We start from the raw sequence: 72,089 nt of genomic DNA, 5'->3' as shown, positions 1-72,089 counted from the left end.
GCAGACAATGCATGTATATATTGCCCATATAAAACACACAGTCAGTGGCGAGCAGTAGCAGCCTGGGTCTATCGAACACTGCATTAACAGTTCATTATGGTGACAGGGGCCAATTTAGCCATGGAGGGCTCAAAATGTCGTTTTCCTGCCGAGTCCTGATGGGTTCAGCTTGCGCCATCTATTATTAGATTCAACCAACGTTTCTAATCTAAAACTGCTGGTTAGACGCGAATTCAAGCGCCGCCATGAAACCATACCCCAGTGGGGAAGCCGTTCTGACTACTTCACCAGCCACCAATAATGATAAAACGAGTTAAATATCACTTTGACTTAAAGTGCATCTAGTGCTATAAATTGCGATGTTGTGCGTCCTTATTTGCACTACTGACATTGACATGAGTGATAGACTATTATTTGCAGACAAATAAAGATGACAACGTCTGATCACATCACATAAGTAGTTAGAAAGATAAACGTAACAGTGCAGTGGTATGATAAGGGGGCGGTATTATAGATATAATGGTTGATGTCGTTGAAGACGACCGCCACTCAAAATAACCACTGAGTGGATACAAAATGACCCCGTCCGTTTTTCTACTTTACAATAATTCATCAAGCAAAACTCATACCGACGTTCCCTTTGTAAACACCAAATGTCAACGTAATAATAAAACCAAAGCATCGAAAGGGACAAATAAGGGATAACACAGAACGAAAAATGAATCTCTAAAACAGGGTATTGTTGTTCTCCCTACGCACTTTTGCGCTATCCTGTAAGTGCAGATATTTCATTGCAGAAAACTACTTTACATGGTGCCACAGTATAAATAAAACAGGCCAAATTTAATCGGCCCTCGTGACAGGTTATGGTCAAATACGTCCTATGGTTATATACGTAATTTGTAGCCACACAAGTCATTGTGGATGTTTCGCTGGATTACAAGGTGATGTAATGCGATTTCAATCCGTGTAAAAAAAATATATCGCTAGATAACGTCAATACAACCCACAACACGCATAGTTCAACTAACTAGTTAGCCTAGCTACTCACTGAAGAAAGTTGGTTCGAGGTAAATGTAGCCAACCAAATTGTGTTTTTAATTCTGTATAAACGTGCGAATAACTCCCATAACGAAGGCTAGCTAACATTTAGTTGCGCTATCTAGCTACCACTGTATTGTGCAAGATGGACCCCTTCTCCTTCAACTAACGTTAGCCTGCTAGCTAACTACCCCCTCCCCCATGTTTGTCCGTCAACCGCAGAATTCAGTTATCAACTGCCGCCATGCAGTTTCGCTCAAAACACTTACAAATAAATCATATTTAATGTGCCTGTATACTTCAGGAGCTTTTCGTTCGAATGACACATCGTGTAAACTTACTTTAGCCCTAACCCGTCGAGATGTTGTCCTATTAATCGGATGACATCTTCCTCAGACTGCGAAAGTCGTTTCTTCTTTTTCATGGAGCCAACCTCCGATCCCGAGGATGTGGAGGCGACGCAGGTCCCAGACCCCAGTCCGGCTCCAACATTATTCCCATTGTTTGTGCTGGTTAGAACCCCATTGGAGTGCGTTCCCACCGCCGAGGATGACTCCCCGTTTTGTGCGCTGTTCAAGCAGGAAAGCTCCGAATCCTGTCCTTGTCCTTCCCCGTTTGATTGCATGTTATTGCCGCTAAGATTGTTGACAGGGGTTCTGTTAAAGTGAATAGCAGAGGTGGCTTGGTGATGTGGAGAAGTAGTAGTAAATCCCAAAACAACTCCAGAAAGGCCTGTCGCAACTGTTGAAGCCCCGGGCTCTCCTGCTCCCTCCGCCGCCGAGGCTCGGTGTTTCTTCCGCGGGGGCGGCGACGCTCCGTCGGTGTCCGAGCCGGAGGAGAAGGAAGCGGAGGCCAGAGTTTCCTCACCGAGAGCGGCCGTGATTAGAAGCCGGCGAAGCCCCGGGTGGGAAAGGAGGTCTTAGCTCCCAGGATTCAGCCTTCGTAACCGGCTGAGAACGAACTGACTCTGTGGTAACTAGTCCCCTCAGTCGCTCCGTTTTTGTTGTTGTTTCTCTCAAAACAGCTGCAACCCCCTAATGGAGTCCAGACACACGTTATTGGTCCAGACACGCTAACATAACCGGAAATTCATATATTACCCTGCTTCCGGGTGGAATTATATAATCAATAGGTGGCGCATGAGAACCAATTTAGCATATTAATTGTTTTTATGATAACAATAAATACGTTATGAGAAAATGGCAGGCAGAAATTTCTTCAGATACATATCATTCATTCGTGATGTTCTACTAATTGCCAGTGTTTTTATTAGAGGGGTCACTATGGTTTATAGTCTGCGGAAACAGCCAGGATGATCGATCCGTGTACGGCTCGTTCAAACAAAATCTGAATTTAAACAACGAAGACAGAGAATCAAATGAATTCATGTTTCTGTCGTCGGCTATTGGTTTAACTAACGGTACACGACACGCCATCCCATCAACAAATTATTGGTGACATCCTACAGTCTCACGGTGTGTAAAACATTGCAGTGCTTCCAAAACAATTGCAAATGTGTGATATTCTGAAAACCAACAATTACCATAGTTTTCTGAAAGCGTTGCGAAGTAATACGACATACATCCGTTTTTTAATCTTCTCAGTGGATCTGTTACACGTTTTCCTCTTAAATTTGAATCTGAACTGAATGTTTGAGAGCTTTACAATATTGTGAAAAACAGTCACATAGTCATAGTCCCTTCCTGTAAGGCATAATGCTTCGAGGAGAAAATATGCAGTCTGCCAGATTTTCAAAGTAAATTCGTTTAATGTGGGATGCAAAATGCATACATGGTGCAACAATGACCCCCAGAGGCCAGAAATAATACTGCACTTTACGGTCATTTCACTGTGCTGAGGATTGCAGAAATACTGTACCGTAGTAGTTGAAATACACACAGACAATGGCAACCCATCATTCAGGGCTGTTTTGAGCACCACATTTTTTTGCAATTTTTTTTTTATATATATATATACACTGCTCAAAAAAATAAAGGGAACACTTAAACAACACATCCTAGATCTGAATGAAAGAAATAATCTTATTAAATACTTTTTTCTTTACATAGTTGAATGTGCTGACAACAAAATCACACAAAAATAATCAATGGAAATCCAATTTATCAACCCATGGAGATCTGGATTTGGAGTCACACTCAAAATTAAAGTGGAAAACCACACTACAGGCTGATCCAACTTTGATGTAATGTCCTTAAAACAAGTCAAAATGAGGCTCAGTAGTGTGTGTGGCCTCCACGTGCCAGTATGACCTCCCTACAACGCCTGGGCATGCTCCTGATGAGGTGGCGGATGGTCTCCTGAGGGATCTCCTCCCAGACCTGGACTAAAGCATCTGCCAACTCCTGGACAGTCTGTGGTGCAACGTAGCGTTGGTGGATGGAGCGAGACATGATGTCCCAGATGTGCTCAATTGGATTCAGGTCTGGGGAATGGGCGGGCCAGTCCATAGCATCAATGCCTTCCTCTTGCAGGAACTGCTGACACACTCCAGCCACATGAGGTCTAGCATTGTCTTGCATTAGGAGGAACCCAGGGCCAACCGCACCAGCATATGGTCTCACAAGGGGTCTGAGGATCTCATCTCGGTACCTAATGGCAGTCAGGCTACCTCTGGCGAGCACATGGAGGGCTGTGCGGCCCCCCAAAGAAATGCCACCTCACACCATGACTGACTCACCGCCAAATCGGTCATGCTGGAGGATGTTGCAGGCAGCAGAACGTTCTCCACGGCGTCTCCAGACTCTGTCACGTCTGTCACGTGCTCAGTGTGAACTTGCTTTCATCTGTGAAGAGCACAGGGCGCCAGTGGCGAATTTGCCAATCATGGTGTTCTCTGGCAAATGCCAAACGTCCTGCACGGTGTTGGGCTGTAAGCACAACCCCCACCTGTGGACGTCGGGCCCTCATACCACCCTCATGGAGTCTGTTTTTGACCGTTTGAGCAGACACATGCACATTTGTGGCCTGCTGGAGGTCATTTTGCAGGGCTCTGGCAGTGCTCCTCCTGCTCCTCCTTGCACAAAGGCGGAGGTAGCGGTCCTGCTGCTGGGTTGTTGCCCTCCTACGGCCTCCTCCACGTCTCCTGATGTACTGGCCTGTCTCCTGGTAGCGCCTCCATACTCTGGGCACTACGCTGACAGACACAGCAAACCTTCTTGCCACAGCTCGCATTGATGTGCCATCCTGGATGAGCTGCACTACCTGAGCCACTTGTGTGGGTTGTAGACTCCGTCTCATGCTACCACTAGAGTGAAAGCACCGCCAGCATTCAAAAGTGACCAAAACATCAGCCAGGAAGCATAGTAACTGAGAAGTGGTCTATGGTCACCACCTGCAGAACCACTCCTTTATTGGGGGTGTCTTGCTTATTGCCTATAATTTCCACCTGTTGTCTATTCCATTTGCACAACAGCATGTGAAATGTATTGTCAATCAGTGTTGCTTCCTAAGTGGACAGTTTGATTTCACAGAAGTGTGATTGACTTGGAGTTACATTGTGTTGTTTAAGTGTTCCCTTTATTTTTTTGAGCAGTGTATATATACACAATACTGTTCAAAGTTTGGGGTCACTTAGAAATGTCCTTGTTTTTGAAAGAAAAGCAAAATTTTTTGGTCCATTAATATAACATCAAATTGATCAGAAATACAGTGTAGACATTGTTAATGTTGTAAATGACTATTGTAGATGGAAACGGCAGATTTTTTATGGAATATCTACATAGGCGTACAGAGGCCCATTATCAGTAACCATCAGTCCTGTGTTCCAATGGCCCGTTTTTGTTAGCTAATCCAAGTTTATCATTTTAAAAGGCTAATTGATCATTAGAAAACCCTTTTGAAATTGTCTTCTTTAGACTAGTTGAGTATCTGGAGCATCAGCATTTGTGGGTTCGTTATGATATCTATATTTTTTGGGGGCTTGCCTGTTTTGCATGTTATGTTGGCATTAATACGTGTCACATATCAGTTTGCAAACAACGTAAAAAAACCCATATATAATTCAGTTAATAAATCTGCATACACACATGGTCTGTTTTTTTGTTTTCTTGGGGCAGCTCCAAAATGCAGGTGTTTCAGCCTAGCTCAGTGCTTTCTGTGGTGGTGGGGCGAGCCAGCAGAAAATAGGAGCATTGTGCCGTGATTGGCTCAGTGTTCTGTCACTCATGGGGACAGTATGTCATCGCTAAGGTTCAGTGCTTAGTAAGAGTAGACATCCAAAATGTCAGCCCTTTGGGTCCTGCCATAGAGTTATAATACCGGTACCCCCTGTATATAGCCTCGTTATTGTTATTTTATTGTGTTACTTTTTATTTTTTACTTTAGTTTATTTGGTCAATATTTCTTAACTCTTCTTGAACTGCACTGTTGGTTAAGGGCTTGTAAAGTAAGTGTTTCACAGTAAGGTCTACACTTGTTGTATTCAGCGCATGTGACAAATACATTTTGATTTGATTTATTACAAGTGCCCTTCCAAGAAGGCTCAAGGTCATTGGCCACAGATAAAAGGACATCAAATCACGTTATATGTACAGTCGTTTTGATTGGACTGATCATGTCAACATCTTACTTTCAAAGTCTTAGCTAGCAATCATCATCATGAATCAAGTTGACAATCTACTGGCAAATCCTTTTTAATCGTTGTCATATGAAGAAAAATAATGAAGAGAAATTATAGATAAAATGTATCGGTGCTCATCGGCCATTGGACATAAAGATTACACAAGTTGGAAATCGTAAATTCAACAATGAGTCGTTTGAAAGGAATCAGTGGCTAACTGCAAGCATTGCAAAGCAACCACTAACGTTAGCCTGTTATTCAATGGAGTGGCTGTGTGTTTTTTTTCAGAGTTCCCACCATAAATCCAGAAAATGGCACTTTGATGACAAAATTTGCCCACAAAGGACCGCTGCGCCACTTTCACAAGGTGAGTCCAAAAATGTCTTGTATGCTGCTGCGTAAAGGATGTAATATGCAAGGGAGATATGTATACTGTAGCTAAGAAAGTAATACTAAGTGTATGTTGTGTAGTAAGCTGTTAGTAGCTGTTGATGATCAGTTACTTGAGAAGGAGACCAAGTCAAGACGCCGGACAGGGTGGATTCAATTATCGTAAGGCAGCTTTATTAAGATACAAAGATATTTGGCGTAGCGTGCACGGACTCGTTCTGTCACCTCTTAAGGAGTCAGCAGAAGAGAGCCCCGAAAACATGTTGTGTTTACATTTTATACAGTGTAACAATAATGAAATGACGTAGGTTGAGTCTGGTAGATTCGCTCTCCTGACTGGTCGATGAGTGTTGAGGGCGGTCCCGTCCCCGACTAATGTCGACTTCTCATTGGCTCGACAGTGTTCTTTGTTCTTGAAACCCAGCCCTCAGGGATGTGTGTGTGTGTCAGGAGTCTACTCAGCCTACACTACTTCTAGCTTATCTTCATGTGTGTACCCGAGAGTCAGACACCCAAGGACAGTGCCTGTTTTTATGCTACAGTTAAGACAGTTTCTGCTACCAGCCCCTCCCGTACACCTGTCCTTGAGCGGCCCCACAACCAGGCATTGTGTGTGTGTGTGGGTGGTTAGGATTGACTGTTCTGCAAGATGTTATCTTGGTATAATGATTGTGTAAGGTTACTGGCAGTGTTTAGGCAATATCGCATTAGTATCAAGAGACATAAAGAATATATTTATTACAAATCCCCCTCTTCACGTCTCCAAAGAGACGTGACCACCAAACAAGTTTAAAAGTAAATTTGCAGAAGCACATTTTTAGTCCCCCTCTTCACGTCTAAAAGACGTGACAACTTCCGGCTACACCTAACATGTGCTGGGTACCAGTCACCCAGGAACTTAAAACCTTCACACCCGGAAGAATAACATTACACGAACTGATTACACAAGGTTGGAGTAAAACACAAATTTGTCAAAGACAAATTTTGTGAGTCCCCCTCTTCACGTCTCACAAGAGACGTGACACATCTAGTCTTGAAATATGTAAGTAGGTTCTGCTTCCTCAACAGTAAACCAATGATCATTGCCCAGAGCTGGATTCAGTGTCCTCTGGGGTCACTTCCATCAAAGGCATCATTCCGGTTGCCCATCTGCTCCGTTATCAATCTCTCCAGAATCCTGGAAATGAGACCTCTCGCACACGGGACCAAACAACAACCACACAACACAAACACTCATACCGGTGAAAGCAGCCCATAATACAGTTCTTACAACACTTTTCCATTTACCAAACATGGGCTGTGTTATCAGGAATGTACGTACAGCAATGAACCTAATCATTCTACCTACACCATCCTCCTTTGCCAATAACATATCGAGAGTCAGTCTATTTTACCAGGTCATGAGGGGGGTGGCGGATAATTGGTCAGAGAACCTCTTTACTGCATCCCCGTTTTCATTCATGAATCTCTGTTGATTATAAAATATGTCATTAATCCCATCCACATTTTTATTTGTTGTCAACCACCAAAATAATGTAGGGTTAAAAACTTCACATATTTGATTCATAGCTTTGTATTCATCTGGAACTTTCCTGAGGATGCCAATAGCATCCATCTAGACAAAGCTACTCCCATCCTGGTCAAAACTCCTCCTGTCCCTACTTTAGCCTCCTATAACTGGCCTCTGATGACTAACTCGAACTGGTTGGACCAATAACCCCAGGGATCAAGGTCCTAACCACCCTTTGTGGTAATTTCCGTCGTATGCGGCCTTTGCTGGTACTAGCCCACCCTTCATCAGTTATAGGTGCTGTGAGGTTAAACATTTCCTATTCATCTTTCAAACCTAAGTCAGTCACATTCACGATTACTTTCAGCCATTATAATCATCTAAGTTCTCGGTGCCATTCTTGTATCTATAACACTGGTATTCATCCGGAATTTAGGTGAACCGAGGTGGGTTGGCTGAGTACTTCAATCTGGCCAACCCCAATTCATGTACAGTTGTCTGCTTCCCCAGGAAATTGTTTAATGTTTACCTTAAATTCTACATCTTGATTTTCTTTAATGCCTTATTCTGTATGTCACTCATCAGTGTATTATATAGTTTATCTTCTACTTCTTCTCAATGACAACGGTATCGTATGATTTGTACCAGAAGGTGGTGGATCAATGTATCAGTCAGATTAGACTATGATGCAGCTCAGAGTCTCTACTCTTCTCAAAAACCGCCAACCCTCTCCTGCCCTTAGTCGATCTGCTAGGTACCACCCCATACTCACACCTCTAGGAGCACACACAGTGATGAACGGTCGGGATAGGGAATCTTCGTTAAGGAGGTAACCCCCGGACCCTGTTGGTATCGGTTCTTCTCCTAACTCTGTGTGTGATCAGCAGTGGATATGTGTACATACCTTCTTGCAGTGGATAACGTGGACCCAAGTGACTCTCTCAGCTTTTCTAATGGCAAAGGCAGTGGTTTAACAGAACCTGGTATGGGCCTTCCCAACGGGACTGCTTCCAGTTTTTTTCTCCTCAGGGACTGGATCCACACCCAGTCTCCTAGTTGGATTGAGTGTATCACCTTCTCCTGTAATTAACCTGTTGGACACAAAATCTTGGACATACGGGTTTGGTTAACAAACAGCCTTCTCATGTGTTCTGCTAGTATTTCTTCAACTTCTATGTCTACCTGTTCTGGTATCTCTAACTCTGTCATTCTATAGGCTCTACCTGATTAGCTAAAATGTCATCCATCATTTGAAGAGAGAGATCCCAGTAAACCAACTCTAGGGATAATATCTTGACCTAATATTTTAGCTACCATAATCATGTCCACCAAGTAAGTTGGGAACACTTCTACCCATTTGCTATACTTATCTGTTATTGTGAAACACCCCTTCTTCCCCTCAATTTGGAATAGTTCAATAAGTCAATTTCCAAATGTTGGAATGGGTATTCTACAAAAAATGTTTTTGTTTAAGTAATTATCCTACCTGTTCTATCGTCTGCTCTACCATACTCCCCCTATTTATACATGGCTCAAGCCATGTATCAATATTGCTGCATATCTAAACAAATTATCCTTATGTCAGCCCTTCTCTTGTAGGATTGCCCCCTTTTATTTTCCACATGTCCAATTCTCCCTGGGGCCTTCATCCTCAGCTATTCTGTAACAATTCTCTGTCAAGTGTTTTATCTTCTTTAAGATGTATCTGTGCTGTTTTGTATGGTTTTAAATGTCTATGTGCTTGTCTATATTAATAGTAACTTTTCTCTCCTTTCTTATCTCACCAGTTCTAGTCAATGCTACTATTTCGGCCTACAGTGCAGAAAAGTGTCTGGGCAATGGTTCAGTGTCTAACACCTGAAACCAACTAAGCTTTCATTGCTCTTTTAGTTAGGGTAACAATTACTTTCAACAAAATGATCATATCTCCTCCTAGCGAATTTACCAAACATAAACTTAAAATCAAACCTAAAATACATGCCTGCCAATGGAGCCGATAGTCTCTCCATGAATTAATATCCTAAAGCTAAGTGAACCAAATTCTCTTCCTATCTACTCCTGCTGGCCCCCAACTCTCAAGGTTTCAGCAGTGCAGGGGAGGATCTCTCTGTCTGCCCTTCTATCTGTCTCTAGCTTTTTCTCATAACAGAAAGTATCAAATCTGGGTTGTTTCCAAATATTGACTAAATGTCTCATTGTCTCCTTGGTTGCACTCCTGAACTTTAGAAAAATCAACCTGTCTAGATATTGCATATCTACTAAAATGTATCTCGATACCCTCAATAATCCTGGATCACCTACAGATGTCATGTATCCCTGTCCTGTTGACATAAGTCTACCATTATTAAACTTATTCACAACAAAATATAGTAATACTAATATATCAATTCCACAGCCTTGTTGTGTTAAATCTCTTATACTGAATTCAACAACAGCTGACTTCCTAAGGGAAAATAAATGTATCTACATCATGTAAAAAAATACCCCTGCTACTGGTCAAAATATTTTCAAATCACATAATCAGATCAAAATAACTCATCTGATTTACTCCACCCAGAAAAAATATTTTTCCCTTATTGTTCTAGGAAAATAGAATTAAAGAAGCCTACTCTTAGTCTAAGGCTTTGCCCTTTTAGTCTTCTCATTGGTTCAAATTGTCAATTGTGTCTAAGAACTTTAACTCATCATAATTATCAGTTCTACAAATTCCCTTAAAATCAATATCACCAATGCCCTTAAATTCACCATCCAAATGGCTTTTCAATGTGGCTGATCAGACCACACAGGAAAAGTCACCAGAGGGGTCAACAAGTCATACCACCCTTTCAGAACCGTGTTTCTTACTACATTAAACAAATTAAAGCTAAGAACTTTATCTACATTTGTATCCCAGGTTCCCAGAACATCCCTTATCAAAATTTTTCGTGTGTTTATTAAAACTCAGAAAACAAAACTTCCAAAATGCCATGTGTGTATACCCCTTTAAGATATCCTGTCCCTAGGATTTTTCCAAAGACAATTAAGCGCTCCATTTTCCATAAAATAACCACTTGGTCAGCATTTCCTCATACTACACCGATTCAAAAACCCAAACGTTAACTACAAACAAAACCTAAAAATACTTTATAATTCCATTATACTCCCCCCGGTCATTAGTTTTAAACTGAATTGAACATGCGCTACCCTTGGATACAATACTGTACTTCAAACCTATTAAACTCCCCTACTTTAACATACTACTTGACTAATTTAACCCAAGATTGCTTAAAACCTTAAACCCCTTCAGTTTGTCTGCAAACCGGCCCATTCTGTTTGCTAGGAATACCCTGCCATTATACACAACTGTGTTTAATGTGCACCGTCCCTGTAAAAATAAAATTAACTCCACCTGCAATTCACTTTACTAACTTAATATTTTTCCATGCAATGTTCAAATCCCCACCAGTGAGAGTTCCTAAGGATACTCCGGCAATGATTATGAAAATAACAAACAGGGGAGCTGATATCCCCAGCCTCTCCCAGGGAGGGAGATAACCCGACCCTGGGCGTGGCGCCTTAGGTCGTGGAAACGGGAGCTGTGGTCCCATTTTCCCCAACTAAGGTTTCAGTGGTTGGAATCGAATTTTAGGGCGCGCAAATCGGCCCTGGTTTCAGTCAAAGTTCTGGAAGGGGTTGGGGCCGGAGTGCAGTGTGTAAGGTGGTGCCAAGGCGCGCCTGATTTACCTTTGACCTGGACAGAGTGTGAAGTAACTTCCTTCACTTCGTACGGTCCAGTCCACCTGGGTTCTAGCCACTTTCTCTTGTGGACTTTGACCCTCACCCAGTCCCCAACTTTTACCTTCAGTGGTGGCGAGTCTCCCGACAGCTCCCCCTCTTGGACCTTCCGGACCTGCGCAGAGAGAGCTACAGAAAGTTCCGTCAGTTCTCACATAGTCAGACATTCCTATTCTCAGCACATCAAGAGGGGGCATATGACCTCCCTCCCTTGGTGGGCCAGGCATGACTCTCCCCGTCATTATCTCATGGGGAGAGAGATGGGTCCCCGCCCCTGGCGAGGCCCTCATGGCCATCAGTGCCAGTGGTAGGGCTTCCACCCAGGTTAGCTTCGAACCTGCACATACCTTAGCAATCTTAGCCTTAAGATTTTGATTTGCACGTTCCGCTAGGCCCTGAGATTGTGGCCTGTACACTGACCCGAATTTGTGTACAATTCCAAACCTTTCCTCCACCTGTCTCAGGTGTTTATTGAACTGATTTGGCATCTTCCCGTGCCGTTGGTATTGCCTCTACCCACCTAGAGAACCTGTCTACCATTACTAACAGGTACCTTTTTCCTCCCACCACGTTATCTGCTCCCATGTCTGTGTAATCTATACTAATGTCTTGGAAACAGGCATTGGGTACTGGGTAAGCATATCTGGGTTTTTTTATATGGAAGCGCCCTTCTAGTCTCCTCTATAGCCCTAACTCCTATTCTCAATTCTGCTTCAGCCTTTTCTCTGTTTTTAGTTCCTTGTTTCTTAAACATATGCCTCCTGTCGTCTTCCACTTCCCCTGCTATTCCTTTCTGCACTGCCTCCTTCAACCCTTCTTCCATCACTAACAGCTGGCTTTTAGTGGGGGCTCCCCCGCTAAAATAGCCCGCCTGTGTCCATGTCAGTTTCACTTCCTCCCATACTTTTCTAATTGCTTTATACTGTTCTTCTCCTCCCACTCTATCCTGTATTTTATGTTCCAAATATTCACTGAATTTAAGTTTGGTCGGCGGAATAGACGCCATATTTATTTATGAATTACCCACTATCCTTTGTATACTTAGCCCGTCGTTGGGTATTCACGGTGCCGGCACAGTCTTGTCTTACCTCTGGTGCCCCACCCTCGTAAACAAAGTTATTTTGAAATATTAGGACTAATATTCTGAATAGGCTAAAACATTAACCCGGTCAATACCAACTCCCCGGTGATTACCTCAATTTGGTGTTCAATGTTATTTAGGTCCTCCTCGGTACTTACACATCAAACCCTTACTCAGTTCTATAGACAGACAGATCGCACACCCGGGCTGAAACCCAAACTATTGGTATCGCTTCGCGCCTTCGGGGTACGTACAAACAAAACGCTCTCAAAACAGGGCCGGAAACAGATTCCAGGCGCCCTGGAGGCGCACGAATCCCTCCCTAAACAAAGTCTTAAACCGGAACTATTTCTAGATCTCCGGGACGAAACTAAACACGTTATCACAATACAATTTCGGGACTTCCGACCAAAATCGGCTTATCTAGCTACTTGCTACTCCAATAATTCCCTAAATGAAGTCTTAAACCGGAACCAGAATAAATTCCAGATCTCCGGGACGAAACTAAATAATTTTAACAGGATTATTATTGTTTGAGTTATATCTACTTTAACCGACCCACTTATGCTGAGTGTTCCCTCCTGGTCAGCCAGTTCAGGAGGCCTTCTCTAGTTAGCAGTCGTCACTATCAATGTTGTGCCATGTTCACAGGCTATCAGTTATCCGGGAAAAGTCATGATCACAGACTCCTTGACCCACACAGGATCGCCACACAGGCTCTCAATATTCTCTCGGTATTGCCATGATCACAGGCTCACGGTATCTCAATATTCTCTCGGTATTGCCATGATCACAGGCTCACGGTATCTTCACTATTATGCCAGACAGGCTCACAGATCCACACAGGATCACTCTATCCCGTCAAATATCTTTGTAATCAGCCTTAACAGAGTAATACAATTTGCATTAAATTTAACAACAATTCATACTCACACCCAGTACTACTGATCAAAATTTGGATAAGACTATAATACAATCTGCAGATTTCGTTTTAACAGGCTCTGCTTACCTTTTTTAGTCGAGCTCGTTGATCAGTTTCCCGGGGCAAGCAGAATCGCCGATGGCTCCTGCGGACAGGTCACCCGTCCTCACGAGATTGTCCTGGACTTGTCCCCTCTCACATCAACCATCTATGGACCGAATTCAGAAGTATGAAACCATCCTCTGCTACCAAGTTTTGTTGATGATCAGTTACTTGAGAAGGAGACCAAGTCAAGACGCCGGACAGGGTGGATTCAATTATCGTAAGGCAGCTTTATTAAGATACAAAGATATTTGGCGTAGCGTGCACGGACTCGTTCTGTCACCTCTTAAGGAGTCAGCAGAAGAGAGCCCCGAAAACATGTTGTGTTTACATTTTATACAGTGTAACAATAATGAAATGACGTAGGTTGAGTCTGGTAGATTCGCTCTCCTGACTGGTCGATGAGTGTTGAGGGCGGTCCCGTCCCCGACTAATGTCGACTTCTCATTGGCTCTTGACAGTGTTCTTTGTTCTTGAAACCCAGCCCTCAGGGATGTGTGTGTGTGTCAGGAGTCTACTCAGCCTACACTACTTCTAGCTTATCTTCATGTGTGTACCCGAGAGTCAGACACCCAAGGACAGTGCCTGTTTTTATGCTACAGTTAAGACAGTTTCTGCTACCAGCCCCTCCCGTACACCTGTCCTTGAGCGGCCCCACAACCAGGCATTGTGTGTGTGTGTGGGTGGTTAGGATTGACTGTTCTGCAAGATGTTATCTTGGTATAATGATTGTGTAAGGTTACTGGCAGTGTTTAGGCAATATCGCATTAGTATCAAGAGACATAAAGAATATATTTATTACATAGCCCATGTGCCTTACTCTAATAATTTGGTCTATTTTCACCCACACGGTATTGTAAACACATTGTTCGTGGCCCGGTGTGTGCTTGTTTGCCAACCTTTTTTATACAGCTTTGACAGTGCTACTGATAGTAATGGTGGCGCTTGGCTTGCACGTGAAAATTCAGCACACACAACATTCTATAATAGAATTGTGTTATTTGACGTGTCAAATTAAAAGTTTATTTAACACGTCAAGTAGTGTTATATGATGTGGATCTTTTTTGATACGCAACGACATGCCTCACCCTAATAATGTGCTATTTTCACCTCTTCAGTTCTCCTACTGTTCTAACTTGGTGGGGCACATGTAGCCTATAACCTGTTTTAGAAAAATGTAATTGTCTAATATTGTAAGAGCTTTCATTGTCTGTTTATATGCCCCTTTTATTTATCCCACGGTTCTGATTTGGTGTACAGGGAGTAAGTACACTGTAAGAACGGCCCATGTTCTGAATTCTGTCGCTGTACATTTCAAAAGTGCTGAACAAATAGTTATGTTGACTATTTCCGCCGTCGCTCACTCATTAATGTCTTAATTGAAATTACGGATTGCCTCTTATCCGCTTGTCATCCCCCTTATGCCATAGTTTGTACATCTCAATTGTCAGTAGAAACCACATTTGTTTAAGCAAGTCAGCCATATAAGCTATGTTTTTTAAAAAGGCAGTAAATGAGTCTGAATGAGCTGTTTTGCTGCCAGACAAGTCTCAGATGAATGCCAGGTGTAGCAGTGGTAAGGTGTTGGGACAGCTTTATGTAGGCCCTAACAGTTTGTGGGCACCGATTGTCACCGTTATAGTGCAATTCATGTATTGTTTAGTGTTGTGTTGTGGCTTAGCTGGCAAGCAGCCCACCATTTTTTGTTTGCCCCACCAAGAGATTACATGTAAAAAATCGCCACTGCACACAAACGGCATAAAAGTTAATGAAAACATTTTTTATCAACACATTATAAATACAAAATCATTCAAGCGGCATTATCTTACAAAACCCGAGCTTGACTATTTAAAAACAATAAAAGAACAGAGGATAATCATACTGAAGGCAAACTGTCACACTAGTGAGTTTAGTTGATGTCAATATGGACTTAGGGTGTAGTGATATGTTGTTCTATGAAGTAGTTGCCTATATCTAAATATATACACAAAAGCTCATATTTTGTACATGTACCCATCCATCAAAAGGTATGATTTTATATTTTTCACTTGAACTATCAGTTATCATAGAATCCAGAAGCGGCTACTGGAGTACAGAATTGAGTGTGTTTTTGTTTTCTTAGCCTGTCGAAACAGTATGCTTGCCTATGCATTAACTGTACACTTGTCTATGATTTTTAAGTTTGATCTGTCATAGCATGTCTAGAGTATGTTACATAAGAATGATGAATCCGTGTGTAATCACTACTGTCTGTTGTTTCAGCAGGTGTGGGTCAGGATCAGGAATGGTCCACTACTTGGTGAGGAAGGGTAGTAGTAGTGGTGGGACCAGTGCCGTTGCTACTAGTTTTGTCTTTCCCTTTCATGAAGAAGGTTAGTAGCTCCCCCTTCCCCTTGACAAAGATGGGGCCTCTCCTGACGAAGCGGAATCCGTACTCCTTTAGGATGTCATAACAGTCCTCCACCACCTGGGGGAAGCACATCATAGGGTAATGACGGATAAAAATGGGACATTATAGGACATAGAAGGAAAACTGTTTATCAAGATAAAAGAGAGGAGGAGATGGGAAAAGACTGAGGTGGGAAAATAAGGGGGAAAGAGAGGAAGGTAGTAGACAGGTGAGGAAATGTGTGTTACCTGGATGTTGCCCATCACCCCTGTAGACTCCATTCTGCTGGCTACGTTGACTGTGTTGCCCCAGATGTCATAATGAGGTTTACGAGCACCAATCACTCCAGCTAAAACCGAGCCCTTATTCAGACCTATGAGGAAGAGACATGTCACTCAAACCACACACACACACACACACACACACACACACACACACACACACACACACACACACTTACCGATGCGTAGCATGAAGTTGTTGAAGGACTGGTCGTTGAGTTTGGTGAGAGTGACCTTCATGGCCAGAGCAAAGTCTGCCAGGTCAGCTAGGTGCTGCCAACGTTCTAACAATGACTGTTCCTCTATCTGAAGGGGAGAAATAGAGCCTTCATCATCACAATCATCAGCACCATTAGTCATGCTGATATACATTGAGCTTGATTATGTATTCTGTGTTGTCAGTTGCTGTGGTTACCGGGCGGTTGCAGTATCCGTTGGTGTTGCTCTCGGGTGTGACTCCAGACGCAGCCATGTAGGTGCTTCCTATAGTCTTAATCTTAGTGATGAAGCGGAACTCATTCCTGTCCAACAGCTGACAGGGGAGCAAGGAAATTAATTATCCCGTTACTGTACTAAAACACGCACGCACACACAGAGAGATCACTCACACTGTCAAAGTCAGAGATAATCTCATTGAGGATCCTCAGACACTCTATGCCCCCATTGTTGATGCCCTCCTCTGTGTAGAAGTCTGAGAAGTTGGGGATGGAGGCAAACATCACTCCTATCTCATCATATGACTGGCTGTACAGCTCCTACAGTGGAGAAACAAAATTGATGGGTAAGAAAAACACTGAAGCTCATCATACATCCTTTTACAATTTCCTGTATTTATTTAATGCCCTTTCTTTGAGTCTCTCTCCGTTCTTGTTTGTATTTTAATTGTCCCTCTCTCTCTCTCTCGCTTTCTGTCTACTCCCCCTTCCCTCTCTCACCTCGTCTCTCTTCTTAGAACCCAGGAAGTGTTTGGCTACATGTTCAGGCAGCATGTTTGTGACCAGCGCTTCATTCCAGCGCCTCATTTCAAACACCCTCTCCTTCTGGTCATGCACCTCAATCTTCCACAGGAAAAGCTTCCGCGACTGCCTCTCCACCTGGTGAAAAAGAGGAGGGTGGAGTGAAAGAAAGAAAGAGTGTTTTAAGCAAGCTCATACAGACTAGTGCTGTCAGGGGGATCAGTAACAACAGCAAGTCTTTCTCAGTTTGTATTATTGACGAGTTAGAGGCTGATGCTCATGGAAGTCTGACTCAATGTGAATCGGAGGTGTGATTGTGAGGATGTTCAGGAGGAGGTAACCCACATGTCTGGCAAAGTAGTAGAAGCAGATCATCATGATCATGATCATCACTGTCATCAGGTACTTGGAAGGGACTACAGACATCCTGAGGATGAGAGAGGGAGAGAGAACATATTGAGTATCCACAGCTTTCTACTTTACCTGCCAATATAACTACCATGTAAGTACATGTTTTTAGCACCACTTGAGGGATTATAGTTTCTCACCTGTAGCTGGTGAATCGTATGAAGTCATACAGGTCGTAGATATCCCTCCAGCTGTAGATGTTGACGGCGCCCGTTGCCACAATGACCAGCAGCATGAGCCCCAGCTTGACCAGGTGGCTCACCTGCACCAGCATGGTGGTCGCCACAAGCGACAGCACCGCCATATAGCTGTAGTGTTTAGGGTTTTCTGCGCAACCTCCGTCACCTAGCGACTCCATGCTGAGGCCAGCACTGGTGTTGAGGAACAGGAAGGGAGGCTGGACACAGCTCAGCTACAATGTCAAGAGTGGTTGGGGTGAGAAATGTTCAATCGATAAACTAAGGCAATATTCCAGTAATGACATGCACGATAACTCCCCTAATGCAATGTTAACATATAATGTTACAAAAATGTCATTGTAACATTTAAACAAAAACAAACTAAAGCAATATTTTAACTCAAGCATAATTTGGGCAACATTGCAGTTGCCGCACATTCTCTATGCTCCACACTCCACTAGACATCTCTGCACCACTGATAATTCCTCTCTTGACATTCGGGAGTCCTGTTCCTGCCTAACAGAAAAAGCAGTAAAGTGTGGAACAGGCTGTCCCTGTTGGGCCTTCCAAATGAGCGTGCAGGCAGTGAGAGACAGCTAACTCTCTGTAATGGACCCCTATGGGGATGGGTAGGTTTTGACTACGTGGTATCAGAAACCTGTATATAATGATGAAATGCTCATGTCTAAACCCTAACAATGGGAGTTGTTCTTCCAAAGGCGGGAAGACAGGCGACAAGCTTAAGTCCAAAATAAGCCCATAGAAACGCATTGGGCTTATTTTGGACAGATTTTGGTGAGAGGGAAACCTGTCGCTTCGCCTCTTCCTCTCTGGTGGTATACAGCTACGACTGAAAGTGATTTTTTTGCAGCAGGTTTGGACAATTAACATAGCAGGTTAAGGTTAGGAAAATGATTAGGGTTAGCTAAAATGCTCTCCTAACCTGTTACAAAAAAATCACTTCCGGTCGTAGCTGTACTCCATCTCGTCACAACCGGATAGGTACTCAGACACAAACCGTTTAGAAGGCACTGAAGAGTATGATAGCAACAAGGTAAGAACACACACAACCTGAAAAAATTGGCTCACCATATCGGCAATCTCGGCCATGGTTAAAACAAAGATGGCTGCTATGGCCCAGGTGTTCCGTGCCCAACGGGTTCGATCGATCCACATTGAGAACGACACGAGCCTCTTCGAGAACATCTTTTACACAGACACAGACAAACATTATTATAATCACCATCATCACCACCTCCATCATTATCATCAGAGGAGGAGACTCACACGAGGGAAGACGGCAGCCATGGAGCAGATAGTGAGAATGAGCAGCAACCCCTCTCCAATCGCCAGGGTCACATAGTTCACCATCAGCCTGTCAGACAGAGGCACACATACTAAACTCAGCAAAAAAAGGAACTTCCTCTCACTGTCAACTGCTTTTATTTTCAGCAAACTTAACATGTGTAAATATTTGTATGAACATAACAAGATTCAACATCTGAGACATAAACTGAACAAGTTCCACAGACATGTGACTAACAGAAATGGAATAATGTGTCCCTGAACAAAGGAGGGGTCAAAATCAAAAGTAACAGTCAGTATCTGGTGTGGCCACCAGCTGCATTAGGTACTGCAGTGCATCTCCTCCTCATGGACTGCACCAGATTTGCCAGTTCTTGCTGTGAGATGTTACCCCACTCTTCCACCAAGGCACTTGCAAGTTCATGGTCATTTCTGGGGGGGAATGGCCCTAGCCCTCACCCTCCGATACAACCGGTCCCAGACGTGCTCAATGGGAGATCCGGGCTCTTCGCTGGCCACGGCAGAACACTAACATTCCTGTCTTACAGGAAATCACGCACAGAATGAGCGGTATGGCTGGTGGCATTGTCATGCTGGAGGGTCATGTCAGGATGAGCCTGCAGGAAGGGTACCACATGAGGGAGGAGGATGTCTTCCCTGTAACGCACAGCGTTGAGATTGCCTGCAATGACAACAAGCTCAGTCCGATGATGCTGTGACACACCACCCCAGACAATGACGGACCCTCCATCTCCAAATCGATCCCGCTCCAGAGTACAGGCCTCGGTGTAATGCTCATTCCTTCAACGATAAACGCGAATCGGACCATCACCCCTGGTGAGACAAAACCGCGACTCGTCAGCGAAGAGCACTTTTTGCCAGTCCTGTCTGGTCCAGCGACGGTGGGTTTGTGCCCATGGGCGACGTTGTTGCCAGTGATGTATGGTGAGGACCTGCCTTACAACAGGCCTACAAGCCCTCAGTCCAGCCTCTCTCAGCCTATTGCGGACAGTCTGAGCACTGATGGAGGGATTGTGCGTTCCTGGTGTAACTCGGGGAGTTGTTGTTGCCATCTTGTAACTGTCCCGCAGGTGTGATGTTCGGATGTACCAATCCTGTGCAGGTGTTGTTACACGTGGTCTGCCACTGCGAGGACGATCAGCTGTCCGTCCTGTCTCCCTGTAGTGCTGTCTTAGGCGTCTCACAGTACGGACATAGCAATTTATTGCCCTGGCGTCATCTGCAGTCCTCATGCCTTCATGCAGCATGCCTAAGGCACGTTCACACAGATGAGCAGGAACCCTGGACATCTTTCTTTTGGTGTTTTTCAGAGTCAGTAGAAATGCCTCTTTAGAGTCCTAAGTTTTCACAACTGTGACCTTTATTGCCTACCGTCTGTAAATTATTAGTGTCTTAACAACCGTTACACAGGTGCATGTTCATTAATTGTTTATGGTTCATTGAACAAGCATAGGAAAGTTTTTATTTTTTTATTATTTCTTTAAGGGGTGGATCAGCTTAATATTGCGGAAAGATTGTTGCTTCCATCAATGTAATTGTCTGCATCATTTCCAATCCCCCATATATTTTTTGGGTAAATGTATACATGCATACATATATACATACACATACCTATATAGATATACATACTTTTTAAAGAATATACCTTTATTATTCCCCTCAAACCCTACCACCCTTCCCCCAATTGGAGTAAACTAATAAACACTTAGGCTTCTACCTTCAATTTATACATCTTATACACATTTTACAGACACAATCTATTTTACAATAGTTATATTTTGTTTGTTTTTTAGTCCTTCCTCTATTTCTGATGTCTATCCTGTTTGATTTCTATTTGTAACTGTGCTATTTCAAAGTTTCTGAACCTATATACATTTTACACACCCCGTATGTGTTACATTGGTTATCTTGTTATTAGTCCCACCCTTCAGCTCCATTCAACCCCTCCCATCTGTCTCTCAACATCATCCATTTCGGATTTCTATTTGCCATATATTTTTCAACTGTGCTGTGATGCTTCACAAAAGTACTGAACCTTTCTATTCTCATAGCTTCTACAACAGACTGTAAATTAAAAATAAACATTTTTGCTAAAATAATTATTATATTATTGATTGATTGACTATGGCTTTTCAAATCACCCAGTACTGCTATCTGCAGCGTTAGTTCTAGGCAAATCAGTCCTATTTATGATATCATTCACTAAAATTATACCTTTTATTTTTTAATTTCAAAAATACGTTTTTTTTTAATCAATTAGTATATTTGAGTTTAAACACAATATTTGTTGTATTATTTGTTCTGTCTTTTCTGATGGATTAAACTCAAATTGAAACCAACTTCCTAAGGCTTGTTTAAAAAATAATGATATTTTGGAGATTATTTCCTTTTCAAACAACCGAAAGTGAGCATCACATATATACCACTTGGGTCCCGTTTCAGTAATAATGATATCAGACCTTGTTGCGTGTCTGATAATCTACCATTTATATAGGAGTGGTTAAAACATGCCAATAAAGGTCCTCTGAGTATATCAAAAACAGTTTGGTATACTTCCACTGGTATGCCATCCAGCCCTGGAGTTTTCCCAGCCTTAAACGCTTTAATTGCCTCAATAAGTTCCTCCTCTGTAATTTGGCCTTCACATGAGTGTTTCTGTACAGATGTTAATTTGACATTATTATTAGGAAAAAATTCCATACAATTAGTTTCAGTTAGTGGAGATGGAGACTGAAATGAAAACATATTCTTAAAGTACTTTACGTCCTCTTTCAAAATATCATTCTGTGAATCATGCGTGACTCCATCATTTGTAACAAGTTTCAATACATTTTTTTGGTAGCATTTCTATATTGAAGATTGAAAAATAATTTGGTGCATTTTTCCCCATATTCCATCCAGTTCGCTTTATTTTTATAAGTTATTACACTGGATCTTTCTTGAATAAGTTCCTCCATTTCTTTTTGTTTTTCCTCTAACTTATTCTGTGTCTCTATGGTACAGTTTTTATTGCTATCAAACTGTACCGTTAGTCCTTCATTTTCCATTGTTAATATGGATTCTTTTGATCTAAATTGCTTTTGATTTATAGATGAGTACTGGATTGAAAGGCCTCTAAAGATACATTTAAAAGTGTCCCATACAATAAGGGGATCTGCTGTACCTATGTTATGTCTGAAAAAGTCAGTTATAAATTCTTCTGTCCTAATTCTAAACAATTTATCATCTAGTAGGCTTTGATTACATTTCCAATATCCTCGCCCATGTGGATATTCTGTAAGAGTAATATATATGCCAATTATGTGATGATCCAACCACATTCTGTCCCCTATCAACACTTTTTAAACTTTTGGTGCCAGAGAGAATGGCATAAGGAAGTAGTCAAGACGACTAGCTTGATTAAGCCTCCACCATGTATATCTCACTAGGTCAGGGTATTTAAGTCTCCATATATCCACTAATTCCAATATATCCATGACATTCATGATTTCCTTAAGTGCCTAAGGGTGATAGTTTGTAGTGTGATTTCCTTTCCGGTCCATAGAGGTATTTAAGACCGTATTGAAATCTCCCACCATAATAATAGAGTCTAGTGTTGCTTGTAGAGATGATACATTCTTATATATATTTTCAAAGAAGCTTGGATCATCATTATTTGGACCGTATAGGTTAATAAGCCATATATGTTTATTGTCCAATAACATATTTAAAATAATCCATCTACCTTGATGATCTGTTTGGACAATTTGCACATTTAGATCAAAATTACTATTAATTAAAACCATCACCCCTTTAGAATTTCTTTGCCCATTGGAGAAATATATTTCACCCCCCCAGTCCTTTGTCCACAAAACTTCATCTAAAATTGTTGAATGAGTTTCCTGTAAACAATAGATATTACATTCCTTCTCTTTTAGCCAGGTAAATACTGATCGTCTTTTCTTATTATCTGCTAAGCCATTACATTTATAACTGGCTATACTTATTTCACCACTTACCATAATGAGACACAACTTTCAATTCTATTTATCAAAATATATGTTTGTAAACGTACCATTAAAAAGTAACATGATGATTGAGTGTCTAAATAGCTGTACCATGATATTTGCATTGCTACTACAGTGAGGGAAAAAAGTATTTGATCCCCTGCTGATTTTGTACGTTTGCCCACTGACAAAGAAATGATCAGTCTATAATTTTAATGGTAGGTTTATTTGAACAGTGAGAGACAGAATAACAACAAAAAAATCCTGAAAAACACATGTCAAAAATGTTATAAAATGATAATCCTGTTTCTTATTTTCCATAATTAGCTATTAATATTTGTAGTAATGTAGGCAATTTATGCAAAGGGTTTTACCTCTCACCAGTCTCACCATTACCAAAATTACATTATTACAAGCAATTATTATATTAGCAAACAATTATTGTGAATCATCCTATATTGTCCCTAACATCTTTTACTCCTTCGCAACAGTTGTGGGATACGCACATACACCTACACACTCAACCATAGGCTCACATTCTCAACAGTTGCACCATCCCAGAGCCCAACTCAAGAAAGGTCTTGAATTACGAATGCATATACAGTTGCAGCTGTATGAGAAGGCCTGCAAGACTGTGCAAAAAAATGGGCTGAAATTGAGAGATTTTATTAACCATTGTCACATCCTAGATGATGGAGGCCAAATATACACCTTTTCCCTGAAACACCCGCAACACGGTCCCCCGTATTGACCATATTCCCAAGCATCTCCATGCAGTCAGACTTATGATTTTGTGCCACCAGGGCCACAATAATATACACCCTCTCTGAATGTCCGAGTGTGACCCCCTCCCCATAGGTTACTGCAGCAAGTGTTGCCAGCACTGCCACTGCCTGGGTAGGGGCAGCCCACCGGAATCCCCACCGGCTAGGTACAAGGTCACTCAACGCCACACTTTTCCAAATATAACAACAACAACAAAAAATAAACATACCACACCATCCACACATACTGTGCCTTCTGTTTACTGCGTTTTTATCTTCACCATGTTGAATTAGTGATTGTGTGTTCCAATTAGTTATATTTGAAGATCAATAAAAAATATAGATTTCCATTTTATTGTTACAATCTATAACCGGGCTAGAATTGTGTTAAATTTTTTCCCCGTCTATAAGAACTTTGTAATTGTTTAAATAACCGTCTTTGTATCTCTGAACAACTGGTTATCAAAATATAGTTTATCGATGACGAGAGCTACTCGTTTCCCTTTTAATCTATTTTCCTTGAAAATTGGATACAGAACTTTACGCCGTTCTGCAAGTTCTGCAATTTTGGAAACAGTGTTTAAACCCTTTACAATGAAGATCTGTGAAGATATTTTGATTTTTACGAATTATGTTTGAAAGACAGGGTCCTGAAAAAGGGACGTTTCTTTTTTTGCTGAGTTTATGTTGTAGTACAGTATATTTAATATTTTGTGTTGAATATAATGTGTGAACTCACATTGGGTCTATGAGGACCTCCATGCCTGCAGTGAAAAAGAGGACCAGGCAGCTGCAGCAGAAAGCTACACCACTCTGTCTTTCCTTCTCTGCAGAGTAACGCCCCTCCAACTCCCCATCCACAAACTGCAGGGACACAGGGTTGGTCCGACGCTCCTTCGCACTGATAGAACGAGAGAGAGAGAGAGAGATCGAAAGAGTGAGAGATGGAGGAGTGTATACTTTTCCCTCTTCTTTGCTTTGTCCCCCCAGACTATCCTCCCTTTCCCCTTCTCCTCCTCTCTTACGGCTCTTCGTTCTCTCTCTCCAGCAGCTCCAGGTGCAGTAGTCTGTTCAGTTCCTGTTCACTCTCCCTGGCATCCACTTTCTTTTTTATTTGACGCTGAGGGCTCGTCACCTAGGCAACACAGGTCAGAGGTTATGGATAGGCTCGTAGTGAAATTCATACAATTAGTCAAATCTAATCAAAATCTTAAAAGAAAAGATGGAAGTTAGGGGTTAGGTGTACCTGTGTTTTTGCTTCCTGTTTGCGCTCTGTGGGCGTGCCTCGGACCGAACCGACGCTCCCATTGGTCTCTGTGGTGTTAATCAACTGAGGAGAGTTTCTATTCTGAAAAATGAGGAGTGGGGAGAGAGAGCGAGAGCAATATAAAACATTTAATTTACAGAACCAGGCCAGACAGAGAGAGGAATATAAAACATTTAATTTATAGAACCAGGCCAGACAGAGAGGTCATCACTTACTACCATGTTGAGTCCGTTGACCTGGGTGGTTTCCTTGGAGAACAGCACCAGGTAGGTATCTATGCCTTTCTCCAGCAGGTACTCACACCTCTCCCCTCCGTTCCCTGGCTCCAGGTCAAACTCTCCATGAAGACACTCCATGGTGCTCTGGGAGATGTGGACACGCCTGGAGAACACGCACACCCATAGACACACACTGTCTATGTACCCTCTTGGCAATGAAAGTGACACTCAGAGACATTACTAGTGACCTCTCCCTGGGCCAGTGATCTTGCTGTACATTTCTTACCCAGGTATCCCTCCTGACTCCATCTTGTTGGCCACAGTGACGTCAGTGGACCAGACATCAAACTGCCACCTCCTCTGTCCCAGCACCCCTCCCAGCACAGTGCCTGTGTGCACCCCCACACGCATGTCAACCTCTGTCTTAGTCTTCTCACGCACATACCTGAGTTTGGATGGAAAAGGGGTTAATTGAATTCAGTTTTTCTAAATGCTATCCTTTTCTAAATTGTACATCCCTCATGCTCACTCTTCCACCCTCCTCTCCCACCCTTCTTCCCCCTTCCTCCTCCTTTTCCTTCCTCTCCTCCTTCCCCTCACTTACGAGATGGCCTCCACCATGGCCAGGCCCATCATGATGGAACAGGCTGCGTGGTCATCACGGTAATCAGGCAGGCCACAGATACAGTAGTAACAGTCTCCCAGGATCTTGATACGCAACTGGTGGTGTTGCTGTATGGAGGGAGGGAGGGTGGAGATAGAGCGAGAGGAGAGGAGAGACACAATGACAGGAACGATATGAATGTCATGTATGTTATGAGTTGTGTGTGTTTGCGAGAGAAATAAACAGTGTATTTTAAAGACAGCAGAAGTATCCTTATAGAAGAGATAGGTGAGTCGGATGAATGTGAAAGACACCTAAGATAACGTATTGTTGTGAGAGATAAGGAGAGAACAACACAAGGAGGCAGAGAAACAAGACCATGAGACAAAGCAAGGTATAGAGCAGGGTTCTCCAACTGGCGGCCGACGGGCCGAATTTGGTCCGTGATTATTGTTGGACAGAAAAGACTGTACAAACACCAGGAAATCCACTCCAAGTGATTTTCATTTTGGAAATCTATTCCCAATTATGCCCTATAGAGAAGACACGTGATCGTATACAAATGTAATAATTTTAAATTATTACGGTTTAGTCAAATATATCTGTTTCGGCTTTTTACGGTCAATTTGCAATTTAAAAATGATTTGTAATTTGCTCCGGCTCCCCGACCATCTGCTCAAGAAAGAAATCGGACCGTGGCTGAATCTAGTTGATGATTCCTGGTATAGAGAGAAACTCACAGCAGCTAGCTTGTCAAAGCGGGCGAACAGTTCGTTGAGCAGCTTGACCAGCTCTTGTGCACTACACGCTGAGGAGAGCTGGGTAAAACCCACTATATCAGCAAATAGGATACTGTAAGAGAGAGGGAGGGAGAGAGAGAAGAGAGAAGAGGGGGAGAGAAAGGGGAAAGGGGGAAGCAGAGAAAACTAAATTGCTTAATAGGTTCGCTCAATATCCATGTGTTAGAGTACAGATTATTGTCATGAGTATTTCTGAATGATAGCACATCTTCACGTTCACATTACGTTATATTAACATTGTCGAACCTGACGTTCTCATGACGGTACATGTACATGGTGTTGAACTGCTGCACTTCGTTCTGGTTAGCCTGTTTCTTCATGCCCTCCAGCATCTCTTCTGCTATGTGTTTGGGCAGGATGGACAGCAACAACTCCTCCTGCACACACAGAGACAGACGTGTGCACTGCATGTTTGAGACAGGAGTATAATTTCTGTGAGCATCCTCTCAGGGCCACGTCGTCATGGCAATGTGAAACAGTCAGATGTGTTCTGATTGGCTGGCTGCACCCGTCTCCCAGAAGCCTCCACTGCCTCTTTGCCACTCTGGGAATTCTGTCTAACTTATTTCTCTCTCTCCCTCTGTCTCGCTCTCTCTCTCCAGGGCCCATACTGTTTGCTCTACAAATAGTAGCAGTCAGGGAAAAGCATAACAGAGGATGGAAGGGACACAATAATAATTGGCTCATCAGCTGCAGTGAATTAGGGTCGACTCAGTTAATTTGACAGTAATGACAGAGAGGATTGTGTGAGGGGACAGGAGACAGATGAGAGAGAAGGAGGAGATGAGAGAGAGAATGGAAAGCAGTAAAGGGAGAGAGGAAAAGGCAAGAGAAGAAAGAAAGAAGGAAGTGATGGAAATAGACATTAACCCTTGTCCCACACCTCTGCATACCTCAGAACATATGTGACCAACTTAAAAAGCACCCAACTGTTGCACCTCCGTAACAATGCCTCTACTGTAAAGATAACAACAGTCTGTCTAATTATCCCATTAGACCAGAGCCAGAGACAACACACTGTAATTAAAGCAGTGCTGGGTTATCCAGCACACTGCTAACCGCTAGAGGTGACAGCACACTGCTAACAGCTAGAGGTGACAGCACACTGCTAACAGCTAGAGGTGGCAGCACACTGCTAACCGCTAGAGGTGACAGCACACTGCTAACCGCTAGAGGTGACAGCACACTGCTAACCGCTAGAGGTGACAGCACACTGCTAACAGCTAGAGGTGACAGCACACTGCTAACCGCTAGAGGTGACAGCACACTGCTAACCGCTAGAGGTGACAGCACACTGCTAACCGCTAGAGGTGACAGCACACTGCTAACCGCTAGAGGTGGCAGCACACTGCTAACCGCTAGAGGTGGCAGCACACTGCTAACCGCTAGAGGTGACAGCACACTGCTAACCGCTAGAGGTGACAGCACACTGCTAACCGCTAGAGGTGACAGCACACTGCTAACCGCTAGAGGTGACAGCACACTGCTAACCGCTAGAGGTGACAGCACACTGCTAACCGCTAGAGGTGACAGCACACTGCTAACCGCTAGAGGTGGCAGCACACTGCTAACCGCTAGAGGTGGCAGCACACTGCTAACCGCTAGAGGTGGCAGCACACTGCTAACCGCTAGAGGTGACAGCACACTGCTAACCGCTAGAGGTGACAGCACACTGCTAAACGCTAGAGGTGACAGCACACTGCTAACCGCTAGAGGTGGCAGCACACTGCTAACCGCTAGAGGTGGCAGCACACTGCTAACCGCTAGAGGTGACAGCACACTGCTAACCGCTAGAGGTGACAGCACACTGCTAACCGCTAGAGGTGACAGCACACTGCTAACCGCTAGAGGTGACAGCACACTGCTAACAGCTAGAGGTGGCAGCACACTGCTAACCGCTAGAGGAGACAGTCGGTAACAGGGCACTCGGGCATCAGGGCACACACAAACGCACGGATGCAGACGCCCACACACACGCACACACATCTACCTGCTGGGTGCTCTGCTCCTCCAGGGTGAGTTTGACCTCCAGGGACTGGCGCGCCTCCAGGAAGGCCGTTCGGTACTTCCTGTCGGCCATGTAGTATGATATCACGCCCACAGTGACCGCACACAGGTACAACACCCAGTTAGCCAGGAGCTGGGGGAGTGGGGCAGATGGGGGAAGGGATGGACATAACACGTGGCTGAAAACTAAGTCCTGACTGACTGAGGTTGTGAGGGATGCAGAGGGAGCGTTGCGTTCCTAAGTGACAACTCTCACTGAGTACAGTGAGCAGGTTCAACAACATTTTCCAAAATTACCCTCAGCTCGAAGGGTGTCCCACAGATCCCTGCACAGCTGGCTTTCATAACCTGGCACACAAAGGCAACTTAATGGTGATTAGCTGAGTTTGGAGTGTGTGTGATGTTTCAGGTCTTTTCACCTGTATCATGCCCTATCTCACCAGCCAGTGTTGCGCCTGTCCTCTTTCCCACAGAGCAAATTGTCCAATGTTGATTTTTCAGTGTTGATTCAGGAGTTAAGTGTATTTTTCACATGCTTTGGAGACAACAGTTGTAGACTAACAGTGAAAAGCTTACTTACGGGCCCTTCCCAACAATGCAGATGAAGACATAATATTCGAAAAATATATAAATAATAACACAAGGAATAAATACACAATGATTAACGAGTCGATGTGCAGGGGTACGAGGTAATTGCGGTACATACTGTTTGTACACATAAGCAGGGATAAAGTGACTAGGCAACAGGATAGATAATAAATAATAACAGCAGCGTATGTGATGAGTCAAAAGAGTTAGTGCAAAAAAGGTCAATGCAGTTAGCCCGGGTAGCTATTGGTTAACTATTTAACTACTTATCAGTCTTATGGCTTGGGGGTTGAAGCTGTTCAGGGTCCTGTTGTAAGAGTGAAATTAACACTCAGTGGAGTAAATTAACCCCCAGTGTTATTTTTCTGGATTATTATTAATATCTGTGTTTTTGATTGATTAATCACATGCTACACAAAGGCAAATTACATACATTTTCCTAAACTAATCCAAACAGTTCGCTATATTTATTGCACCGTTACTGAAATTATTGTTCCAGTTTAAATGGTTTAGGTAGTCTTCTTACCAACTTCACCCAACCCTGACTGTCATTCTGAATGCAGGTTGAGGGTGAATAAAAATTCCAACTGTTGGATATCCTAACTCTGGCTGGATTCCAATTGGTATAACACATCACTTTGCAAGCCAGCATAATGTGACTTGCAGGCCTGATGTGGCCTGAAAACCAGGAGTTTCCAAACACCACTGTGTTAGGATGAAACTAGGCCCTCAAAGTAAGTCTTAATCATATAAGTATTGTATTGTCATTAATGGCATAATGATGGCATTCGCCTATGTACTCACTTGGTGAAAGCCACAGACCTTTAAAATAAAATAATTCAATAACCATGTCTAATACTTTCCGAGTTAAATGTACACCATTGATTTTGCTGAGCACTCACCTACCAGCACCCCTTCCCTTTATTCCCACCTTTGTTTCCACTCACCCCATCCCAATCTTTACTCACATCCACCTCTCCTTTACCTGTCTGAGCAGTATGGTTCCCTGCAGGCTGTCCTGGTGCCTTTGGGCGATGGTGACCCCCAGCACCAGGGTATGGACCCCACAGCACAGAGCAGTGAGCAGCAGGAGAGGGACCAGGGTCAGGGGCAGCGTCAGGAAGCATGAGAAACTGAAGAAGGCCTGCCAGCCCGCTGTGTCACTGGCCTGGGGGGAAAGCTGGTAGTTCAGCCCCAGGTAGCACAGCACGTGCACAGCTATCATCAGCCAGAGTACGTATGGTATCACACCGCGCACAACAGGCGCCGCGGGGAGCTTGCGCAGTCGGCAAAGCGCGTAGAGTACAATATCCGCAGCAAGTCCAACTGCCGCGACCACGATCATTGCACGTTTGTCTGTCGTGTACACCACTGCGCACATGACAATGACATAGCAGTTGAAAAGCGCCGCAAACACCACTAGCACGAGAAGAGTCTCCTGTCGCTGCCGTCGGAAGTAGACCTGGTAGAGCCGCTCGAGGGACTCGGGCGCAAAGGTGAGGCGCATGATGCGCGGCAGGCACACGCAGCAGCCGGTGTTGCGCACGGTCACCTCGTGCGTACGACCTGCCCCGTGCCCGTTGTCCGACGAGACTGGGGCCGAACATTCTCCAGAATCCTCTGCAGACTGCTCCGTGTCTGTGTAAACCCGGTTTAGAGACATATTGGATCCAGAGTAAGAGTTCCAGTCTCAGTGAAGGTAATCCGTAATCCTATTTTTCTCCAAAGCGCACTAGATCCTTGAGTGCGCAAGCAGACAGGGAGTGTTTAGCTTCAGAGATTCAGTGAGATGTCACAAAAGGAAAACCCTGTCATTTCTTTTCAGGGGAATTAATGACGTGATGACATAGCCTAACCACAGTAGGCTAACTAAAAGTGTCTCCCGTGAATCGCATCAGACCCTCATTTTAACAACCTCCACCATATCTTGTGAAGACTTGGTCTGACTAACACCACCAAGTTTGACATGACCTCCCCTTACCGTTGTGAAAAAATATGTCCATGTTTTCCGATTCACCATTATGTCAGCTCTGTAAAATAATAACATTTGCGATGCTTGAAGACTTCTCCCTCGTCTACCAGATCACACAGTCACTATCTCTGCGCCACTGTCCACCGTTTCCATGGCAAACCTCGCAATCTCAAAGTGTAGAGCAGCATGCAATACAATCATAATGGTTTTACTTTTATAAAGACTGATATTAGGTGATCTCAAAAAGACATCATAACTTGTTTCTTGTCTTGATTCACTTTGCCTTGGATATATAACAACCGATAGTTATCCAATTACGCTTAACGCTGACACATCATATCCAACACTACAGTATGAAAACAAAATAATGATAATACTTTGAAATATGTAAAATACACAATATCATTATTCATTCATTCTGAAGTAGGCCAAAGTAATCTAAAAGCATTAGACATATCTATTTGAAATAGATAAAACGCAATATAATCAATATTATCTAAAACAATTACAATCTTAGTGCAAATGTGGTATTTAAAGACTTGACAACAGGTTTGTTTAATAAACTCAAATACTTGTGACAACTGTCATCACCTAAAATGTTCTAATTAGTCAAGATTGAGGTAAATATCCAACAGATTCCATAAGTACTCACGACTGGTTTTAGATCAAGGGTGGAAAAAAATTGTCAATTGCATCATTGCTTTTAATCCTCTTGGAATCAAAAGGATTCTTTAAACTGTTTTCTTTCCAGCAAACAGACCAATCTCTCTCACTCTCCCTCTCTTTCTCTCTGCCCTCCCCTCTCTCTCCCTGATGTTGCTAACGCAGTTGAAACCAAACTAATTACCGGATTGTTATTGTGTCTTGGGGGAGGAATGGAGGATGGAGCAGGGAGGTAGGGAATGGAGAGAAGAAGGGAGGCGGTGGTAGTTCTCATATTTATTGTGGGTTTAGTTCGGGAAGTAAGTTATGAATCCTGCATCCTCATAATGACCATAATCATAGACAAAGGATACACACTTTGAGTTATCCTTCATGTTTATTATGATTTCTAGGTCATTAACTGGCCATGGTCAGCAAATAATGTCAGTGCACTCTGTAAAGTCTCAGTAAAGTACAAATAGGTGTACACACACACACACACACACACACACACACACACACACACACACACACACACACACACACACACACACAGCATCAGCAGAGATAACACAGTCAGCCACCAGTACTCCCAATGTCCCCAGTCTCACCAGTGCAGCTGTTCCTAGCACTGCTGCTCCCAGTGCCCCTGCTTAAAGTGCAGCTGCCACGGTTACAGTTTCCATGACGATTCCTCCCATCAGGCTGGCCCCTGTGAGGGCCTCACCCCTCAATTGTATGGAACGGACTCTTTGGTGCATCCAGTATGAAGGACACCACTGCAACAAGGGTTACTTTTATTAATTCTGCTGGTCCCAGTATGACAGTTCCCTGTGCTAGACCCTGCAAGCTTAGCACCGCCCCTACTGATACAGAGGTTCTAAATTCGCGGCCCCCGGTGACATCCCTGCAGCCGTGGCTCCCCTAACAGCCCCCCCCCCCCCCCCCGCATGCTGCCCCTCGACCCCAGCAAAGAGAATGCTGGGTGAATGAGTCTCAGAGCAGATGAGAATGACCGTCACCCTCGCTGCCCCTTTTTGGTCCAAAACCCACCACAGCCACTGTTCCCAGAGCAGCTTCTAGCAGCCATGCAGCCAGCGTCCCCATCCACAGCACTGACCCCAGCATCACAGTCACCTCTGACCAGGACCCACCGGCGCTCCCCACACCTACCCCCCTTTTGAAGTATTGAAACCAAACCATATGATTTGAATGAAAAGTATTTTAATAAACAACATGAAAATGTGACTGTAAGAAGCGCATCATTTCAAATAGACTACATGTCGTACTAAACAGCGGCAGGGTAGCCTAGTGGTTAGAGCGTTGGACTAGTAACCGAAAGGTTGCAAGTTTGCATCCCCGAGCTGACAAGGTACAAATCTGTCGTTCTGCCACTGAACAAGGCAGTTAACCCACTGTTCCTAGGCCGTCATTGAAAATAAGAATTTGTTCTTAACTGACTTGCCTAGTTAAATAAAGGTAAATAAATATAAATACTCTAAATAGGTCAGGATTCAGACAGGTAGCCTAAGAAGGAACAAAATTAATTATTTAGGATATATTATTAGCCTATTATTTTAATTATTACAAGGCTATAGCCTACAAAGAAATTAATTGTGAAGTATTGGCGACACACTAGGCTGGCAGGAACATTAAGAGCTCAGCATTATAGTCTATAAATTGTGCATATAGGCTGTGACTTAATTAGAATTCAATAAAATTATGTAACAAAAAACATTTATTAGTCTCAGCCTACAGTGCCTTTAAAATCACTTTTAGAAACACGAGTTTGACCAGAGTCTGTGGCTTCAGGCTCATGTGATGGTGCCTGGAGAGTAGGCCAGCTGCGGAAAATACCCTCTCCACACTTGCAGAGCCACTGGGGATGCTAAGCACCCATCAGGCCACTCTTGTCAGGCTGAGCAGGGATGCAGAGTTGTTTTTTTGTATTTTTCTATAGGTAGGCCTAAAGGTTTTTAGGAAAAATAACCCTATCAAAACAGAAAGCTCATTGAAAGAGGTAATACGTCAGGCTTATTGGGACAAAATCATTGATAGCCTATTGTATAGATAATAGAAACTAAAATGAAGGAAACTTTTAAGAGATCAGATTTTTATTTATAAATACTTTGCTACAATGACACACTTAGCTAGCTACCCACCTCACCCTTTCTGTAAGCATGTGCACATAGTACACCATCATGCTTTCGGGATAGCCCTACTAATGATTCTTTAGTTGTGGACACTACTACACCACACTCTCTTGCTCTTGGTCCTCATCTTTGTATATACTGATGTCACATCTTCTCCTGCTCCTCCCCTCCGATGTACGATGTCGCCAGAGTACTAAACACCGGTCCTGGGATTCATCATTACGCACACCTGGCACACATCATTACGCGCACCTGTTAATCATTATGATTCACACCTGGACTTCATTACCTTCATCATTTCCTCCCCTTTATATGTCACTCTCTTATGTTTTCTCAACAGTTGGTATTATTATTGTGTACTGGCGTATAGCCACATGGACTTGTGTCGTTTCTGGTTTCGTTTATTAAACGTTTCACCTGTACCTGCTTCCCGACTCACAGCTCCGTTATTACAACTGAACAAAAATATAAACGCAACATGCAACAATTTCAAAGATTTTACCGAGCTACAGTTCATATAAGGAAATCAGTAAATTTAAATAAAATCATTGGGCCCTAATCTGTGGATCAGAAAACACATCTCCTTCACATAGAGTTGATCAGGCTGTTGATTGTGGAATGTTTTCCCACTCCTCTTCAATGGCTGTGCGAAGTTGTTGGATATTAGTGGGAACTGGAACACGCTGTCATACACGCCAATCCAGAGCATCCCAAACATGCTCAATGGGTGGCATATATGGTGAGTATGCAGGCCATGGAAGAACTGGGACATTTTCAGCTTCCAGGAATTCTTGACCTGGAGCCGTATATTATCATGCTGCAACATGAGGTGATGGCGGCGGATGAATGGCATGACAATGGGCCTCACGCTATCTCTGTGCATTCAAATTGCCATCAATAAAAGGCAATTGTGTTCATTGTCCGTAGCCTATGCCTGCCTATACCATAACCTCACCACTACCATTTGGCACTCTGTTCACAACGCTGACAGCAAGCCGCTCGCCCACACGACGCATACAAGTGGTCTGCGATTGTGAGGACAGTTGGACATACTCCCAAATTCTCTACAACGGCGTTGGAGGCGGCTTGTGGTAGAGAAATGAACATTCAATTCTCTGGAAACAGCTCTGGTGGACAGTCCTGCAGTCAGCATGCCAATTGCACGCTCCCTCAAAACTTGAGACATCTGTGGCATTGTGTTATGTGACAAAACTGCACATTTTAGAATGGCCATTTATTGTCCCCAGCACAAGGTGCACCTGTGTAATGATCATGCTGTTTAATCAGCTTCTTGATATGCCACACCTGTCAGGTGGATGGATTATCTTGGCAAAGGAGAATTGCTCACTAACAGGGATGTAAACAAATTTGTGTACAAAATCGGAGAGAAATTAGCTTTTTGTGTGTATGGAAAATGTCTGGGATCTTTTATTTCAGCTCATGAAGCATGGGACCAACACTTTTTACATGTGTTTATATTTTTGTTCAGTGTATGTTACCTTGATTTTGCACCTCAGGGTTTTATTCGTTTTTTTCTGAAAATATTTAACGATCTCCATGACAGTAGCTAAAGCAAGGGGCTATAGAAGCACACAAGTAACCTACAAATGCATGCTGGGCCGGGCATGCCCTGAGCTGGTGAAGTGAATACTATTGGAGCGGTACTGGAGCGAAATTTGAGTGGGAGAGAAGGCCAACGCTCTAGCCTTTGGGAAACTCGCTCCGTGCTCCAGTCAAATTGGGCATGCTCTGCTCCAGGTCCGCTCCGCTCACAGGTCTACTCTGATCTATACCCACTGTGAATACCAACCACTTATATTGTCCACCAGGTGTCAGTAAAGGACAACAGTAGAACAACCAACACTTGAACGCACCGAGGGACTGTCATTGAGCTGAAAAAGTGAATAGTGTATCACTATGGGGTGCAGTGATATGTTTGGTAAACTTGTTGAACAGGCCAGAACACCAAACTGTCAGTAACCCCACTCTACCTTCCTTGTCAAGACTAGACACTATGTCTCTTGAAATGGAAGCTGAAACCACAATGCACCTTGTCATTAAAGGCACACTCTTCAGGAATGGAGGAAGCAGAGTGATGGCATGCTGAAGTTGGTAAGCCAGTGGGGTTGGTGGAGTTTTTGATTAGGATGCCACACTCCTTAATTTGTGAATACCCTCAAAGACTGGGCAAACATAAAACATGTTAAAAATTGAGCAAATGCATCCCATTACATTTTAACATGCAAATAACAATTGATTTACGTTGATACTGTCGCGTATGCGTAACTGGCTGCAGGGAAGTCAGGCGCAGGAGTGCAGAATTGGGTAGCAAACGGAGCCCTTTACTACAGCAAACAAACACACGGCACTAAGAAAACTAAACAAATACGGGTTGACATAACCCGGCGCAAACCAGTCTGACGTGCACATACACATATCAACAAACAATTCCACACACAGACATGGGGGGAACAGAGGCTAATATACATTCAGTCTGATGAGGGAATGTGAACCAGGTGTGCGGGAAAACAAGACAAAACAAATGGAGTGGCGATGGCTAGAAGACCGGCGACGTTGACCGCCGAACGCCGCCCGAACAAGGAGAGGGACCGACCTCGGCGGAAGTCGTGACAGATACATTTTTAGTTCTTAAGTAATGATTCAAAATGAGAGTTCATCAGAGCGGCCAGCACGCAGGCTCTTGCAACATGGTGGCAAATCCATCACTCTGATTTTGTAATGGTTCCGTAACCACAGATGCTGGGAGAAGGGAATGAAGTACAGGGTGAGTATTTAATAATTAACTTTAACTTACCGACGAGCCCCCACTTGTCACAGGCCGGCTCATAGCCTGTGGCAAAAATGAGGGGACACGAACAACAGGTCTAGGCCAATCAAAAAGGTTCTTTATTATAAACCAAAAAAGATTAACTTTAAACAAAGAAAAAGGAATGAGGTGTGGAAATGTCATTATGTAGGGTGTATGTAAAGTGCAGGGATGCATGAATCTGTGTGTGTGAATATGACTGAGTGGAAACTACAAAAAAACAAACAAAACAGGATCATACCTGGAGGAGCAGAGAGAGAAGAGTGGTTAGTGAAGCAGTTTAAATACCCTGAGCCCAGGTGGCTCCAATCACTAACGACCCTCCTCTGCCTGCAGGAGGAACCGCCCCTGCACTGCAGAGGAGGGGCCGTGACAACATAGAGAAGAAACTAAACAAGAACAGCATCTGGACAAGAGAAACAAAACAACATCAATGCAGACACGGGGATGAAACTGAGGAAGTTACAGATATAGGGAGGGAATCAATGACGTGATGAGTCCAGGTGAGTCCGATGAAGTGCTGGTAATTCCGGTAGGGGGCGCACTGAATGCCTCCTGTTATAGAAGAACTGGTAAGCTTGTTTGGCTTTCTGGTCCTTCTGTTTAAAACTGTTGTGGCTGATGCGTTTTGGTTGGAGTTTCCCATCCAGCACTGGGATCGATCCAAACTGTATTTGACGTCCAGTCATGAGTTGTGCTGGGCTTGCTACTGTTGTGCTGATGGGTGTGGCTCGGTAGCACATTAGAGCCATGTGCGGGTCAGGTTGTTTAAGAGTTCGCTTAGCTGTCTGTACAGCTCTCTCCACAGCTCCATTTGCCTGCGGGTAATGGGGACTGGAGGGGGTATGAGTGAAACCATAATCCTTGAACTCAGTGCAGACAAACTGAGTAGCGTTGTCGCTAACGAGCTCGGTAGGTATCCCCCAACTTACAAACATACATTTGAGGCAGGTGATGACCTGCTGATTTCTTGCCCGCTAGCTCACACAGGTCAGCTGTGATCTTCTGCCATGGACCCAAAGGTAAATGTATCATGACAAGTGGCTCTCTCTTTTGAGTTGGTTTGTTCTTTATACAGATCCTGCATGACATCACTTTTCTCGTGATGTGGGGGCTGATGCCCGGCCCGGCCCGGCCACCACACCGACATCTTGACTCTTTCTCTGTACTTTGTCAGCCCCCATGTGACCTTGTGTATCTGTAGAACTTCTTCTCTCTGTGAAGCTGGGCTGACAATCCTGTCTTGATATAACACAAGTCTGTCCCGCTGCGATAGATGCGCTTTCGCTGTGCGGTAACCCTGTAGCGAGTAGGGTAGCTGCGCCATTCGGAGGCAAGCCTTTTCGGATGTAGCCCATGACCATTTGGAGGTCTGCATTGTTGCGTTTCGCCTCTCTGATGTCATCCAGCATGTGTGCAGGCACTGGTCTGCTCTCCCCCACAGCTTCCACATATGCTTTGACTTCTTTTTCTGTGTCTGATGTGTTTTCTTTCAGTGGGTTTCTTGTCAGTGTGTCAACCACCACAAACTGCTTCCCAGGAACGTGCACTGCTTTCACATTGAGGCACATGAGTAGTCGCTGATACCTGAGTGGTGCTTTGTCCAGGTCATACGTGTTGATCAGTGGAACGAGTGGCTTACGGTCTGTCTGTAAAACTAAGCTGCCCATGCACTGCAGGTAGTGGGCAAATCATTCACATGCCCATAGACATGCCAGGCACTCTTTTTTGATTCACGTGTAACTTCTCTCAGTCTCTGTTAGTGTGCGTGAACAAAAAGCAACAGGACGGAGCTCGCCACCCTCTTGTTCCTATAGGAGGGTAGCTCCGAGGCCATAGCTGCTTGCATCCGCACTGACCACAGTTGGTTTGCCGGTGTCGTAGTATGCCAATACCTGTGTTGACATTAACATAGCCTTGACTTTGTGGAAGGCCTGCTCCTGTGGGTCTCCCCACATCCACTCTCTTTTTTTCAACAGCTCAGTGATGGGGTGTAGCACCGATGACAGGCCCTGCAATTTGTCCAAGTAGTTTACGAGTCCCAGCATTTGGTGAAGCTCAGTGATGTTTGTTGGACTGGGCATCTCGGAGAAGGCTTTCACTTTGCTGTCATCCGGCTTCATCTCATCTTCTCCGATCACATGGCCGAAGTACTTGATCTACGCATGATTTCACTTTGCCATTTTTCTTTCTCACCAGCACCATGAGAGCCCACCAGTCTGTAGGCTTGGTTACTCCCTCGATGATACCCTTTCTTTCCATTCTGTCTAGTTCTTCCTCTGCTTTCGGAAGGAGTGGAAAAGGAATTCTGTGTAGCGAAGTCAGAGAATAGGGGACAGCATCGGGCCTAAGCTCAATCTTGACCAGTTCACAGTTCAGTAGGCCTATCTCTTCAAACACATCTGTGCCAGTCTCATCTGCTCTGAGGACCAAACCCATCTTGCATGCAACGGTTCTGCTAAGTAGGTTATTAGCATATGGTCCTCAAATCAACATTGTTTTGTTACTTTTCTCCTTTTCTTTCACTTGTGGCTAGGAATTTTCCCATACCATTAATCCTGCCACCTGCCTGCGAATGTTAGTTTCAATGTTTACCAGCAGGGGGCGCTGTGGCAAGTGCTCTGAGACATCATTGTAATATCAGTACCAGTGTCAATCTTGAACTTTACACGTGTGCCATTAACTGGCATCTTAATATGCCACTGATCTTCAGAATCAGACTGCTTAGTAACTGATCCTAAAAAGAATGGCACTTGCATTTCCTCTTCATCCTCATCTGTAAGTTCTTTGACCATTTTTGTTTTGCATGCAATCTCAAAATGCCCCATTTTGTTAGACTTTCTGCATCTTTTTTTGCGTGGTCAAAGTCATCATGGTTGCGGTTACAATGTGAGAAATTGCCCTGTTTTGACAGACTGTTCATTTGCTTAAACTGTTTGTTCTGGCTGACTGCAGTCTGCTTAGAATGTTTGTTGTAATGCTGTGGTTTGCATCTCACCTCCTCAACTTAGTTCTCAGCTCCCGCGCGCATGTCAGTTTGCGGCTTCTTTATCTGATCTGACTGGCGCGCAACTTGTATTGCCTTCTCCAGTGTCAAGTCTGGCTCGAGCTGTAGCTTTTGTGAAACATCACTGTCCATAATACCAATCACAATCCTGTCCCTTATTTGTTCGTCCACTGTAGTTCCAAACTTGCAGTGTTCAGCTAGCTCACACAGGTTCCTCACAAATGATTCCACCGTCTTTCACCCTTTTTGAATCCGTTTATGGAAACATGCTTGTTCGTAAATCACGTTGCGCCGTGGCACAAAATGTTCATTCAGATATTCGATCACCACATCATAGTCGAACTCATCATTAAAGTCATCAAAGGAGAATGCATTGTAGACAATATCTCCATCTTTCCCCATTGCATAAAGTAGTAAATGTACATGCACCACAACAGTCTCCTTATCCAGTTTCGATGCTACTCGAAAATGGGAAAAACGTTGTCTCCAGATTGGCCATGCTGACTACTGCGAGAAATCGACGGTGGGTTGAAATTCAACATTTTCCTCAGTAATCTTCAGCTTGTGAGTTCTTTAATTCTGACACCATGTCATGATGGAGACGAGCCAGTGAATTATCCGGTTGAGTTATGTTTAATAACTCTTAAACAGCAATTAACACTGAGCTACTATTTGCTAGTCCTCATTGCTAGGTTAGTCCTATCCGGCTGATTATGACGATGACACGCATAACCAATCAATTGGACACACCTACTCATTCAAGGGCTTTTCTTTATTTTTACTATTTTCTACATTGTAGAATAATGGTGAAGACATCAAAATGGAATTACACATTCTGTAGGTTCCAAAAAAGTTTTAAACAAATCAAAATATATTTTTGATTTTAGATTCTTCAAAGTAGCCACCCTTTGCCTTGATGACAGCTTTGCACACTCTTGGCATTCTCTCAACCAGCTTCATGAGGTAGTCACCTGGAATGCATTTCAATTAACAGGTGTGCCTTGCTTAAAGTTAATTTGTGGAATTTCTTTCCTTCTTAATGCATTTGAGCCAATCAGTTGTGTTGTGACAAGGTAGGGGTGGTATACAGAAGACAGCCCTATTTGGTAAAAGACCAAGTCCATATTATGGCAAAAACAGCTCAAATAAGCAAAGAAAGGCTTTAACCTCTACATGATCGGTGTCCTCCCCCCGGGACGGTTGAGCTAACATGCGCTAATGTGATTAGCATGACGTTTTATGTAACAAGAACATTTCCCAGGACATAGACATGTCTTATATGGGCAGAAAGCTTACATTCTTGTTAATCTAACTGCACTGTCCAATTTACAGTAGATATTACAGTGAAATAAATACCATGCTATTGTTTGTGGAGAGTGCACAACAACAAACACTTTTGTCATGGCAACTGGTTTGATACATTCACCTCTGAAGGTTACATTCAGTAATCTTGCTCTGAATTGTCATCCTGAGGGTCCCAGAGATAAGATGTAGTGTCGTTTTTTTGGGGCTAAAATCAATTTTTATATTCAAATGTAGGAACTGGTTTCTATAATCTGAACCCCTGCTGTGTCTGCCCCCCCCCCCATCTAGATGTGTGGAGGTTAGTGTCTTTTCTGTAGGGAAGTTAATTATCCATCATTTATGACATTCCTGGGAGTGTGTAAACTTACAATTTGTATTACCATATCATTTTTGTATGTTCTCTGTAGTTATGTACTTGAAAATGTATCAGTTGACCAATTTGGCACATTTGGGCAGACTTGACACAACATTTTGAACAGTAATGCAATGGTTCATTGGATCAGTCTAAGACTTTTCACATACACTGCTGCCATCTAGTGGCCAACATGTAAATTGCGTCTTGAGTCCTAAGTCATATAATGGCCTTTCTCTTGCATTTCAAATGATGGCACACAAGAAATGTGAAAATGCATGTATTTTTTTTGTTGATTATCTTTTACCAGGTCTAATGAGTTATTTTCTCCTACATTAATTTCACATTTCCACAAACTTCAAAGTGTATCGTAATGCATTCTAAATCTAAATTACTGTAAATGTAGCAGTGTATAGACCTCTACAATCAACTTGATAACCCAAATAAACATTTTTAGACATTTTTAGAATTATCTAAATAATTTACGGGCACAGTTGACCAACCCCTTCCGTCCCCGGCACTCAATCTTCTGGCGTCTCTTCATTGTCTTCTTCAGATAGCTTCATAGTTCGAAGTGGATGGCCCATGATAATGTCCCAATTTGAGCTGCCACCACCTTTACCACCCATTATGTCTTGTCCATTTGTCATCCAGTATACCAGCAACATGAGAGAAGTTTTGGAACGGATCTTTCTCCATGCTCACTCCACATGGACTCCTGTCGCACTCCTGAGAGAAAAAGCAAGAGAGAAAAAGTAGTTGATAGCTTCGATTGGATACTGTGTACATGTTGCTGGTTCAAACTCAGGTCTTAGATAGAAGTGGGGGTTTTGAGGTTCACACCGTTCCTGGCCGAATTATCCCTGCCATGCATCAAGACACCATCTGTAGTCACCTTCACCATAACCTTGAGAGAGGGCAGATCAGAACAACCGTTTAGTTCAATTCATTTCTGATTCAGAAAATCCAGACAAGCATTGACTATATGACAGATTATAACTTTTACCAGTATTCTTAATATCAATTTCTAAGACAAACACATTCTGTTGAAACAATTTTCTAAATTGGTTTATACTCCCCTTATCACACTGTTGACCTCATCGCAGAGCCACAGAAAGTTAGATCTCTAACCCATCGGTAGAAATCCCAACAATCCAGCAGACCCAATCTGGTGAGATTTGTATTGAAACAAAACATACAACACAACAATACACTCCATCATATATCACTCAATACACTCCTACATATCACTCAAGGTGTGTAAACTTCAATCCACAAACTTCAGAGGACTGGTAATTCCCCAATCTTTTACACGTCTCACATCGTGATTAATGTGTAAAAAACAACACTACTGGTGAAAAAATAAAACAAACCGAATAAGAATCACTATCCTTAATAACTCCATAAAAAACATTGTACCCATACGGTCATAGTAAAATAGACTAGAGACAGCCTCCCCTTATTCAAGGGCAGCCCTCTCTTTCCCCGTGGACCGAGTTACAAATAGAGCTATGAACTTCTTCATAATTATCAGTATTACAAATGGCCTTCAAATCAGTATTACATACAGTGAGGGAAAAAAGTATTTGATCCCCTGCTGATTTTGTACGTTTGCCCACTGACAAAGAAATGATCAGTCTATAATTTTAATGGTAGATTTATTTCAACAGTGAGAGACAGAATAACAAAAAAAAAATCCAGAAAAACGCACGTCAAAAATGTTATAAATTGATTTGCATTTTAATGAGGGAAATAAGTATTTGACCCCCTCTCAATCAGAAAGATTTCTGGCTCCCAGGTGTCTTTTATACAGGTAACGAGCTGAGATTAGGAGCACACTCTTAAAGGGAGTGCTCCTAATCTCAGCTTGTTACCTGTATAAAAGACACCTGTCCACAGAAGCAATCAATCAATCAGATTCCAAACTCTCCACCATGGCCAAGACCAAAGAGCTCTCCAAGGATGTCAGGGACAAGATTGTAGACCTACACAAGGCTGGAATGGGCTACAAGACCATCGCCAAGCAGCTTGGTGAGAAGGTGACAACAGTTGGTGCGATTATTCGCAAATGGAAAAAACACAAAAGAACTGTCAATTTCCCTTGGCCTGGGGCTCCATGCAAGATCTCATCTCGTGGAGATGCAATGATCATGAGAATGGTGAGGAATCAGCCCAGAACTACACGGGAGGATCTTGTCAATGATCAAGGCAGCTGGGACCATAGTCACCAAGAAAACAATTGGTAACACACTACGCTGTGAAGGACTGAAATCCTGCAGCACCCGCAAGGTCCCCCTGCTCAAGAAATCACATATACATGCCCGTCTGAAGATTTCCATTGAACATCTGAATGATTCAGAGGACAACTGGGTGAAAGTGTTGTGGTCAGACGAGACCAAAATGGAGCTCTTTGGCATCAACTCAACTCGCCGTGTTTGGAGGAGGAGGAATGCTGCCTATGACCCCAAGAACACCATCCCCACTGTCAAACATGGAGGTGGAAACATTATGCTTTGGGGGTGTTTTTCTGCTAAGGGGACAGGACAACTTCACCGCATTAATCTCTCTAGGGTAGGTGGGACGAAATCGTCCCACCTACGTAACAGCCAGTGGAATCCCGTGGCGCGTTATTCAAATACCTTAGAAATGCTATTACTTCAATTTCTCAAACATATGACTATTTTACACAATTTTAAAGACAAGACTCTCGTTAATCTAACCACACTGTCCGATTTCAAAAAGGCTTTACAACGAAAGCAAAACATTAGATTATGTCAGCAGAGTACCCAGCCAGAAATAATCAGACACCCATTTTTCAAGCTAGCATATAATGTCACATAAACCCAAACCACAGCTAAATGCAGCACTAACCTTTGATGATCTTCATCAGATGACAATCCTAGGACATTATGTTATACAATACATGCATGTTTTGTTCAATCAAGTTCATATTTATATCAAAACCAGCTTTTTACATTAGCATGTGACGTTCAGAACTAGCATACCCACCGTAAACTTCCGGTGAATTTACTAAATTACTCACGATAAATGTTCACAAAAAACATAACAATTATTTTAAGAATTATAGATACAGAACTCCTTTATGCAATCGCTATGTCCGATTTTAAAATAGCTTTTCGGTTAAAGCACATTTTGCAATATTCTGAGTAGATAGCCCAGCCATCACGGGCTAGCTATTTAAGAAGTTAAGGTCCTGGAGTGGCCTTGCCAGTCTCCAGACCTTAATCCCATAGAAAATCTGTGGAGGGAGCTGAAGGTTCGAGTTGCCAAACGTCAGCTTCAAAACCTTAATGACTTGGAGAAGATCTGCAAAGAGGAGTGGGACTCCCTCCTGAGATGTGTGCAAACCTGGTGGCCAACTACAAGAGACGTCTGACCTCTGTGATTGCCAACAAGGGTTTTGCCACCAAGTACTAAGTCATGTTTTGCAGAGGGGTCAAATACTTATTTCCCTCATTAAAATGCAAATCATTTTATAACATTTTTGACATGCGTTTTTATGGATTTTTTTGTTGTTGTTATTCTGGATTTTTTTTTTGTTATTCTGTCTCTCACTGTTCAAATAAACCTACCATTAAAATTATAGACTGATCATTTCTTTGTCAGTGGGCAAACGTTCAAAATCAGCAGGTGATCAAATACTTTTTTCCCTCACTGTAAGTCTATATAATTGTTAACTATTAATATTAAACAAAGCAGGTAAACATGTTCATTTTCCTCTCACAAGACCCACAGTGATATTGTTAATAAGGTAGTGTGGGGCATGGAAATGGGTTGGGGAGTATTTCCTTAGTCATGGGTCTAATATAAGTGCAGGACTAGCAGTTCTGTTCTCATCAGGCCTAGATCTTAAAGTATCATCTACCTCAGAGGTGGAGCTGTAACATTGTTCTGGGCTCCTGGATCTGGCCTAGTGGTTTTTCAGACAATCATACGGTAGTTGTACCTCGTCCGAGGTCTTACTGGCACTTTAGTGTTAAATTATTGCATGATGACTCATTTTGATGGGTTTGGTGTATTTTGGGAGAGTTGGAAAGGGAAGAAAGCTGAGTTTGAGAACTTAAGACAATGGTGGGAGGTGGTGAAAACACAAGTAAGGATGTTTTGCCAGCAGCACTCTTCCCATGGGACAGCAAGGATAAGGTCTACTATTCAGAGGTCGGAGCAGGATATTAGAGGCATTGAGGATAGCCTTATTTGGCAGCAGGATTTAGGGTCAGAGAGGGAGTTGAGGGCTAAGCGGGGTCTTTTTTTTACATGATCAGGTAAAGGGTGCGCTTATTAGAGAATGGATGGCTACCCTGATGGAAAGGGATGCTCCGAGTGCATTCTTCTTCAACTTGGAGAGGAAGTCGACGCAGCAGAAGCAGATGTTCCATTTGCGGCGTCCTTCAGGGTCTCTGATGTCAGATCCAGCGAAGATGAGGAAGATGACTATGGACTTCTACGCAGACCTCAACGGTGACAGCAACACTGATCCACAGTGTGCTCAGGAGATTCTACAGGGGGTTGCCTAAGCTTGGGCCGGAGCAGAGTGCTGGGCTGGATCTTTAGTTTCAGGAACTAACAGCGGCTGTGCAGCAGCTCTCCCCAGGCCGTGTGCCAGGGATCGATGGACTGACAGCTGAGTTTTATAAATGTTTCTGGGGTATATTGGGGAGGGACCTCTTAGAGATCTTTCGGGAGTCCTTTGAGAGCTCTGTACTACCAGTCAGCTGCCAGCGGGCAGTGTGGTCACTACTGCCGAAGAAGGGGGACCTAGCTCTATAGAAGAACTGGAGGCCAGTGTTGTTGCTCTGCTTGGATTACAAAATACTGTCCAAGTGTTTGGCAAATCGACTGAAAGGTTGTTTGAACACAATAGTTCATAGGGACCAGGCATACTGTGTGCCTGGGCGGACAATAATGGACAACTTGTTTCTTTTGAGAGACATTACTAGGATGTATGATCAGGACCTGGGAATCATTTCGATAGATCAAGAAAAAGCTTTTGATAGAGTGTGTCATGCCTGTCTGTTTAGGACCATGGAAGTGTTTGGCCTGGGAAGTGGGTTTAGATCATGGATCAAGTTATTGTATTGTGGGGCTTCTGTTATGGTAAAAGTGTGGGGTGGGCTGAGCAGGCCAGTCCCAGTTAAGAGAGGGATTAGGCAGAGGTGTCCACTCTCGGGTCAGCTTTACTGTTTAGCCATAGAACCACTGCTGTGTAAGCTGAGGGAGAGGCTGCAGGGGTTGTAGGCTGAGGGAGAGGCTGCAGGGGGAGTCTGTTCCAGGGGTAGTAGGTGGGGAGTCGGTTTCATTGTCAGCTTATGCTGATGATGTAACCGTGTTTGTTAGAGGGGAGGGAGATGTAGAAGAGGTTAGCAGGGCTTTAGTGTTGTTTGAGGGGGCGGCATCAGCTAAGGTGAACTGGGAGAAGAGGGAGGGTATGATTATCCGGAGATGTTTTAACTTTCTAGTCTGTTAAAAGGAAATAAAGTTTGTTTTTAAGGATATAAGTATTTTTTCTCTCTCTATTTATCTGTCTCACTCCTGGTTGTGGTAGTGTTTGTTATTGTGTTCTGGCGCCCTCTGTCTGCTAAGGCCACTTTTGTAATAACAAATCATGAGTGACCCCCTCATAATCAAAACAAAAGGAGTTATACTATGACTTCGGCAGTACATGGTCATACGAACCAACTCTCAGGGCCCTGGGAAGAAACATTTTAATGGGCCCATTTCTTGGCATCGGAGAGAAAGTGTTACAGTTTTCAAGCTCATTTTCTGCAATTGTACACATTTTATCATAGGTCAGAGAAAAAACGTTGCAGTTTTAAAGCTGAAATGACAGTGTGTTTATGTTTAAACAAATAATTTTGGGAAAATACAATAAGTATTGAGTTGAAAATTGGTGGGGTACTGTGGTTACCAATATCCCTGTGAGCCTCCCTGGCCCATGTTGCCGAGGGTTAAGAACATACATTGTAGATTAATAGTATGACATTGTATTACACCCTCTTAACTTATTCCATGGATCCCTTTGCCAAAATTAGTTAAATCTGTTGTTGTTAGTAACAGCTCTGACAACAGTGGATGATGTCACAGACCAACCTCCCACAGAACTAGAAGGAGATTTTGGGATGCATTAGTAAATTCACTCTAGAGTGCCAGAGAGCGCTCAGAGTGCGCTCTGGGCGTTCCTAAATTCAGAGCATTGCCAGATTTTCTGTTTGTAAATTCAGAGCGTTTTTCTCTTGGATTGTTCAGTGTGCACACTGGACGCTCTGGCCGAGGAGTAGGGTTGATCTGAGCGTCTGCGAGAGTTATATCCATTTCAAAATGGCAGTGCCCGTAATGGCAAAATGTGATTGATGTGGCTATATTGATACACTTAAAGTAATAATTCAACATATTGCCAAATGTAATGGCAAAACAAATTAAGGGAGGTAATTGAGATATATAGTGTATATACAGTATGTGTTTATGTGTATGTAATTTATTACGTTCACTTACTAGGTAAGCTAACGTTAGCTACATTAGATAGCTAACTTAGCTAACGTTGGCAAGCTAACTAATTTAGCTAACATTAGCTAGCCAGATGTTTCTTGTTCAAGTTTCTCCATCCTCTAATTGATCTAGGGTTTGTTATCATCAACCTATTAATTAATCAGCTGGGTCAATAGAGAACTGCACCATATAATAGCACTTTACTATGATAGTAACCTTATATTTTTGTATTTCTTTTTATTTTGTAGAGTCAGGATCACTGCAGGAGCCAACCAGTGATGGATCAAGGGTGTCAGTGATTCAGGGAGCCAGTGAGGAAACCTCAGCAGTTAGTCATGGAGCCATTGACTCAGGGGCAGCAGGGTTCACCTGGGACCAGGCAGTGGGATCACTGCAGGAGCCAACCAGTGATGGATCAAGGTTGTCAGGGATTCAGGGAGCCAGTGAGGAAACCTCAGCAGTTAGTCATGGAGCCATTGACTCAGGGGCAGCAGGGTTCACCTGGGACCAGGCAGTGGGATCACTGCAGGAGCCAACCAGTGATGGATCAAGGTTGTCAGGGATTCAGGGAGCCAGTGAGGAAACCTCAGCAGTTAGTCATGGAGCCATTGACTCAGGGGCAGCAGGGTTCACCTGGGACCAGGCAGTGGTCTATCTCCTCATTGCGCTTTACAAACAATACAGATCAAACTTCCATTCTTAAAAAATGAAAGAAAAAGCTGCCTGGGAGCTCACAGCACTAGAAATGCAGAAGAAAGGCCAACAGGTCACAGGCCCCCAATAATAACAAATAGCAAAAAAAGCATGCTGAGGAATGGCAACATGCCCATATTTTAATGCACTAGACACGCTCCTTCATAGATAGCCCAACATCAACCCTGTGTCAATAGCCAGCAACATCAGTGGGTTTCAGCCCATGTTAGGTCTACCAATTGCTCCAAAGCCCACCGCTCAACCTGACCTGACAAAAGCAGGGTCCACCGAACCAGAGGACAATGCATGCCAGTCAGAGGATGTGGGACAAACAACCCAATCTGTGAAGCCACCACATGTGAAGAAAAGGAAACCTGCAGAGGAGCCAGCTTAGCTTAAAGATTACAGGGTGGAGATTGATACACGCCAGCTGGCAGCTGGAAAAAGGGCATTGGAAGCACAGACATGTCACACAGAGAAGTTGGCCATGAGGAAACAACTACTGGAACAACAGAGCACTGTAGGAAACATCCTCTAAAGCTTGAAGAAGTGAAGTGGCAAAAATGAAGAACCAGAAATTAAATGAATTTAAAGAAAATGAACAATATTTTATTCATTAATTCTATATCAAATGAATATAGTCACATCAAAACAGTTTTAGGTTTGATATAGGCATATCAAAACATTTATTTACAAGTTCATTATATGTAGTAAATGAAATGCATTTGCATGAATTATTCAATTAAAACTATTTGACATTGTTTTCTTATTTTGGGTGCAGATCCTTGCAACATGGGGCTGTGCATTATCATGCTGAAACATGAGGTGATGGCGGCAGATGAATGGCACGACAATGGGCCTTTTGTAACTAGCTATAATACGCTGAGTATACAAAACATAAAAAACACCTGCTCTTTCCATGACATAGACTGACCAGGTGAAAGCTATGATCCCTTATTGATGTCACTTGTTAAATCCACTTCAATCAGTGTAGAGGAAGGGCAGGAGACACGTTAAAGAAGGATTTTTAAGCCTTGAGACAATTGAGACATGGATTGTGTGTGTGCCATCCATAGGGTGAATGGGCAAGACAAGAGATTTAAGAGCCTGCAACGCTGCTGGGTTTTTCACACTTAACAGTTTTCCGTGTGTATTGCGGAGGGAGGGGCGGCACAACTCAATATTAGGAAGGTGTTGCTAAGGTTTGGTACACTCAGTTTATAACAGACAGTATGCTGTTGTGGAGGGTAAGCTGAGCTTTGAAAGAGGCTGTGCTCTGACCTTGAACCTGAGGATTGTTGTTTGTTTAGTCTGTGCTGATCTTAAAATAAAACACACACATCACACATTCACCAGTTGGTCTCGGCTTCCAAACCACTATCTGGGAAGCTCTATTGACGTTTTGCTGTAGATCTATATTTAACCAGTAGAGGTAGCAGTAGACCACAGTGCATTGCTGTTGAGGCCGTTTTTGAATGCAGCTGAGCAGCAATGGAATTGCTGGAGTGTCAGACACAAAAAAGCAATCACACATAAGCTGTAGATGGTGTCATGCACAGGCTTCATAATACAATGACAGACAATACCTCCCTTTCTCCTCCTCCTCTTCCTCCTCCCGTGCTTTGTGAATTGTATTGTGTCTGACCTTGTTCTGAAAGGAGTGTGTGAACACAGATCAGATTTCAGCCTTTGGTCTGGTCACATGATTGGATGGTAGACGCATCAGTGTGTGTGTGTTGTGTGACACAAGTAAACTCAGGGAGCGATTTGTCTGTCCAGAGGGAAGAAGGGTTCTCCTGATATCCGCACGCATTCACACACATAAGCGTACTTGATTACTCTTAATCGCAATGAAAGACAGAGGGCTTGTATTTATGCTATAGGGCCTTGGATATGTAGAGTACACAGTATGTGTGTTGCCTGCTATATGGCTTATTTTGTCTGAGTACATTACAGATTATACTGGGTAGATTAAGAATAAGATGTATTGGTGCGTGTGAATAAGAATTTTGTATGTGCTACTGCAAATGCACAAACACAAGGACACATGGTGTGGCAGGTCGTCTCAGGCCACATTTGGTGTCTGTGTGTATTTGGGGGAAAGGGATCTTTGCCTTCATTTTTTCTCCTTTCACTCGTCTCAGATATCCGCCAGCTGGACGAATGTGACACATCTCTCATTGTCAAGGTCTCCGCCCTTTGGGAACAAGAAGAGACAGAGAGAAGCAAGGGAGTGTGAGAGAGGGGTAGCGAAAGAAAGGGTGTGTATGACAAGGAGGCAAGTGGGTGAGGGAGGGGGAGAGAGAGATGAGAGAGAAGAAGAGAGATGTGAGAGCAAGGGAACGAGGCAGGGAGAGGGGAAAATAATGTGTTCCTGCCGATGCTCACGTAGGCCCACAGCTGCAGAGCTGCAGTTGCTACTCCCCCCCCAAAATCTGGTCCTTCCCCCCCACCTACCCCAGAGTCATGCTCCCAGTCATGCTTTCTGCCTCTCGCCTCAATCACCAAGAGAGACCTGACGTAGAGGTGGCACGTGGCTACATCAGGGGGGCTGGGGGATATGGAGGGGTGGGGATAGAGGAGAGGGGATGTGGGTCATCCTGCTTTTCAAAGGGAGTGTGATCCCCCTCCTGTACTGTACAATCCCCAAAAGAGTATTGCCAACCTGTGCGTGCTTGTAAAACTGTGTGTCTGTCTTTGCTGAAATGTTTACATTCCTATAAATACTGTGAATAATATAGCCTACTGTGTTAAAAAATGGGAGCACTGTATGTGTGTGAGTGAGTGAGAGAGACCGAGAGAGAGACAGCGAGAGAGTCAGCGATAGACACAGAGATAGACACAGAGAGAGAGAGAAAGACACAGAGAGAGAGACATTGAGAGAGACACACAGGGAGAGAGACAGAGACACACATACAGAGAGACACACCGAGAGAGACTGAGACAGAGAAAGAAAAAATTGTCAGAATGGACCATTTTAAAATAATGTCAACTAGATTCCCAGATTCTAACTTTTAAAATATGTTGCTGTATGTGTAATATCTCTGTTCATCTTCATGTGACTTGTATGTCTATTTATGACTATGTGTAGGCATATATTGCCATATATGGATATATGTGTAGGCAAAGTTAATGCCATATTCCACTGCTGTGTGATTTTTATGAATGAGTTTCCCGTTTGTCCGGCAGTGGCTGCTGTTGATTCAGCGGAACAGCCACAGCCATCTCCATGACATTACGTTGCCAAGGCCGTGTATGAGGCGAGCTGCACGTTGCTGTGGCGTTAAGTGTGTGTGTGGCGACGTGCCAGGCTGTCAGCTGCCTACTGTGTGGGTCAAAGTCAGAGAAGCCAGCCAGAAACCGCTGACACACACTCATGCACACACGTACACATGTACACGTACACACACACACACAGACACACACACACGTACACACGCACACACACAATTATGTGCAAAGGATACACACACGCAGAGAGGGCATGATAACTGAGCTCTGCTCTTTACCACACCCTTACATTCTCTCTCCCTCCCTCTTTCTGTATTTATCTCCCTTGGTCTGTGCCTCTCAGTCCCTCTGTGAACACAGTAAATTGTAGGCCCACAACTCCAGGATGGCATCCTACAGTGCGAACCAATTTACCTGCCTCTGTGTGTGTGTCTGTGTGTGTGTGTGCACGGGTGTGCGCGTGGGCCCACTCTCTAACTGTACTTTACTGGTACTGTATTCTCATTTTACTGGTTTACTTTGCTCTCTCGCTTTGTTTTCTTCCTCTCTCTGACTGTATTCAAACTCCAGTCTCTGGGCATCAGCAGAAAACTCAGGCTCCCCCAGGCTCCCACAATCTGGACCAAGACTCAAGTGTGGGAAAAGCAAGAAGGGCCAATGTCAATGTCCCATGTTGTCGTGCCTAGTTTTTTCCACATTTGGACACCAGTCCTTTTTGTTGAATAATACAAAATAAAATAAAAATAGTAATTTAGCAGACGCTCTATCCAGAGCAACTTACACTAGTGAGTGCATACATTTTCATACTTTTTCATTTGTGCATTTAGTTTGCAGTGACCTTCATTATATACAGTGCCCTCCGTAATTATTGGGACAGTGAAGAATTTTTTCCTCTTTCAGCACTATACTCCCAAAGTTTGGTTATGAAATCCAACAATGACTATAGGTTAAAGTGCAGACTGTCAGCTTTAATTTCAGGGTATTTACATCCATAGCGGGTGAACCGTTTAGAAATTAAAGCTCTTTTTGAACATAGTTTAACTGTTCGCTGAAAGTCGGGAAGCAAGTTCAGGGAGTAAGTGTTTTAACCTGTCTGGGCTAGGGGGCAGTATTTTCACGGCCAGATAAAAAACGTACCCAATTTAAACTGGTTACTACTCTTGCCCAGAAACGAGAATATGCATATTATTAGTAGATTTGGATAGAAAACACTCTAAAGTTTCTAAAACTGTTTGAATGGTGTCTGTGAGTATAACAGACCTCATATGGCAGGCAAAAACCTGAGAAGATTCCAAGTAGAAAGTGGCCTCTCTGCGATTTTGTAGTTCTCCTTTTGCTTGTCTATCGAAACTACAGTATCCGTGGGGTTATGTTGCACTTTCTAAGGCTTCCATTGGCTCTCTAAAGCCGCCAGAAAGCGGATTGGGGCGTCTCCTGTCTCTGGGCAAAGTATAGTAACTCAGTTTGTCAGTGGTCTGCCTGAGGACAAAGGGAATGGAAATGCGCGGTCACGAGACTTCGGCATTTTTTCTTTTCCTCTTTGAATGAATACAGTATTGTCCGGTTGGAATATTATCGCTATTTTACGAGAAAAATACCATAAAAATTTATTTTAAACAGCGTTTGACATGCTTCTAAGTACGGTAATGGAACATTTTGAAATGTTTTGTCTCGAAATGAGCTCGCGCATTACCCATTGCATAGTGACCTGAACGCACGAACAAAACAGGGGTATTTGCACATAACTATGGATTATTTGGAACAAAAACAAAATTTGTTGTGGAAGTAGCAGTCCTGGGAGTGCATTCTGACGAAGAACAGCAAAGGTAATCCAATTTTTCTAATAGTAATTCTGAGTTTAGGTTGCCCCGAACTTGGCGGGTGTCAAATTAACTAGCCGTGATGGCTGAGCTATGTACTCAGAATATTGCAAAATGTGCTTTCGCCGAAAAGCTATTTTAAAATCTGACATAGCAATTGCATAAAGGAGTTCTGTATCTATAATTCTTAAAATAATTGTTATGTATTTTGTCAACGTTTATGATGAGTAATTTAGTAAATTCACCGGAAGTTTTGGGTGGGAATGCTAGTTCTGAACATCACATGCTAATGTAAAAAGCTGTTTTTTGATATAAATATGAACTTGATTGAACAAAACATGCATGTATTGTATAACAATGTCCTAGGAGTGTCATCTGATGAAGATCATCAAAGGTTAGTGTTGCATTTAGCTGTGTTTTGGGTTTTTGTGACATATATGCTTGCTTGAAAAATGGCTGTGTGGTTATTTGTGTCTATGTACTCTCCTAACATAATCTAATGTTTTGCTTTCGCTGTAAAGCCTTTTTGAAATCGGACAATGTGGTTAGATTAACGAGAGTCTTATCTTTCAAATGGTGTAAAATAGTCGTATGTTTGAAATATGGAAATTATTGCATTTTTGAGGTATTTGTATTTCGCGCCACGAGATTCCACTGGCTGTTAGAAGTTAATAAAATAAACAAAACAAGAAACACTAACAGAGCACAGACTTACGGCTATGGAACCCTGACCTGTTCACCGGACGTGCTACCTGTCCCAGACCTGCTGTTTTCAACTCTCTCTAGAGACAGCAGGAGTGGTAGAGATAAAAAAGCCAACTGACATTTACTCCTGAGGTGCTGACCTGTTGCACCCTCTACAACCACTGGTCATCTATGATCACATCTTGGACGTGTTCTGTTATAATCTCCACCCGGCACAGCCAGAAGAGGACTGGCCACACCTCATAGCCTGGTTCCTCTCTAGGTTTCTTCCTATGTTCTGGCCTTTCTAGGGAGTTTTTCCTAGCCACCGTGCTTCTACACCTGCATTGCTTGCTGTTTGGGGTTTTAGGCTGGGTTTCTGTACAGCACTTTGAGATATCAGCTGATGTAAGAAGGGCTTTAATAAATACATTTGATTTCATGATGCTGTTTGTATGGCTGCTATGAAAGTGAACTGTGTGTGCCGGGAATAAAGGGTCTATTCATTCCTCCAATTATGTTGCAAAACATTTCTTAAACGGAACGAAATGGGGATGGACTTACCTGAATTTGTCCAATAGAAACGCTAATTTTAGTTGCAAAACGTAAAGTTTCTCAACTGTTTGGACTAATGATTAAACCCTAGATCCGCTTGATACAGGTAAGAGTGTGCAAGGGAGTATTGAATGTGTCATTGTCTGTCACCTTGATTATTCCAATTTGTCTCTCGACCTGTGCGCCTACGTCATTGAATTTGTAGGCTAGGTTGTAGAAAACGCATTAGTATAGAGCAAATGTAGTAGCCTAAACCTATCAGTGTTATATTGAGCTGAATTAATGGAATATGAATGATAGACAGTCATCCATGCTATGCTGTAATAGAAATAAGGCCATGCTCATTAAAATATAAATCGTCCTCCCTAATCTCAAATGGTACCGACCACCAATGATATAGAGTGCCTTCAGAAAGTAATCAGACCCCTTGACTTTTTACAAATGTTGTTACATTGCAGCCTTATTCAAAAATTGGTTAAATAAAATGTTTGCAGATTTATTAAAAATCTAAAACAGAAATACCTTATTTCCATAAGTATTCAGACCCTTTGCTATGACTCGAACTTGAGCTCAGGTGCATCCTGTTTCCATTGATCATCCTTAAAATGTTTCTACAACTTGATTGGTGTCCACCTGTGGTACATTCAATGCATTGGACATGATTTGGAAAGGTACACACCTGTCTATATAAGGTCCCACAGTTGACAGTGCATATCAGAGCAAAAACCAAGCCATGAGGTCGAAAGAATTGTCCATAGAGCTCCGAGACAGGATTGTGTCGAGGCACAGATCTGGGGAAGGGTACCAAAAAAATACAGCCCACTTGGAGTTTGCCAAAAGGCACCTAAAGACTCTCAGATCATGAGAAACAAGATTCTCTGGTCTGATGGACCAAGATTGAACTCTTTGGCCTGAAAGCCAAGCCTCACGTCTGGAGGAAACCTGGCACCATCCCTACGGTGAAGCATGGTGGTGTGGGGATGTTTTTCAGCGGCACAGACTGGGAGACTAGTCAGGATCGAGGCAAAGATGAATGGAGCAAAGTACAGAGAGATCCTTGATGGAAACCTGCTCCACAGCGTTCAGGACCTCAGACTGGGATGACGGTTCACCTTCCAACAGGACAACGACCCTAAGCACACAGCCAAGACAACGCAGGAGTGGCTTCGGGACAAGTCCTTGAGTGGCCCAGCCAGAGCCCGAACTTGAACCCGATCGAACATCTCTGGAGAGACCTGAAAATAGCTGTGCAGCAACGCTCCCCATGCAACCTGACAGCTAACTGTGTCTTAGTATTGAATTACTTGTAAACGTCATACTTTTTATTGGTTCCAACAGCCCTCCAGTGTCATTGGAGGGTTGCTTGGACAGTCGCTGAGGCTGTATTGATCTGTTATTGTTGAAAACACTTTATTTCAGATGCAGCAGGTTTAGCTACTTAGCTAGCTACCATTGCTAATGTTAGCAATGATACAGGCTGAGAGACTCAAATTCCATAATGATTTGCCTGTAAATTTCATAATAAATGTAGTGTTCTTCTAACAGGCCTACATGTTATTTGGATTGTTGTTTCAGACAGTCGCTAAGATGAAACTCTGCTGTTATTGTTGCAAACACTTATTTTGGATGTATCAGTCAAGCTAGCTAGCATGCTAACTACAAACAGTAACTTTGCATTATGGTTAGCGTTACAATTATCACCAAGTGGTTTAACCCTATTGGTGCATGTGTGGGGTGTTTGTGTTGAACAGAAATTATTTATAGCTTTTTATTCATTCTTTATTACCACATTCATGATAACATTAATGATAACTACTATCAATCTTCCGACACCTGTTCCTACAAGAGTTCCTGTTATAACTTCAATGTGGAAAGAGAATGTTTAATAAATTCTCACAATCAAAAGCTGTTGTGTCTTGTACCCTATAATATCTCCTTCCTCTCTCTGACGACCTACTTCTGTAGTCTCCTTACATAAACTTTTTGACTTTGCCTCAGGTAGACTGGAGTGGTTAAGTGATCCGTCTTTGGTCCAACCCCTCCTCCCTGGTTGTTCCAGAGGGAAAAGATCAAACAGTGGCTGTAGGGATAACATTCAGTCTTCTAGGCTGCGGCTTTTTATCACTGCAGACGTAATGCCTCTAAACATTAACCCTGGGGAACAATCATCTGTTAATGGAATACCATTGGAATGCTGCAGAGTGACTTTAGCTGTTAATGAAATACCTGCTGTAAGCGTGGCACACTAACACTGATTAAGTTTCACCTACTCTCCCTCATATACACAAGTATAGTATGATAGAGAGTAAGAGAGCAGAAGTGAAAGATAAAGGGAGGTGAAGAGAGACTTGGAAAGAGAAAGTTTAATTTTTGAGAGAGAGACAGAGGGAGAGAGGGGGAGAGGGAGACAGAGAGAGAGCGAGACAGAAGGTGAAACAAACAGAGGGAGAGAGAGACCGAGGGAGAGCGAGACCAAGGAGGAGACAGGGAGAGAGAGGGAGACAAAGGGAGAGAGACCGAGGGAGAGAGAGACCTAGAGAGGGGGGGGGGGGGGGCTGTCATAAAAAGGCATCAGGTCATTGAGAGAGAGAGACAGAGAGAGAAATTGTTCCTTGACTTCCATAATCAGTTGGTTGCACAGTTGACCAAACACAGATCAGGGTGCAGAGACACCTGTTATATTGGCACAATCAGAGCAGAGTCCCTCTGATGCTGCTGCATGCTGGGGCCTTCCTGCACACTGAGACCTAGATGTATGCCCTCCTGCACTGTGGAGCCCACCTGTACAATTGGACCCACCATAATATTGGCACCTGCACCATGGGGCCCACCTGCATACTTGGACCTACTGCCAAACTTAAGCCCTCCTGCATTGTGGAGCACACCTGCACCAGGGTTGGACTCTCTCTAGTGGGACTCTCTCTAGACTTGTGTTCACAACCTTGGAGCCAGTATGTGAACAGCTATGTTTTCAGTGCAGCATGTAACAAACACAGTGGACGCTTTGTGTCAAAAGAGACACTTTTCAAAACATTGACGTAAACGTCCTCTTTACTCTGTAACAGAGACAGTTAGCCACAGATAAGACAACTGATCACATGGACAAGGATATGTGAAGACTTCCACATACTGTATATATGAGTAATATGTCTACTATGCCAACATGTAACACAGGGAGCAAAGTGCTGTATCTCCCATGACTTTTAAACATTTTGCCACTGTAGCTTGGCAGGCTAACAGTACAGGCGCGTAGCTGTATAGCGAGACAGAAAGTAACGGTCTGTTACAGCTGCGGTGGCTTGGAGGCAACAGAAGAGTCATGGAACGAGACTGATTCATGCTATTAGAATCATGGAACGAGCTTCGACAATCATCATAGACTGTTTTACATTTTCATCAAATGAATTACCATTAACTTGCAGGTGGCCCATCTGAAGTTAATTTAGTTTGTCTTTTAGTGTTTTTCCCCATTTGGAGGTACCCTGATGACAGATTTTTAAACCTTTACTAATGATAAGAATAATGATAAGGCTTCTTATTGTTTAATTTCCATCCATTTAAAGACAGAAATCACAAAGCTCTTGTCAAAGGCTCTGTCTTACCAAGCAAGCGTGATATACGCGCCTGTGTCTTGAAAGAGCCTTTGACCAGCAGGGGGCCATGACAGCCTGGCCCAGTGTTGGGGATCAGATCACGACCTCCCTCAGTATTTACCACAACACCACTGACCCAGATGATCCAAGTCTTACCATTCCTTCTCAACACCATTGTTTACAACTGTCTGTCATTATACTGCATCTTATTTTACATTTAAGTCATTTAGCAGACGCTCTTATCCACACCAAATGATGAAAGCTATCATGTAAGGGTTCTGCTTCTAAACTTTTATTCAGCTAAGAACTGCTTTAGGATCAGCTTTTTAAACCATAAACGCAACTGGTGAAATCCTAAAACTGGTTCTGGACCTGTGCTTGGAGACATCTCCAGTCTCCACCAGTCCACCGCACTCTGGTACCATATTCTGTAGTGTGTATTGATTGAGTGAAGTCCGTGTCAGAGTTTCCTTGAAGCTCAGAGCTCTCTTTGCTGCCCAGAGGGTACATTAGGTCATTGAGAGAGAGAAAGAGATAAAGAATTAGAGAGAGGGGGGATAAGAGAGAGAGCGAGAGAGGGAGAGAAAGAATTATAGCGGGGTGTGGGGGTGGGATAAGCGAAAGAAGAACAAGTGCACATAGCAAAAAAACAGTTTGCTGGCATTTTCTCAGCCTTCTGAGAAGTCGGCAGTGAATGCCCTCACTCGCTAGTACACTTTTGCTGACTTGGGTTATGACTCTACAGGATGTCCGATAAGAACAAGGAGGAAGCTTCTCCTTTCAGGGTTTTTATTGCTTTTCTTCATCACCTCCACACATTAGGTACACAGACATACACACTGGTTATTTACAATGGATTTTGGAATGGCAGTTGAATTGTTGTCATACTCTGAATGACTTGTGGTTCTAAAGCAAAGGAAAATATACACATGACCGTATTAATAAGTTGCACGTGCAATAGGAATATATTCACAGGAATGAATCCCATAGGATTACACCAATAAGGGATACTCAAAAATCTGCACATATATATATCAACATACAAAGTATGTACAAACATATCCTGGAGAGAGTGAGAGTATTGTTTTTTTGTTAACATTTCGAAAAACAATTCCACATTGACATTATGGGGTATTGTGTGTAGGCTAGTGACAAACAATCTCAATTGAATCCAATTTTATTCAGGCTGTAACACAAGAAAATGTGGAAAAAGTCAAGGGGTGTGAATACTTTCTGAAAGCACTGTAAGTAGGATGCTCCAATCAAAGGTGGACGGTGGTTAAAATGTTCACACAATGAAACACTTTGTTAGAGTGGATACTCAGTAGTTGGAGTTTCGCGTTGGTTGTGATATGACGGATTGTGATTGGGGCGCCGGTTGTGATTGGGGCGGCAGGTAGCCTAGTGCCTAGTTAAATAAAGGTTAAATAAATAAAAGGAAGGTTTCTGGTTTCTAGAAGGGAGATACTGTACAAGCTCATAAATTAGGAGACCCATAATATAAAAAGTGCATGATTAAGTAGTGGCAGATGACATGTAGGGAGAATGCCAGAACTGAGCAAAACTGTATAACAGCGTACCTAAAGTGGGGACGAGGAGGATGTGATTTAGTACTTTAATATATTGCAGATTCTGAATGAAAGCGAAAAGATGACACAGGACTGTATGGCCGCTGCTTTGATAGCTCTGACCCAACTTAGCTATTTTGTGATTTTTTTGTCATTTATTTTTACTTAATTTTCACGAAATGTATCCACTATCATTTCTTATAACTGACAAGAACTTTTGAACATCAGATCGGCTGTTACTTACCTCAATTCTGGCTTCAGCTTCGACTCACCTGCCCTGGGCTTTTTATGTAATTCCGACCCAATTTTCGGTGTATCCAAGAGGAAACGCCGGCGTTACAGAGTCAAGAGATTAAGGCGAAGGGAAAACCGGCCACCTCATTCTATTGGCCAATAGAAAATAAGATGGATGACCTCCGATGGCGGATCTGCTACCAACGGGACTCTAGTAACTGCCATATTCCCTGCTTTTCTGAAACATGGCTTTTGGACAAGATAACCCCCATGGCTATCCAACTACATGGATTCTCCATTCACTGAGCAGACAGGACAGTGGAGTCAGGGAAATAGAGAGGGGAAGGGGTTTGCCACAAATGGTGTGCTCACTCGAGCGCAGTGGTAGGTTCGACCCATTGTTAAACAAATCAAAATATATTTTATATTTGAGATTCTTCAAATAGCCACCCTTTGCCTTGATGACAGTTTAGCACATTCTTGGCATTCTGGGCCCCCACTGACCCACAGGACTGGGTTATGTCGCTCTCCGAGGCCAATGTGAGAAAAGTCTTTAATCAGGTAAACACTCGCAAGGCCGGACGGTGTTTCAGGGTGTGTTCTCAGAGCATGCGCAGAACAGCTGGCAGGCATATTCACGGTCATTTTCAACCTCTCCTTGTCCCAGGCTGTAATCCCCACGTCTTAAGCTGGCCACCATCATTCCTGTTCCCAAAAACTCTAAGGCTTCATACCACAATAACTACTGCCCTGTAGCACTCACATCTGTAACCATGAAGTGCTTTGAAAGACTGGTTATGGCACACATCAACTCCATCATCCCATCATCCCAGACACCCTAGACCCACTCCAATTTGCATACCGCCAAACAGATCCATAGATGACACAATCTCAATTGCACTCAACACTGCCCTTACCCACCTAGATAAGAGGAATACCTATGTAAGAATGCTGTTCATTGACTACAGCTCAGCGTTCAACTATATTGTCTCCTCCAAGCTCGTCACCAAGCTTAGGACCCTTGGACTGAACACCTCCCTCGGCAACTGGATCTTGGACTTCCTGGTGGGCAATATCACCTCCACCACGCTGACCCTCAACACGGGGACACACAGGGGTGTGTGCTTTGTCCCGTCTTGTACTGCCAGTTCACCCAAAACTGCCTGTCCACGCACGACCCCAACAACATCATCAAGTTTGCTGACAAGACGACGGTGGTAGGCCTGATCACTGCCGACGATGAGACAGAGTACAGGGAGGAGGTCAGTGACCTGATAGTGTGGTCCCGGGACAACAACCTGGTCATTGACTACTCCAGTACAGCTAGCTGTCGCCATTTGCGTTGGCTAATGGAAATCCTAATAAAATATAAAATGAAAAATGTACATCTACGGGGCTGCAGTGAAGTGGGTTTGAGAGAGCTTCAAGTTCCTCGTGTCCAAATCACTACGGACTTAAAATGGTCTACACACATGCGCACAGTCATGAAGAGAACTTGACAGCGCCTCTTCCCCCTCAGGAGGTTGAAAAGGTTTGGCATGGGCACTGAAATCCTCAAATATAGAGGTCCTTGCCATCCAGGACCTCTATATTAGGTGGTGTGAAAGGAAGGCCACGAAAACGCCAGCCTCCCAAGCCATAGACTGTTCTCTCTGTTTCTGCACGCCCAGCGGTACCGGTACATCAAGTCTGACACCAACGGGCTCCTGAACATCTCCAAGCCATAAGACTGCCTAATAGCTAACAGAATGGCTACACGGACTATCTGAGTTGACCCTTGTATTTTATTTTTATACTGTCTCTATGTACACTCACAGGACTCTACACGTTCACGCATGGTGACATTCCAACGCACGTATGCACACACACACACACTTAATTTGCTCACAGACACGTCATGCACACACATTTATACTGACTCTAAACACACTTACGCACACTCACATACATACATCATATATGATGCTGATACTTTGTTTATCCTTTATCCTGATGCCTAGTCAGCCTTACTGCCATACATACAGTATCTAACTCTATCACTCCAATATCCCTGGACATTGGAACTGACCATGTATATAGCTTACTTAGCTTCTTGTGTTCTTCTTATTGTTTATTTATATTTCTTGTGTTTTTGGTCTATCTTATGTTATTTTTAGTACTACGTTGATCTTGTACATAGTTGTCAGTTGAATGCACTATGATTTTCAGAGTTAAATTAAACTTTTTGGACAAAGGAGGCGCTACCCAGGCAACCCATCTATTCTGGTGCCACAACAGCCCTTCTTTTCCATGGAGAGCCTGGCTGATAGTGGACCATTTCAGCAGGATCTAAAAGACAGGAGGTTTGCTGGAGCACCTAGAGGAGCTGCTGGAGTTAACCACACACAGCAATGGTGTTGGTCAGATGGCCCACCACTCCCTTCTCATAGTCTCTTGAGGGTTGTACAACAAAATATCATGCTGTCAGGTCCGGATTAGATTAGCCCAAAACTAATTTAGAAAATAGTTTATTCAAAAAACAACTTCTGTACATTTCTAATAGTGCAACAGTCTCTGGTACTGTCCCTTAAGGGAATATAATCATATACGATTGTAAGTCATCCGACCATGATAACATTTCATTTAAAAAGTAATATCAGCGCCTCAAGAGGAATGTGAAGCCCCTAGTAGATAATTGAGGTGGGTGGAAGCAATGGGGATTGTAAGTGACCCACCTGGAAACCAAAGCCGGCCCGGATTGAAGCTCTTGATTAATCTGGCTAGACCAAGAGGTTATGCGGTGGAGTCCAGCTGAAGCCACTATGAAGTAGATGGGAGACGACATGGCACCTAGGGTGGAGACAGGGGGAGATGAATGGGAGGGAAAGGGAGAGGGGGGTATCTGTGAGTAAAGTGCTGTAAATATATGGTCAAGTCAAATGTGAGTGTGTGTGCCTCTGCCTGCCTGACTGTCTGTCAGTTGCTACTCAAAGCATAGCCTACTGACTGTCTGTCAGTTGCTACTTGACTTTTACTTCGGCTGGCGGACTTCTTCCTGGCCTCAGCGATGGTCAGCAGACTGCACCAAGGGGTGAAGAACAGCAGGGGGATCTGATACACGCTCACCTCTCCTGCAATAGAAGTGATGAATGCAGAATAAAGCATCTCTCATGGTGATTTGATGTCAAATAAATCCTTGCCAATAGTTGAGAAGAGCTTCTAGTCTAGTCCCAGATCTCTATGTCCACTCACCCACATCTACTAATCATAGACCAGGGGTTCAATCTGAAATTATAGGAAGGATGAGGGAGAGAGAGAATTCACCATCAGAGTAGGAGTGCTGATCTAGGACCATGCTGTCCGTATAATATTATTCATTATGATCTTACCTTTTGCAAATTCTTAGTCTGGATTGTTCTCTTGGGTCAAAGTCGACCCTGTACATTAATGAAATATGAATTAGTACTGTAGTAGTAACTTATATGGGATGCGTTCTTGTATCAGCTGTTACAGATGAACTTAATGACAATGAGCTCCCACATGTGCCCCAGTAAAGTTGCCCTCCAGTGGCCACCACAACTCCTCTAGCCACATTTCTTGGAACTCATAGACAGACAGGCTGGCAGGCAGGCTGACACACAAAGTCTGAGAGCTGGGCAAAAAAGACAAATGCTAAACAAATGTTGCTATTCATAGGTTGCAACTCTGTCACTGGGTCATGTCATGCCATTGTTATGAACGTTCTCAAGCAACCCTCTGCAGGCGGAGACATAGTGGTGTCCAAAAGTCATGCTAGACGGAGGCTAATGACAGTTTAGTCTAAATTACACTATAGTGGCCTAGAAATATTACATTGCTGAATTAGGCAAATGTGTATCATATCGTCAAATGTACTTTAGACAGATGGCAATGTTTTCATTAGCTAGCAAAGTTTGTCAAAAATAGCTAGCAATGCTGACATTAGCTAGCTATCTAAGTTTATGATGCATCTAAAGTCAATCTGGCAACATAAAACTTATGACAAAAGGTTTTCCTACTAATTATTTACCTCCTTTTGAAATGTCATTATATTTCAGTGTCCTTTTCCCCCGCCTGTCGGGTACTGCTTTTCCACAGTTCTGTTAATGATGGCAAGGCCAGGTGTTTGGCAGGCGTTAGCGAAGGACACTGTGGGCTAGCTAGCATCCCTCCCTCTCCTGTATCATTCAGCTAGTTAGGAGGACACCGGTACACAGCAAGTGGGAGGCGAGGACGACACCAGTAGCTAGCTAGCTAAGACACCGATAGACAGTGTCCTTTTGCCTCCGAAAAACTCAGATATTACTTTTATTTCCCTTTTGACCCACAATGTAAATGCAGGAATGCCCACGTGCAAAAATGCCCCACAATCACACTTGGCTATTGGTGGAGATCTTTTCGGATCTGTGTCTAGTGCCACAGAGTCGTAGCTTTGAGGACCATCTCTGAAACTTGTAGAAGGTTCCAGAAACTCGGCATTGCAGTAGGTAGCATGAACTACGAAAATGCAGCGGTAGCGTGTGCATACAGTCTATGCCCTCTCTATCAATAGCATTTCCTGCATAAACACTCGCGCAATCAAGGTGATACCGGCACTAAGGCAAATTAAACAATATGCACAATCTAAAATATACACAAACCTTAGCTGCAAGATGACATAATACTATTACAATACAGTTACACGTGTAGAAAATGAGCTATAAGTAGGCCTGCTATTAGTAACTAAGCACCATTTAGCAGCATAAAACCCACAACAGTAGGCCCCACAACTCACTTTCTTAGATGCATGCACAATCTTCAGAGTAAACACAGTCAATTTAAGCTTTAGCTTACCGTATGCTTCCCAGTTGATAAAGTTTGCGCATACACTATATTTACAAAAGTATGTGGGACACCATTTCAAATAGTGGATTTGGCTATTTCACCCCATTCGAACACACAGCCATTCAATCTCCATAGACTAACATTGGCAGTAGAATGGTCTTACTGAAGAGCTCAGTGACTTTCATCGTGGCACTGTCATTGGATGCCACCTTTCCAACAAGTCAGTTCGTAAAATGTCTGCCCTGCTAGAGCTGAAGTGGAAATGTCTTGGAGTGTTTTCACGCACATTTTTTTACTTGAGAAATACTGCAAAATTGTGCAACTAAAATCTCCTCAGCAAGAACTTGATTTAGTAATATTGTTTTTCAAGCAAAGGTCTTTAGGGAGTATGAGAGAACAGACGGTCGCTGCGCCTAGCTGAGATCTGCTAGGAGCAAATCGAACATAGTTTGCGGGTGCCTTTAAAATCGCCAGCCCAAACTTGCGTCTTGTTCACTCGACAACTAAAAACACTCTGACCTGGGGTGGGAGGGGTAGAGTCCAGATGAGCATTTAGGCACGCTGAAGCCAAAGGGTTTTGATGGACAGCTGAGATGGTGAGATATCGCCCTAACGGGACTGTGAGGGAAAGTTAGGTAGAGAGGAGGGAAGCAGGACAGCCTTTTCTACACATACAGTAGATACTCATGGGATACTGAAACATATACCATTGGCACTGTGCCCTACTCGATTTGTGTGTGTGTGTGTGTGTGTGTGTGTGTGTGTGTGTGTGTGTGTGTGTGTGTATATACTGTATGTCTGTAGTATATGTGAGTGTCTGTTTATTTAAAAAATATATATATATTTCAACTTTATTTAACCAGGTAGGCTAGTTGAGAACAGGTTCTCATTTACAACTGCGACATGGCCAAGATAAAGCAAAGCAGATCGACACATACAACAACACAGAGTTACACATGGAATAAACAAACATACAGTCAATAATACAGTCGAAAAAGTCTATATACAGTGTGTGCAAATGAGGTAAGATAAGCGAGGTAAGACAATAAATAGGCCATGGTGGCGAAGTAATTACAATATACCAATTAAACACTGGAGTGATAGATGTGCAGAAGATGAATGTGCAAGTAGAGATACTGGGGTGCAAAGGAGCAAGATAAATAAATAAATACAGTATGGGGATGAGGTAGTTAGATGGGCTGTTTACAGATGGGCTATGTACAGGTGCAGTGATCTGTGAGCTGCTCTGACAGCTGGTGCTTAAAGCTAGTGAGGGAGATATGAGTCTCCAGCTTCAGTGATTTTTGCAGTTCGTTCCAGTGTATGTGTCTTCCAGTCCTTATTTTTCCTAAAAACCTCTATGTAACATGTTTCAACATACAGTCTCATACAGTCAACCAGGGGCCAGCAGCTTGGAGAAACGGTAACGTTTTTCTCCAGGAAAGCTGCAAAAGCTGCAGGCATAATCTCTCACACTACTCGCAAACTGCTCACTCCTTCACTCCTTTGAATTACTGAAGAGCGGCTATTGTTGGGAGAAAGAAAAAAGCCTCTGCAGACTTATCACTGGAGAGAATAACATGTTTGGAAGTATGGGACACGGGACTATGAATTTGAGAATGTTGTAAATGTTAATAATGGTTGGAAATATGGGACTTTGAGTGATTGGAGTGAAAATGTTAAGAATGGAAATATTGTTGTGAAAGTTCATTATGGTAATATTTGGTGTAGGAATGTGACAGATCGAGTGTGAGATGGGGGGCAGATATGATGGATGGTAGATTATCTGATGCCCGGTTTCCTTCAGTAACAGTCTGCTTGCAGTCACAGGTAAACACATGGTCTCACACTCACGCACGCACGCACGCACACACACACACACACACACACACACACACACACACACACACACACACACACACACACACACACACACACACACACACACACACACAGGGGCGGGCTGGGACAAAACTTCAGCCCTGGCATTTGAGCCACACCAGCTCACATTACCGAGCGCATCTGGCACTCCTAAGTGTTATTTGCAATTACATATAGAGCCAACATGCAGTACATCTGTATCCCTCTGTTTTCTTCCTACCTACAGTACATGCACTCACCTCTGAGCTGTCTCTGCTAAGCCTAGCACCCTGTCCCACAGCACTGGTACCAGAAGACCAGGGGACCACACTGCCTGTGCTGGGCCCAGCAACATCCTAGTTGTGAATGAATGAACACATTTATTAGATAAAGAGGAAATATTACTGAATAAATGCCTAATAGATGACCATTGGCTCATAATATCTTATGAAAGCCCAACTACTTATTTTGCATAAGTACTTCAGTACATATATTGAGTTGCACCCTCTGTTGCCCTCAGAACAGCCTCAATTTGTCGGGGCATGGACTCTACAAGCTGTTAAAAGCATTCCATAAGGATTCAAGCTGGTGTTGACTCCAATGCTTCCCACAGTTCAAGTTGGCTGAATGGCACACATACACAATCCATGTCTCAATTGTCTCAAGGATTAAAAATCTGTCTTTAACCCTTGTCCCCCCTTCATCTATATTGAAGTGGATTTAACAGTGGACATCAATAATCGAGCATAGCTTCTCCTGGATTCACCTGGTCAGTCTATGTCATGGAAAGAGCAGGTGTTCCTAATGTTTTGTTCACTTAGTGTATAATATAAAGCCAAAATATCAATAAACTGCCAGTACATGTGTCAGTCTCTCTCTCACTCTGTTTTCTCCCTACGTCCACTACACTTGACTGATGTCTGTGCTGAACTGTCTGTGCTGCTAAGCCTAGGATCACCGGGACCAGAAGACCAGGGGACCGCACTGCATGAGATGGGCACAGCAACATACCTTCTAGGGCAGGGGTATTCAGCTCTTACCCTACAAGGTTTGGAGCCTGCTGGTTTTCTTTTCCACCTGATATTGAATTGCACACACCTGGTGTCCCAGGTCTAAACCAGTCCCTGATTAGAGAGGTGCAAGGCAAAAATGCATTGGAACTGGCTTCGAGGTCCAGCGTTGAGTTTGAAGGTATTGAAAGTATAGATTGCACTCACTTTAGGTCAGGGACTGCAAAAATACTTTACTAGTGATTAGTAAATGGCTCATTAATGTGGGAGAAATTATTAGTAAATGGTGAACCTACAATTTCTAAATGCCTTATACATGGTTTATATAATACCTTATAACAGCCTATCTACATATTTTGAATTAGTGCATGTCAAGTGTTCCTCCCTACCCACTTAGCTAAGTGTTTAAATATTAGGCTACATATAATTCAATAGAAAAAACAGAGTGAGATAAGGAGAGAAAGAGGCTGCCAGTTCCTAAATGTTTTTGCTGTATAATACAGCCAATGGCTACATTAAGGAACTGGCAGGCTCTCTCTCTCTCCCTCTCTCTCTGTTGTCTTCTATTGAATTCATATGCATCCTTATGTGTTTGTCAAAGAACGATGCCGGGACTAGTTTATTCCCAGTGTATCTTTCTGCCAAATAGTGACAGGCCTCTCAACAAATGAAGTAAGCAGTGGTGGCTATGCAATGTAATACGACACATAATACGAGTCATAAACCCCCTCACTGGGCTGAAAAGACTGAGATTCAGAAGTGAATTCACATTGATAAAACAATTAAAATACACAGACCCCCAATTGACCGTTACTGTAATACATGATGACTTGTGTTTAGTAAAATGCATTGCATAAATGTCTAGTAGATGGCTATTTCCTTACCTACAGCATGTGTTATAAAAGCCAATCTAACGACTTGTTAGGCTATATTGCAAGTAGCCTAGTGTCTAAATGTTCCCCCGAATCCCCCTTCCCTATTTCACCTACTATATTTCATACAATACACAGCTAGAATATTAGGCCTAACTGGCAGCTGTAGTCTACATGATCTTTGTCAGTGTGTATGAGCATGTCTTTCTCTGTTTTCTTCCTACCTCGACTGCACCACAGCTGCTGATCCGTAATTTGTCACATACACAGCCACAACACTCGGACCAGCAGAACCAGAACTTTTAGCAAATAAGTCGGTTAATTTCACACATTTAAAGAGCCCTTTTTTTGATCTCACAAAAAAAATTCACACCACCTTTCCACTTTTCAGTTTTGACAGAGTGATAGATATATACATAATATGACATTTGTAATCTCTTTATTCTTTTGGAACTTATGTGAGTGTAATGTTTAATGTTCATTTTTATTGTTTATTTAACTTTTGTATATGATCTATTTCACTTGTTTTGGCAATGTTAACATGTTTCCCATGCCAGTAGAGGAGGAGGCACTCTTTCTTCTGGTCTAAAAAATATCCCAATGCCCCAGGGCAGTGATTGGGGACACTGTCCTGTGTAGGGTGCCGTCTATCGGATGGGACGTTAAACGGGTGTCCTGACTCTCTGAGGTCATTAAAGATCCCATGGCACTTATCGTAAGAGTCCCGTCGATGTTAATGGGGCCTGTTCCTCCCTCCTTTACCTATTGTCCACGATCAGCTCCTTTGTCTTGCTCACATTGAGAGAGAGGTTGTTGTCCTGGCACCACACTGCCACAGCACTGTCATACCAAAGAAGACTCAAGGCTGTAATTGCTGCCAAAGGTGCTTTAACAAAGTACTGAGTAAAGTGTCTGAATACTTAAGTAAATGTCATATTATTTTTAATATAAATTAGCAAAACGTATTTTTCCTTTGTCATTATGTGGTATTGTGTGTAGATTGATGAGGGGAAAAAACTATTCAATCAATTTTGTAATGAGGTCTGAATACTTTCCGAAGGCACTGTATATATATATAGAGAAAGAGAGATTTTTTTTATATACCTTTTTTTTTCATTTTGACCATCCCACCCCAATAAAAGATCGTCCGGCCTTTCTGGCATTTGTCCAATTCCCTCCTCCCCAATTACACCATTCTACGTTTGTTGGTCTCTCCCAACTCTTGCGTTGAAATCACCAAGGAGGATCAGCTTGTCAGTTTTTGGTGTGTTCTGAAGGATGTGATTGAGTTGGCTGTAGTAATTATCTTTGGTGTCTTCCTTAGAGTATAGTGTTGGTGCATAGGTGCTGATAATGGTTGCATGTTGATTTTTAGGCATTTCAGGAGTCATAAAACGTTTGTTGATTCCTATTGGGAGGTCACTTAGTTGATGAGCTTTTTGTCTAATGCAAAGCCTACATGATAACTGTGGTGGCCCGGGTGAGTAGTGCTGCGTAGCAGCATCACCCACCATACTTCACCCTGTCTGGAAATCCTGTACAATGCCTGTTTCCACCTCCCATGCAAGCACACACTGTCTGGAGATGTTTAGGTTGATAGCATGAGGTTTAGTATTCTAAACATGTAGAAAATATGACAACCTTATTGGTTACAAGACTTCACAGCAATCAGGCAATGCCACATGTTTGTCTTTTTCATTACACTCACTCTCTGTCTCTCTCTCTCTCTCTCTCTCTCTCTATCTGTTTCTGTTTCTCTCTCTTTCACTCTCTCTCTGTCTTTCCTTCTGTCTCTTTCTCGCTCTCTTTCTCGCTCTCTCTCTCTAATGGTGGTTTGCTTGTTATACTAGGGGAGTTTGTTTAGTGGGAGCTCCATTATGGTAACTTACTGCTTGCTCTGCAAATGCAGTGTTATTATGTCTGTTTATGTGTTTGGTTAAACTGTTCTGCACAGCTATGTGTATCACCACTCTCTATCCTACTACCATGCCATTCTTATTAATGTATCATGCCTTGATACTTATTCTTAACTCACTGATCATGATAACGATAATGACAAATAATTGTAATGGGGATATGGATACAGGTGGGAATTATGATGATGATCCAAAGATTATGATGTCATCTCCTTGGCCAGAGTTTTACAGGTCCACATCTTTCCAAAGCCGTTGAGAAACGTAGATAAACACATATCATTAAAGGCTATATTGTTGACTGCCATAAGCCCACAGTAAACACACCATCTATCTTCCTTAGCAACTCAGCCCTGCCACTTTACAGCAGGCCCCAATTACACTAGCCCTAATTACTGGAGTGGGTGACTTTAGGTATGTCTCTGTGTGTGTCTCTCTGTGTGTGTGTGTGTGTGTGTGCCTGTGTGTGTGCGTGTGTGTCTGTGTGTGTGTGTGTGTGTGTGTGTGTGTGTGTGTGTGTGTGTGTGTGTGTGTGTGTGTGTGTGTGTGTGTGTGTGTGTGTGTGTCAGATGGTACTTCCCTTGGCTAACCTAGCATGTGTATCCTGTGTATAAGGCATGTTATACTGTGTCCCACACATCAGATCCCTCATTCAGTTACATCAAGGTTAATGCAAGGAAACGGGAGAACAAACATTAAAATGGAGTGAGAATTATAAAGAAGAGATGGGTGAGGACAGTTCCAGAACTACCACGCCAGCAGAGCAGAGACACTTTCTCTTTCCCCTAGCTCTTTCCTGCCAACATTCTGAGTTATATTTGGCTTCTCTCTCCTCTCTGCCCTCGTTTGTAAACTGCCATTTGTCCTGCCAACCAGGCAGGATGGTGTAATACTGGAGACATTTTGGGGGAGAGGGTTTAGGTATTTACAATGACTTTAGCAATTACACCGAACCAGGAGAGAGAGAGAGAGAGAGAGAGAGAGAGAGAGAGAGAGAGAGAGAGAGAGAGAGAGAGAGAGAGAGAGAGCAATGAATACTAAGGGTTAGACTGTAGGATAGAGAGAGAGTGATATACACAGAGTACAACAAAGGATAATGCTAGAGTGATGGAGAAAATGGAGGGAGAGACGAATAGGAAGGGAAGGGGGACAGAGGGAGATATGGAAAAGAGACAGGGGGAGCAGGAGAGGCAAAAGAGAGAGAGAAAGAAAGGGACAGCTAAGGGCACAGAGAGGGATAGACAGAGGACAGAACAAAGGTTAATCTATCGTGCTGATTCATTTGTTTTCCTGGCCGA

At 43.2% G+C, this 72,089-nt stretch overlaps 2 protein-coding genes and 1 long non-coding RNA gene across 4 annotated transcripts in view; all 3 read right to left on the bottom strand.

Annotated features, from left to right (window-relative positions):
* The window catches only part of LOC115191688 (WD repeat-containing protein 26), a 23,455-nt gene extending 21,325 nt beyond the window's left edge, over nt 1-2,130 (bottom strand). For both annotated transcript variants that reach the window (XM_029749537.1, XM_029749543.1), the window contains exon 1: nt 1,383-2,130. In XM_029749537.1, the coding sequence (XP_029605397.1) occupies nt 1,383-1,666 (284 nt within the window). In that variant the 5' untranslated portion in view covers nt 1,667-2,130. The remainder of the gene's footprint in view (nt 1-1,382) is intronic.
* A 12,992-nt stretch (nt 2,131-15,122) lies between these two features.
* LOC115191681 (adenylate cyclase type 3-like) lies at nt 15,123-30,977 on the bottom strand. The gene is made up of 20 exons (XM_029749527.1): nt 30,158-30,977; nt 28,568-28,717; nt 26,824-26,954; nt 26,518-26,629; nt 25,778-25,905; nt 25,460-25,618; nt 25,171-25,336; nt 24,935-25,036; nt 24,714-24,823; nt 24,428-24,589; nt 18,900-18,987; nt 18,702-18,818; nt 17,574-17,845; nt 17,371-17,452; nt 17,005-17,163; nt 16,678-16,824; nt 16,485-16,601; nt 16,249-16,375; nt 16,037-16,161; nt 15,123-15,866 (listed from the first exon to the last, which is right to left on the bottom strand). Exons 1-20 carry the CDS (start codon nt 30,833-30,835, stop codon nt 15,678-15,680), a joined length of 3,321 nt encoding a protein of 1,106 aa, XP_029605387.1. The 5' UTR covers nt 30,836-30,977; the 3' UTR covers nt 15,123-15,677.
* A 32,287-nt stretch (nt 30,978-63,264) lies between these two features.
* On the bottom strand, nt 63,265-65,217 carry LOC115191675 (uncharacterized). Its single transcript, XR_003877753.1, has 4 exons — nt 65,146-65,217; nt 63,684-63,731; nt 63,547-63,579; nt 63,265-63,425 (listed from the first exon to the last, which is right to left on the bottom strand). It is a non-coding gene; the product is annotated as an uncharacterized LOC115191675 (long non-coding RNA).
* Between the last annotated feature and the right edge of the window lie 6,872 nt (nt 65,218-72,089).

This window comes from Salmo trutta, chromosome 1 (assembly GCF_901001165.1).
Source record: "Salmo trutta chromosome 1, fSalTru1.1, whole genome shotgun sequence".
Lineage (NCBI taxonomy): Eukaryota > Metazoa > Chordata > Actinopteri > Salmoniformes > Salmonidae > Salmo > Salmo trutta.
Note: the sequence above shows the minus strand (reverse complement) of the source record. Positions and strands in the feature narration are given on the sequence as shown.

Coding starts and splice junctions, on each gene's coding strand:
- LOC115191681 (XM_029749527.1), bottom strand. CDS start 30,835: ATGTCTCTAAACCGGGTTTACACAGACACGGAGCAGTCTGCAGAGGAT. Junction 25,337..25,459: donor GAGTCAGGAGGGATACCTGG/GTAAGAAATGTA, acceptor CGTGTTCTCCAG/GCGTGTCCACATCTCCCAGA. Junction 16,602..16,677: donor TTATCTCTGACTTTGACAGT/GTGAGTGATCTC, acceptor CTCCCCTGTCAG/CTGTTGGACAGGAATGAGTT.